General features: G+C 38.7%; 2 protein-coding genes across 2 annotated transcripts in view; both read left to right on the top strand.

The window, feature by feature from the left end:
• The first annotated feature begins 2635 nt into the window (after nucleotides 1-2635).
• LOC133623492 (uncharacterized) lies at nucleotides 2636-49520 on the top strand. The gene is made up of 7 exons (XM_061986699.2): nucleotides 2636-2986; nucleotides 26138-26187; nucleotides 26927-27037; nucleotides 27222-27329; nucleotides 27423-27576; nucleotides 29224-29384; nucleotides 29467-49520. Exons 1-7 carry the CDS (start codon nucleotides 2929-2931, stop codon nucleotides 48553-48555), a joined length of 19731 nt encoding a protein of 6576 aa, XP_061842683.2. The 5' UTR covers nucleotides 2636-2928; the 3' UTR covers nucleotides 48556-49520.
• A 5865-nt stretch (nucleotides 49521-55385) lies between these two features.
• The window catches only part of LOC133623592 (protein LBH), a 21727-nt gene continuing 15305 nt past the window's right edge, over nucleotides 55386-61807 (top strand). The window contains exon 1 of the mRNA XM_061986813.2: nucleotides 55386-55541. The gene's annotated coding sequence lies outside the window, so the exon portion shown is untranslated. The remainder of the gene's footprint in view (nucleotides 55542-61807) is intronic.

Raw genomic sequence — 61807 nt, 5'->3', positions numbered from 1 at the left:
ATTATTTAAGCCTGTTTTTTCAGTTAGTCGTCCTGGCAACATTATTCTGTATCATACTGTTATTTGCTCTGTTCATGCCGTCGATTCACGCTCTGCCAAATAAGTTTTTTTATGTCACAGTTAGCGAGTTTTTCATGTCCATAGTTTCTGCCTTTGTGTTAGTGTTTGTTTCATACGCTTAATTGTGCCTTTGCCTTGTGCGCATTTTTGTTTTCACCTTTTTATAGTCATCATTAAAATGTTCCTACCTTCAAGCCATGACTGGTCTAGTCCGTTTGCATCCCGGGAAAACAATCCTCGTAGTAAGCTGCGTAAAGATCCCCGTTTTGACAAATAGAATGATAAATGACACAATATGTTACTGCATACGTCAGCAGACTAAATTAGGAGTCTTTAATGGTTTACTTACTACTAAAAGACAAGTTGTTTTGTATATTTAATATTTTATTTAAGGACAAACTTGCAATAAGAAACATATGCTTAATGTACCCTAAGATTTTTTGTTAAAATAAAGTCAATAATGCAATTTTTTGTGGTGCCCGTTATTTAGAAAAGTACCGAAGAGTAGGGATGTCCCGATCCAGGTTTTTGCACTTCCGATCCGATACCGATATTGTTTTTGCACTTCCGATCCGATACCGATACTGACCGATACCGATACTGACCGATACTGGCCTATCCGAGCATGTATTAAAGTTTAAAGTTATTTAGCCTACTTAGTTGTCAGAATCATGTTGAAAAGGGTTTTAGTACTCTTGATAACAACTAGCCAGCTGAATTAGGTGAGTTTGAATAATACACAATGGTTGGTAACAAGAAACTGACCTGTTTATTCAAGGATAAACACAAAATAGACAAAATTATACATGACAAACAGAAATGGCATCATTGAACTAGGGCTGGGCGGTATGGCCTTTTTTTAATATTGCGATATTTTAAGGCCATATTGCGATACACGATATATATCTCGATATTTTGCCTTAGCCTTGAATGAACACTTGATGCATATAATCACAGCAGTATGATGATTCTATGTGTTTTGATTGATTGATTGAGACTTTTATTAGTAGGTTGCACAGTGAAGTACATATTCCGTACAATTGACCACTAAATGGTAACACCCCAAAAAGTTTTTCAACTTGTTTAAGTCTGGGTATTGATTCATGATACAGATATATACTATCAGATATATACTATCATCATAATACAGTCATCACACAAGATAATCACATTGAATTATTTACATTATTTATAATCCAGGGTGTGGAGGGGGGCGCCGGATGTAAGTGTCAAAAAGATAGCCAAAAGAGTTTGATATGAGAATAAATCTAAAGTTAAAATATAGGGTAGAAATGCACCCATTTGCAGGAAATGTAGTCTTGATTTTCAAAATGTTCTTTCAAGGCTTGCATGTCTACATTAAAACATTCTTCTTCATACTGCATTAATATATGCTACTTTTAAACTTTCATGCAGAGAAGAAAATCACAACTAAAAAAATCACTAATTTTTTCAGACGGTGTTGATGTGGAAATTTTTCCCTCGGCATTTTGATGGTGTGGACGTGTGGCACCGAATGAAGATAAGTGTCTCGACAGACGTTGCAATATTTGAACAATGATGACGAAAACTGTTTTCTCTGTCGTGTCCGTGTGTCGAAAAGTGTTATGCGCTTATTTTTTTATTTGATTTTGTGCGTGGCATAGATTTGCCGTGCGCAGAGGACGTTTGAGCAGGCGCGCACCTTAGCGGCTGCGCTAGCATCACAGCTAACGTTAGCCATTCTGCTACCTCTCTGCTCGGGGAGGACGTATACGTATGTGACGTATGTCGTGACAGTATGTGACGTGTGTAAGAAGGTGCGCTTGCTGTCTGTGAGAAGGAGACAGAAGAAGGAGTGAGAAGAGACTGTAGTGTAATGCCAGCAGCTAAAAGCAACTGCGTGAGAATCCAGACTTGTGGATGTGTTGAAGGTGTGCTGGAAAATGCGGAACGGAAATAGGGAGCAGCAAAAAAGTGGAATGTATTATTTGAATCTGTGCGTTGGAAAACACGGACCGGAGGTTTTTTTTAAACTGGATCTGGATCGGCATTTTCCCATGCCTTGCCGATACGCATTTTTTGGCAAATATCGGCGGCCGATCCGATCCAAATATCGGATCGGGACATCCCTACCGAAGAGTACCGAAAAGTATTGAAATAATTTTGGTACCGCTACCGGTACCAAAATATTGGTATCGGCACAACACTATCTTGTTGGCTCTTATGAAGTCTGCAGTCAGCAAAAATGTGAGCATGAAATGGCAGCTGCCTTACAAACGTATTTACGCTCTCACTTGTGACCGTGGCGATCGCTTAGATATAAATCAACAACGTTGGACTATCAAACGAGGCTAGACTAGATGGGTGGACTTTTTCGTGTTGTTTGTTTTCTTGCTGCCCGTCTGAGTGAGCCAAGACGACTGCTGGAGCATCAAGTTGCCTCCACAAAGAGGGCTTTAAACTGCATGTACACGGCAGCAAATCAACTTACGGCCTCATGTCAGTAAACAGTTACACACACACACACACACACACACACCGCCCTCCCATTAGTGCTGAATGTCCTTGTCCGATTAGGGCGATCAATGAGACTGTAGCGAGGAGGGAGGAAGAGGAGGATGAGGAAGGTTAAGAAGCAGAACCAAGGGATGAGTCTGTGTTGGGAGGGGGTGGGCCGGCAGCTCCTCCCATAATTAAGTTATCGAGCAGTGCTGGAGGTCCGTGTTTACAGCTTGCTGGCACTCTCCATTCGGCGGACGGACGACAGCGAGCGCGCTCACTCTTTTCTCGCAAGTCATCTTTGGGTGCCACCGGAGCCGAGGACATCCCCGCCATCCCTCCATCGGTCCCGCCTCGGCAGGCCTATAGGAGCCGGTCTTCGCCATCATGTGCGACTGTTTCCACCTGGCCTTCCCGAACTGGCACGCCGCCCCTTCAGGGACAGGTGACCATCCCTTCCTTTAAACCCTTTTGTGTCCGTCTGACTGACTTTGTGTGTGCTGAGCAACTCGCTGACTCAGCAGTTGTCATGCAGCAGTGTGTGCGTGTGTGTGTGTGCGTGTGTGTGTGAGGGGAGCGGTGCTGATGCTGACCTGCAGTGAGCGCTGGGTGTGTCGTCTGCAGAGATGTCATCATCTTTAACGTTGCCCACGAGGACCTCCTGTGGCAGCCCAGCAGCGGCAGGACAGTAAAGACTGTGGCAGGACATAAAAAAAAAAAAAGGATGATGTCGTGCTTAAAGCTGCGGGTCAAATGTGGAATAGAATAAAGGAGCTGCCACCTGTAACATCACTTTTCCCGATACTTGAGAACAATGTCGCTGCATTCTTTACGCTGCAGTGCTGACTTCCTCATGATGCGTCACATTATTTTCCCCCTCCAGGGCTATTAAACGCTGCGTTCAAGTGAGTTGGACGGGGGGGGATTCTTCCAGCCTTATTTCTAAAAACACATCACGTGTGCCAGCATGGTCAAGTCGAGGTCAAAGTCGGATTCTGCTTCGATGAGTCATTGACGGTCTTGATTCTGCACAAATATTAGATTTTACTTGTAAGTTGCGTTACAAGTTGGTGTGATTCATTAACACTACAACTCCCAGCAGGCAGTTAGTTTAAAATCTACCAATCAACCAATTAGCCACCTTTCTTTAGTAAATGCAGCCATTACATTGGAATGTGGTGGACCACTCAAATGCTCAGATTAGGGGGCGGGGCATGCTTGAATAAATGGACGCTTCAGACATCTACAGAGAGTTCTCCTGTGGCTGTAGGACTGTAGGTAATATTAGCTGTAAATATATCTGATATAGGCTCCAGCACCCCCCGCGACCCCAAAAGGGACAAGCGGTAGAAAATGGATGGATGGATGATTAGAAATACTATTTCTTATGTAGTGTCCTTTTACAAAAGTGCCATTGAATTTTTAGTTTGAAGCTTTTATTTGAGTGTTTTTGTTTCCGTAAAATGTTCTTTATAAAGTATTCCTACAGTAAAAAAAAATGTTGTACCATTACAACTTTTTTCAGAAATTACTAACTTTTTTGTGTAAAAATTAAATATTTTTACTTTGATCATGTAAAATGGCATACATGTTATTGTAAAATGTTTAGTTTTTATCTCAAAATATTAATACAGTGCATAATTCTGGTGCAATGGATTTTTTTTTCTAACACAATATTACTTTTTTTTTTTTCTGAAAAATACTTTCATAATATATTTGACTTTAATTTTGTAAAATTACGTAATTTTGTCTGTAAAATAAAAAATTGTCTCAGATTATTCTTAAAAAATATTGTATGAAAATGTTTTCTCACAATATTGCAACTTTTTTCTATAAATACATATTACTTTTTTTCCCCTAAATATATTCGACTTTAATCATGTAAAATGTCATAACTTTTTCCTAAAATAATCTCAAGTTTTTTCTTGGTATACACAATTCTTGTAAAATTCTTCATTTTTATTAAAAAAAACGTACTTTTTCTGAAAATATTTTACATTAATCCTGTAAAATGGCATATGTTTTTCTAGTAACATTTTTAATTTCATCTCAAAATATTTCAACATAATTATTTTATGTTTTATTTAACAGTTTTCCTCACAAAATTACTAACTTTCTCTAAAAAAAAAGACTTTCATAATGTAATTTAAAAACATTTTGTCTTGTAAAAAAAAAAAACATTCTCAGAATATTCCTAAAAAATCTCTCACAATATTGCAAGGTTTTTGAAAACAAATGTGACTTTTTTCAAAATATATTTGACTTTAATAATGTAAAATGGCATTCATTTTTCTTGAATTTTTAAAAACGTCTTAAAATATTTTTTTCTTCTAAATTAATTTCTTGTAAAAAAAACATATTTTCTCAAAATATTGCATTTTTTTGAAAAAACAAAACAAAACATTTTTTACAATATCCATCCATCCATCCATTTTCTACCGCTTATTCCCTTTGGGGTCGCGGGGGGCGCTGGAGCCTATCTCAGCTACAATCGGGCGGAATGCAGGGTACACCCTGGACAAGTCGCCACCTCATCGCAGGGCCAACACAGATAGACAGACAACATTCACACTCACATCCACACACTAAGGCCAATTTAGTGTTGCCAATCAACCTATCCCCAGGTGCATGTCTTTGGAAGTGGGAGGAAGCCGGAGTACCCGGAGGGAACCCACGCAGTCACGGGGAGGACATGCAAACTCCACACAGAAAGATCCCGAGCCCGGGATTGAACCCAAGACTACTCAGGACCTTCGTATTGTGAGGCAGATGCACTAACCCCTCTTCCACTACTTTAATCTTGTAAAATGGCATCATTTACTTTTAGTAAAATATTAACTTTTCTCTCAAACTACGCCGACATAATTCTTGTACAAAGACAACTTTTTCCACATAACATTATTAACTTTTTTGTGAGGAAAACAAAAAGTTTTTTTTTCCCCACAATATTTTAATCAAGAAAAATGGCATAAATGATCTTGTAAAATTCAAAATGTTGTCACAGAATATTCTTACTGTACAATGACATATTTTTTCTCACAACATTACTAACTTTTTTGTAAAAAACAAAAAATACTTTTCTAAAATACATTTGCTTTTTATAATGTGAAATGGCACATACATTTTTCTTTAAAAAAATTCAAACTTTAAATGTACTTTTATCCCTGTGGCTGATTTACAATCGTTTCCACCTTCTTTGAAGGTTAACCTCCTCGGCATAGAATCAATTCTAGCGTTCATGAGGGTTGATAATCAAGAAACAGGGATAAAAAGCGTGGCTAAAATTAATGGCCGTTTATCCTACCTGACCTTCTTATGATGTTAATTTTGTTTACTTCCAAGGCATGGGAAGCAAATTGAAGTCAGCAAAGTTAACTACAAAGTGAGGTTACTCTAATCCGACTCAAACTAGTGAGCACACAGCAGTGTCAGGTACAGTCGTGGTCAAAAGTTTACATACACTTGTAAAGAACATCATGTCATGGCTGTCTTGAGTTTCCAATAATTTCTACAACTCTTACATTGGAATGTGGTGGACCACTCAAATGCTCAGATTAGGGGGCGGGGCATGCTTGAATAAATGGACGCTTCAGACATCTACAGAGAGTTCACCTGTGTGAGGTAATATTAGCTGTAAATATATCTGATATAGGCTCCAGCACCCCCCGCGACCTCAAAAGGGACAAGCGGTAGAAAATGGATGGATGGATGATTAGAAATACTATTTCTTATTTAGTGTCCTTTTACAAAAGTGCCATTGAATTTTTAGCTTGAAGCTTTTATTTGAGTGTTTTTGTTTCTGTAAAATGTTCTTTATAAAGTATTCCTACAGTAAAAAAAAAAAGTACCATTACAACTTTTTTCAGAAATTACTAACATTTTTGTGTAAAAAATATATTTTTTTCCACAATATTTTTACTTTGATCATGTAAAATGGCATACATGTTATTGTAAAATTTTTAGTTTTTGTCTCAAAATATTAATACAGTGCATAATTCTTGTGCAATGGATTTTTTTTTCTAACACAATATTACTTTTTTTTTTCTGAAAAATACTTTCATAATATATTTGACTTTTATTTTGTAAAATTACGTAATTTTGTCTGTAAAATAAAAAATTGTCTCAGATTATTCTTAAAAAATATTGTATGAAAATGTTTTCTCACAATATTGCAACTTTTTTCTATAAATACATATTACTTTTTTTCCCTAAATATATTCGACTTTAATCATGTAAAATGTCATAACTTTTTCTCAAGTTTTTTCTTGGTATACACAATTCTTGTAAAATTCTTCATTTTTATTAAAAATAAACATACTTTTTTCTGAAAATATTTGACATTAATAATGTAAAATGGCATATGTTTTTCTAGTAACATTTTTAATTTCATCTCAAAATATTTCAACATAATTATTTTATGTTTTATTTAACAGTTTTCCTCACAAAATTACTAACTTTTCTCTAAAAAAAAAGACTTTCATAATGTAATTTAAAAACATTTTGTCTTGTAAAAAAAAAGACATTCTCAGAATATTCCTAAAAAAATCTCTCACAATATTGCAAGGTTTTTGAAAACAAATGTGACTTTTTTCAACATATATTTGACTTCAATAATGTAAAATGGCATTCATTTTTCTTAAATTTTTAAAAACGTCTTAAAATATTTTTTTCTTATAAATTAATTTCTTGTAAAAAAAAACATTGTTTCTCAAAATATTGCATTTTTCTGAAAAAACGAAACAAGACATTTTTTTTTACAATATATTTAACTTTAATCTTGTAAAATGGCATCATTTACTTTTAGTAAAATATTAACTTTTCTCTCAAACTAGGCCGACATAATTCTTGTACAAAGACAACTTTTTCCACATAACATTATTAACTTTTTTGTGAGGAAAAAATTTTTAATCAAGTAAAATGGCATGAATGATCTTGTAAAATTCAAAATGTTGTCACAGAATATTCTTACTTGTACAATGACATATTTTTTTCTCACAACATTACTAACTTTTTTGTAAAAAACAAAAAATACTTTTCTAAAATACATTTGCTTTTTATAATGTGAAATGGCACATACATTTTTCTTTAAAAAAGTCAAACTTTAAATGTACTTTTATCCCTGTGTTTGATTTACAATCGTTTCCACTTTCTTTGAAGGTTAACCTCCTCGGCATAGAATCAATTCTAGCGTTCATGAGGGGTGATAGTCAAGAAATAGGGATAAAAAGCGTGGCTAAAATTAATGGCCGTTTATCCTACCTGACCTTCTTATGATGTTAATTTTGTTTACTTCCAAGGCGTGGGAAGCAAATTGAAGTCAGCAAAGTTAACTAAAAAGTGAGGTTACTCTAATCCGACTCAAACTAGTGAGCACACAGCAGTGTCAGGTACAGTCGTGGTCAAAAGTTTACATACACTTGAGTTTCCAATAATTTCTACAACTCTTATTTTTTTTGTGATAGAGTGATTGGAGCACATACTTGTTGGTCACAAAAAACATTCATGAAGTTTGGTTCTTTTATGAATTTATTATGGGTCTACTGAAAATGTGACCAAATGTGCTAGGTCAAAAGTATACATACAGCAATGTTAATATTTGCTTACATTTCCGTTGGCAAGTTTCACTGCAATAAGGCGCTTTTGGTAGCCATCCACAAGCTTCTGCTTGAATTTTTGACCACTACTCTTGACAAAATTGGTGCAGCTCACTAAATTTGTTGGTTTTCTGATATGGACTTGTTTCTTCAGCATTGTCCACACGTTTAAGTCAGGACTTTAGGAAGGCCATTCTAAAACCTTAATTCTAGCCTGATTTAGCCATTCCTTTACCACTTTTGACGTGTGTTTGGGGTCATTGTCCTGTTGGAACACCGCGCCCAAGACCCAACCTCCGGGCTGATGATTTTAGGTTGTCCTAATCCTCCTTTTTCATTGTCCCATTTACTCTCTGTAAAGCACCAGTTCCATTGGCACCAAAACAGGCCCAGAGCATAATACTACCACCACCATGCTTGACGGTAGACCTGGTGTTCCTGGGAATAAACGCCTCACCTTTTCTCCTCCAAACCTATTGCTGGGTATTGTGGCCAAACAGCTAAATTTTTGTTTCATCTGACATCACATGGAAAAAGATAAGACCTTCTGCAGGAAAGTTCTGTGGTCAGATGAAATTCTTGTACAATGTACCAGCACAGCTTTGAGGTTCTTTCCAACCCTGCCCTCTAACGACCAGACCGGAGCAAGCGAGTGAGAAAGACCCGTTGAAGACTGAAGATGCGAAAATGCTGGTTTTGCATTTTGGGACTGCGGGACATTCGCGGTCAAAGACAAATCGTTAGGAGTTTGTATTGCTCTTTGCAAGTGAGCAAAACAACTGTTTTGTTCTGCAAAGGAACGGACGTCTGAACTTCAATAAGTTCATCTGTCTCCAGGTGCTTGAATGTCTCAAAAGTTTCAAACAATTCTAGCGTTTTTGATCATCCAAAAACCTTAATGTGGCTCACCACTTAACAGTACACCTTTCAAGACCCATGCTGGCTGCACATCTTTTAACAAAGATTGATTGATTGATTGATTGAGACTTTTATTAGTACCGGTAGGTTGCACAGTGAAGTACATATTCCGTACAATTGACCACTAAATGGTAACACCAGAATAAGTTTTTCAACTTGTTTAAATCGGGGTTAAGTTTAGTGGCACGTATAATTAATCCCGCTAAGTAACAAATAGTCAGGAATGAAAGCATTTGGCCTCTGGAGAGTTAACAGTGAATTATCAACATAATACTATGCTTCATCGATTTGCTATCAACTAGATTATTTTAAAGGGGACATTTCCTTGTTGTCTAGATCAGGGGTTCTCAACCTTTTTGAACTTGGGGCCCAACTTTTTCACTACAGAGGTGCCCGGCGCCCACTCAAATATTACCACTGAATTAGTCATTTTACTCTTGATTCTAATCATATTCAATGATTACTGTATAGCTTACCTACTTACAGTTTACAACCTTGTCAAATGATATGAAACCATTTGTCAATCACAAAGACTACCGTATTTTTCGGAGTATAAGTCGCACCGGAGTATAAGTTGCACCTGCCAAAAATGCATAATAAAAAAGGAAAAAAACATATATAAGTCGCACTGGAGCTCGGCCAAACTATGAAAAAAACTGCGACTTATAGTCCGGAAAATACGGTAGTATGTATTTAACACATAAACCTTAAGCTTAGGTCAGGCTGATTAGAAAAATATGTACTAACTAAATACACTGCATAAGAAGGGACTCATAAATAACTGATAAAAATTATATGTATTTGAGATTATGTTGTGCTAAAATAAATAAAATAAATTAATAATGACTAGCGCACTCAAGCACACTCAAATAGTAAGACTGAATTAAAAATCTTATTCTTGAGTTTAAAACTGATGAAAACTACATTTACATACAATCACCTTTACAATTATAGTTCTAACTGAATTAATAAGAAACCACAGTAGTATATGTGTTTCTTAAATAAACTATCGATAAAATTTAAGTGAAAATGACAATACAGCTTTACCGCTTTAGTCATAATTTTTGCGCTGAAGAAACTTATTTTTGTTTGATATTGTCATTACTGCCACAAGTGGTGGAAAAGTGTATTACAACTGAGTACCACTGCGGCCCGTACGGACCACCAGCTGAGAAACAAATATTTTTAACGGTTAGGAAAAACTGATCTAGATAATCCATCCATCCATTTTATTTTACCGCTTCCTCACCAGGGTCATGGGTAAAATAGAGCCTATCCCAGGTGACTTCGGGCGAGAGGCGGGTTACACCCTAGACTTGTCGCCAGTCAATTGTAGGGCGCGTATAGAGAAACAACCATTCACACTCACATTCATACCGATTGACAATTTAGAGTTTTCAATTAACGGTCGAGCAGCCGGCCAGAAACCTGAGGGTTCCTGGTTCGAATCCAGCTTCTGCCATCCTAGTCACTGCTCTTTAGTCCTTGGGCAAGACACTACACCCACCTTACTACCAGTGCCATCCACACTGGTGTAAATGTACATTTACTAGCGTTACACATACAACCGCTTTTACACACAAATAACCGGTAAGGACACTGATAAATTACGACTTTCAGTTTTCTCTTGGGGTTCTTCTACAAGACCAAATATTTCAGTAGCTCCTAATCCAACTTTGTACATGTCAATGTTGACAAAACAGTGCAGTGCAAAAATGTCGTGGCCAAATAAGCACAGAAGTATTTTTCTTTTGTAGACATCAGAGCAGGTGGGAGGGCACGAAACGGAAGGCTTCAGCCAACAGTCTCGGCTCAGCTTGATGCAGAGTAGGAGGGGTAGCAAGCTACCATGGGCCAGGCATTAAAAACTGCATGCAAACTCCATTCAAATGAATTAACCTTTCTGACGCTTTGTCATTGTTTAACACGTGTATCCATAAGAGAACAATCTTTAAAGGAAACAGCGCTAAATAGTAAAACCCTAGAAGCTAAAATAATTCAAAGGATGTCAAATCAAAGACGAATAAATAACTAAACTGCACAGCTGTGTAGGTGCCTTCAAAATTGATTTAAACCAGGGGTGTCCAAACCTTTTGACTTGGGGGCCGCATTGGGCTAAAAAAATGTGGCCAGGGGCCCAAATGTATATATGTATATTTATATGTGTGTATGTATATATATATATGTGTAAATGTATGTATATATGCATATGTATGTATTATTGTTTATGTATATATGTGTGTATGTATATATATATATATATATATATATATATATATATATATATATATATATATATATATATATATATATATATGTATATATATATATATATATACATATATACTGTCGGAGGCAGATATTTATATATATCCAAATTTTAGTGTTACTTATTTTCTTTCATAGTCATATTTGAAAACAGCTCGTGTTTTCCATTTTTTCTCTTTCTGTTTCTCAGCAAGTAAACTGTGTGTTAACCTTGAATTCTTTGGAATGTGTTTTGACTAGCATGTGTTTTGACTAGGGAGAGAGAGAGGAGAGAGGGTTTTTGGGGTCGGGGGGACAGACCATTTTGGCGGGGCGATAGAATGTTCTATGCTGGACTGGTCTCAAATGTATATCTGCAAAGCTTTGAAAATATACAACAAAATACCTATTCTGTCTCTGGTGGTTTTTCAACTCAGCTTTAAGTGTCGTAAAGAGCTTGGGAGCGACTTGTGACTTGAATTACCTGGGAGGAACAACTGGTCCAAAACGCAACAATACATATATATATGTATATATGTGTGTGTGTACAATGTACATATTTGTGTATATATACATGTGTACATATTTTACGGATATAATGAATAATTAATATAATTGGATATTAAGAGTATGTGAAAGTTCAACTCCTACCTTGTTTACTTCTGTGACGACCTCCTAAAATGTTTGTAATCAATCAGAAATATCAAACAGCTGAAATGCGTCAAACATGGATACGTGTGGAGAGAGTGTTTTGCATTTTTCCCATCATGCATTATAATGGATTTAAATGGGTGTAATATAAAAATGCTTATGGTGATTGGATGTTTTTTTTTTAAATATCTACAAAGTTCAGTGAGCAGGTTGTGTTGTGTGTGACAATGTATGTTGACTTTTGGTGTTGATTGAATTTTTTTGAGCCATGAGTAGGGAAGGTTGTTTGGATTAGGTCATGTAAGTAAATGCTGAGCTGTATTTTCTTTAACGCACTATTCATGGTCTTTTATCTGATTTCCTTACGTTGTCCACAAGATGGCTGAACATTTGTAGCAATCAGATTGTCAGATATTCAAAATTAATTTGGAAACACCCCGTGGTCCAGAATCCTTATCAAACTCATGATGTCTCAAACTGAAGATGTTGGCGGTCCACACTTGGCTCGCGGAACGTAGTTTGGACACCCCTGATTTAAACTTTTGTCAGTATAATGCGGTCGAACTGTAACAGAGCTTAGGAAATGTTTCTTTTGCTCGTCTCATGACATTTGGTGAATAAAGGCAGATGAAAATGTGAAATTTGAGGATTATATTGCATAAATTGTTGTTTGTTTTCGGGGGATGAATATATTGAAAGCACGAGACTTTGCGGTCGCATGTTCAAATCATGCAGAAAATCTAATTGTGTTTCTTGGCTTCCACTTTATTATAATTTAGATGCAAACAAACTTAGCCGCAGTGAAGGGAACTTGTGTCCAAAGACTGAGAAGAATTCACATCCAAGAGCTCAAATAATCAGCTGTACGACTTTTGATTAGTTTAGTCTTGGACACAACACAGTCTAGTTCTGCTAGCTAACGCAATCAGACAGGAAACGATATTTTAATTGCTTTATGTTTTGTTTTGGCAAGGCACGATGAGTACAATCAGCAGCAACGCAAACGCGGACCTTTGAGTGTCAGGGCATTGTGCTAAAGATAAGGCAACGTGATCAGAAGCACTTGAGCAGCTAGGGAGGAGCCACACCCTGCACGTGCAGTGCTGCAGTCGCAACCTACGAGGAATCATGCAGCAGCTGCTGCGTCTAAAAGACTTCCTTAACCCTTCTATACAGGTGCATCTTACATCATCAGAATATGATGAAAAAGTTCAAACATGTTTGTGGGAAAATTAATAGATAGTATAGATTCATTATACATACATTACAACATTCCAAGCATTTGATTCTTATCATGTTGATGATTATGGCTTACAGTTAATAAAAACAACAATTTTAGTGTCTCAGAAAATGTGAATACTACATAAAATAATTTTTTGTTATATATGTCTGAAGTGTATGCTGATTTCTATGCACCCATTGTTTGGGTGGGTCTCTTTTTGCATGAATTACTGCAGTGTGGCACAAAGGCCATCTGCCTGTGGCACTCTGCGGATGAAATGTCTGTATTTTGGGGTCTGGTGTGTCTCATCTAGCGTTGTCCCAATACCAAAATGTATTTTGATACTTTTCTAAACAAAGGGGACAACAAAAAATGGCAATATTGGTTTTATTTTAACAAAAAATCTTACGGTACATTAAACATGTTTCTTATAGCAATTAAAGAACAATTTTGGCCTCAAACAAAATAGTGAACATACTATACCAAGGGTCGGCAACCCACGGCTCCGGAGCCGCATGCGGCTCTTTGATCACTCTGATGCGGCTCAGCTGCATACTTGCCGGCCCCCTGATTTTCCCGGGAGACTTCCGGATTTCAGTGCCTCTCACAGAAACCTCCCGTAATTAATATTCTCCGATTTTCACCCTTGCAATAATAATAATAAGGGCGTGCCGTGATGGTACCGCATTTAGCACCCTCTACAATCTGCATTATCAGTGTGCCAGCCCAGCCTTTTGTTGTATGCATTTTCTGCTAGCACACGTAAGTGACAGCAAGGCATACTTGGTCAACAGCCACACAGGTTACACTGACGGTGGCCATATAAAACAACTTTAACACTCTTACTAATAATGCGCCACACTTTGAACCAAAACCAAACAAGAATGACAAACACATTTCGGGAGAACATCTGCACCTTAACACAACATAAACACAACAGAACAAATACCCAGAATCACATGCAGCCCTGACTCTTCCGGGCTCCATTATACACCCTTGGTACCACCAAACCCCGCCCCCACCCCGACCCTGCCCCCCCCCCCCCCCCCCCCCCCCCCCCCCCCCCCCTCTGTGCGTCGGTTGAGGTGGGCGGGGTTTGGTAGCGGGGGTGTATAATGTAGCCCGGAAGAGTTAGGGCTGCATGGGATTCTGGGTATTTGTTTTGTTGTGTTTATGTTGTGATACGGTGCGGATGTTCTCCCGAAATGTGTTTGTCATTCTTGTTTGGTGTGGGTTCACAGTGTGGCGCATTATTAGTAAGAGTGTTAAAGTTTTTTATACCGCCACCGTCAGTGTAACCTGTGTGGTTGTTGACCAAGTATGCCTTGCTGTCACTTACGTGTGCAAGCAGAAGCCACATATAACGTGTGGCTGGGCCGGCACATTGGTTGTAGTGAGAGCTAAATGCTGTACCATCACGGCACGTTCGAGAGAATAGTTGCCCTGAAATTCGTAGTAGGCCGGAAAAATCGGCAGACTACGGCTTGTCAAGTATGACGCTGTCAAGCGTCATTCATATAAAACCTGCGGACCGCACTAACATTAAATTTTCATATTAAGGTGTGGGCCGCGTGTCTGAGACCCTTGGTTAATACATAGCACAACAGTGTTATTTCATGTTAAATTTCAAAAGATTTTTGTGGCTCCCATTGTTGACTTTAATTTGTGAAACTGGTCAAAATGGCTCTTTGACTGGTAAAGGTTGCCGACCCCTGTACTATACAAATTGTCTTTTAGTAGTAAGTAAACAAACAAAGGCTCCAAATTTGTCTGCTGACGTATGCAGTCACATATTGTGTCATTTCTCATTCTATTATTTTGTCAAAACTATGAGGGACAAGCGGTAGAAAATGGATGGATGGAAGCTGTAAAAAATAGATTATTAATCCACTTCATTTACTGTTAATATCTGGTTATTTTCCGTTTCAAAATGTTATCTACACTTCTGTTCAAATATAATAATCACTTAATCTTCTGTTGTTTGGATACTTTACATTAGTTTTGGATGATACCACACATGTAGGTATCAATCCAATACCAAGTAGTTACAGGATAATACATTGGTCATATTCAAAGTTCTCATGTGTCTAGGGACATATTTCCTGAGTTTATAAATATAATATGATTTTTTTTTAAAAGGAAAAAAGATTTTGCGACGATTAAAAAAATATCGATGTAATCATAGTAGTATCGACTAGATACGCTATTGCACTTGGTATCACTACAGTGGGTGTTAGGTGTAGAGTCAACCGTGGCATTTGTTTACGTTCAGGAACGCTATCTTTTGTTAGCGGTGACGCCGGTAAGCTATCGTATCCTCCTACGGCAGGGGTCCCCAAACTTTTTGACTCGGGGGGCCACATTGGGTTAAAACAATTAGGCCGGGGGCGTGGCTGTCAATATTCCGAGCGTGATGATGTCACGTTATCGATGGGAAAATGCATTTTTAGACAATATGATTTGCCTGAGTGGCTAGAAAATGGATTAGAAAGGACAGATTTAAAAAAATTATAATTTAACAAAAATAAATAAATAAAATTATTATTAGTAGTTTTTTTTTTTAACTTAGGACTTCCCGCGGGCGGGATTTTGAACGCTGGCGGGCCGTTTTCGGTCCGCGGGCCGTAGTTTGGGGACCCCTGTCCTATGGTGTGTAGTGAAGCATGTTTAGCTATTCCTCGTCCTGCAGGGATGATACTTGTAAGAAACGTACTTTATTCGTCGCCATGGAGGCGGGGATTAATAATTTAGAAGTAGCTAAATCACTGCCGACTGCGGATGGATGTTTGCTGCTAGATAGCTAGCCATGTTTTAAAGCACCTCTTCCTGAGGGCGTTTCAGTGTTATAACTTCACCTTTATCTAAGTTTTTAGGCCAAAATGCGTCCATTCTCCCTTTTCTCTCTACACACTGTGTCTGCTTTAAGTCCTCTGTGATTTTGCGCTGCAGAACATGCTCTTCTGCTTGTAAAACCAGCAATGTCATGAAGTGACGACGCCCCGTCATGCCCATTAAAAAAGACAAAAAAAGAAGAAGGGGGAATCGGTACTTTTCAAACTGAGTATAGTACCGTTTTTGATTCATTAGTATCGCGATACTATCCTAGTACCGGTATACTGACAACCCTAGTCTCATCTACAATGCATACTTGCTAACCCTCCCGGATTTTCCGGGAGACTCCCGAAATTCAGCGCCTCTCCCGAAAACCTCCCGGGACAAATTTTCTCCCGAAAATCTCCCGAAATTCAGGCTGACCTGAGTGACGTGTCGACAGCCTGTTTTCACGTCCGCTTTCCCACAATATAAACAGCGTGCCTGCCCAGTCACGTTATAACTGTAGAATGATCGAGGGCGAGTTCTTGGTTTCTTATGTGGGTTTATTGTTAGGCGGTTTCATTAACGTCCTCCGTTCGGGAAATTTTCTCCCGAAAATCTCCCGAAATTCTGGAGGAGCTGGAGGCCACGCCCCCGCCCCCAGGTTTATTGTTAGGCAGTTTCATTAATGTCCTCCCAGCGAGGCAACAACGCACAACAACAACAGTCACGTTTTGTCTACCGTAAAGTAGTTTGTCTGCCATAAACAGCAATGTTGTGACACTCTTAAACAGGACAATACTGCCCTCTACTGTACATGCATATGTGACATTAACATCTACGGCTTTTAGAGAGTGCAGTGCACAACTGCGCACACAACATGGAGACGAAGCGGAATGCATCATCAGAGAGGGTGCTCAGCATGGTTAGAAAAATAGTGACAGAGAATAGAACAAGGATGGACAATTCAACCCTTAACTCAACAATGAGTAGATGAGTGTTATGTGTGTGTATATGTGTAAATAAATGAACACTGAAATTCAAGTATTTCTTTTATATATATATATATATATATATATAATAAAATAAATATATATATATATAGCTAGAATTCACTGAACGTCAAATATTTATTATATATATATATATATATATATATATATATATATATATATATATATATATATATATATATATATATATATATATATATATGTATATAGCTAGAATTCACTGAAAGTCAAGTATTTCTTATATATACTGTATGTATATATATATATATATATATATATATATGTATATATATATATATATATATATATATATATATATATATATATATATATATATGTATGTATATATGTATGTGTGTGAAATACTTGACTTGGTGAATTCTAGCTGTAAATATACTCCTCCCCTCTTAACCACGCCCCCACCCTGCCCCCGACCACGCCCCCCGCCAACCTCCACCCCCCACCTCCTGAAATCGGAGGTCTCAAGGTTGGCAAGTATGCGAGTGACACTTCACCTTTCAAGGCATCATTTTCTAAAATGGAGGAGGCTAATTTCAATAATTTAAAATCGCATAAAGGGAAGAAGATAAAGAGCTATTCAGTAGGATTATAGGTCCAAGCTATTGAATATGCTAAAAAGAACAGTAAAAATGTTTTATTAATATAGCTGTGTGTGTCAAATATGAGTCATTAGATGACTCCCGCCTCATGGTGGTCGAGGGCGCTAGTGATTCCAGGAATCATTCTTGCGACTACTCGGCTGCAGAAGAAGGGACAACAACAGTTTTCTAAACTGAACTTTCAATCAAAGCAGGAGGTAATAATTAAAGGAAGATCTCCATCGAGACAGAGAGACTTTTAAAACTGAAGAAAGATAAGGAAGACTTTTATAAACAAGTTATCGATGCTTTTGTTCAGAAGGAGCGGCGCATGGACTTCATTTATAAGTAAAGGTTAGACCATAATAACGTTTTTTTTATTAAATGTGCTTTTCATGATGGTATCCTTACATCACACTCAAATTTATAAGCGCAGGCCTAAATTTACCGCATGCCTTTGGTAAGCGCCGGAGTGAAAAGAGGTTTTAAATGAATTACCGCCCTGGCGCTAATTCAAGGAAATACGGTATGTTAAATGCAGTTGATAGACGTTTATGAGACCAGCATCTGCGTGAGTGTGTGCGCCTTTAAAAGGCGGTGTCTGTTGCAAAGCGACGTGTGACGTCAGGGTTTCAGCTGAACTGTATTTGTTAGCTTTAGCAGTTTGTCAGCTCTGAAGGCTTTTCTGTTGAAAATTTTCACCGGCTTGTGTTACCTCTGGCTAATAAAGAGTGTCCGCCACCAACTATCGCCGGTCGCCGGAGCTACAGCGCAAGCACGTTGGCTGTGCGCGAAGGTGAAGGTGGCGGGTTGTCGGTGCCGGCAATGTGCGGTAGCGCCAGCCTCTTCCTCAGCTACAGTGCCTGCCGAGCCCCCCGCAAACGGCCGTAGCAAAGGCACATAAAAAAATACTGCTATGGCGGTATTGTCAAGAATATAAAAAACTGTCTAACACCCAGCCCTATTTTAACACATAGCAAAACTGGAGCACGGTAACATGAATGTGCCGTAAATGAGCGAAGCTATTATCATGTTTTTCTGATTTATAACACTTACAAGGTTTGATCAAATTAATATAAATGTCAAAGAGATTCCAGGGTCATTTTTTGGGAGAATGAGCATGAGCGGTCACCTGATCCGTGGCGTGCATGTGGGAACCTCAGTTCCCTTCAACAACGACAAAACTACTACTCACGGCATACTTTGTGACAGACAACGATTACTTTGGGACAAATTATGATCCAGGGTTTTGTATTTTTTTGCCTGATTATAAGTGTCATGTCTGTGTGATCATGTTTTGTTTTAGTCATGTTCGGTTTTGTTTTTGGACTTTTGTGCACTTTTGTTTTGTTTTGTCACCATAGCAACCATTAGTATTCACCTGTCACGTCACGCACCTGTTTCACGTTTTGAGTCACGCACCTACTTTCACTAATCATGTCTATAGTATTTAAGTTCATTGTTTTCAGTTTGTTGTTCTGGCGACATCCCACATTTATGCTCTGTACATTACTGACACTTGTTTTCATGTCCATCCTTCATGCTGCTACTTTTGTCCAAGCCAAGTAAGTTTTTGTTTATTAATGCTATAGTCTTTTGGTTTCATAGTTTGTTCTCCGCCACTGTGCGTGCTTTTCGTTTGTACTTTTTTTTGATATAGTAAATAAATCATGTACTTACATTCCCGTCTCGCCCGAGCCAACTTTCCGTTGCCTTCTAGAAAAACTAAACCCCAGGACCAAGTCATGACAATAAGGAGGATGAGCAACAAGTTTTAGAAGCTGTGTACTAAACAGACATCATGTAGCTGTGTGGCTAGGTGCTAAACAAGAAATACAAATTAAGAACATAATAATACACTTACTGTACAATGTTTGCTTTCATTGGGATGCCGACTGATAGGATGTTCATATCTTCCCGTTTAGATGAAAAAATATAATCATAATCCTTGCGAAGGGTTAAAAAAAAGTTGACGCACAAGCGTTTTTTGTGTGTCTTTCTGGCCATCTCCAGGTATAAGCTGGATGTCACAGATGACCAGCTTCTTGGTTTTTGGCAACAACCTTCGAGAGGCATTATTTATGAACAATGAACTTTCACCAATTCGAGACGAAGCAGCAGCAAGGCACCGGCTCAATATGTCAATACAGCAGCGATTATAAACACAGTATTGCTAATACTTGGTTAATATTCAGGTCACAAGATGGAAATGGAGTATTGTTGGCGGGTTTCGGGTGGTTATTTAGAGGGCTTTGTGGGCGGAATAGAGGACCCCCGTTGACTCCATTGTATTATATTATGTATTGTTGACTTTTGCTAGTGTTCATTTACGATTCAGAATGCATAAAAAAAGAAAAACATATTTGTTTGTGTCTTATAAAGGGAATGTGAATGATAAAGACCACATTTCGTTCCAATTTTTGCATATTTATATATATATATACAGTATTTATAATATCACTGATTTGCTGACTCTCTGGTTAGAGTGCAGATCACCCTGTGACGTCATCAGATCCTGAACGTACGCAAATTGCCAAAGCCATTTGGAACGCAATACTCAAAATGGCCGTCTGAAATTTTGGCATTTTGTGGATGTTTAGACTATATTTGTTATGATCCGCTGCCCGGATCATAGTTTGTTTATGTCTTCTAGTCACTTGTGTTTTCAGCACTTCTTGATTTTCAGTTGCCATGTCGGCAGATTGCACACACCTGCCTCTGGTTAGTGTTCGGGGCGCGCACCTGTTGCCCAGCGCTAATCAGAGGGCTATTTAGTCTTTGCCCTGGCCTCACTCGGTCTGGCTTCCTAGTTTGTTTTACGCAACAGATGACGACGTTTGTTTCCTGCTCTTTAGCTGCTAGCTTTCACGCTAGGCTATTTAGGCTTGCTAGGCTATTTTGGCTTGCTAGCTCCCACGCTAGCCCTTTAGTTTTGTACCTTAAGTGATATGAGCACATTTTTCTTTGTTCCCGTCTGATTGATGTTTTAATAAATAATTTTCCTACCTGCAAGCTGTGTCCGAAGCCCGTCTGCATTCCTGGGAGAACAACACCCGCATCATCATGCGCCCCGGTCGTCACAATATTTTCACATATTTTGCAGACTGGAAACATAATTGGATATAGTTTAACGGATAACATGAAAAACAATTCAGCATATGAGGATAATGTATTTGTCCATTATACTGGTACTTTAAAGGCTCAAACCTTTCCAGGTGTTTTGAGGTAATTAGATGATTAGAGAGTGACACCATGACTTTCCAATATTAAACTTTTTCACAATATTAACATTTTCTGAGACACTGAATTTTGTGTTTTTGGTATATACAAGCCATAATTAATCGGAATTGAAAGGATTAAAGACTTGAGATATGTCAATGAAGTAATGAATTCATATAATATATGGGTTTCTTGTTCTGAAATGAGTGACAGAAAATAATAAACATTTTCATGATCCATCCATCCATCCATTTTCTACCACTTATCCCTTTCGGGGTCGCGGAGGGTGCTTCTGGAGCCTATCTCAGCTACAATCGGGCGGAAGGCGGGGTACACCCTGGACAAGTCGCCACCTCATCACAGGGCCAACACAGATAGACAGACAACATTCACACTCACATTTTCATATTTAACTTTTTTTAATCTACCTGTACAGTATGTATTACATATATATACTGTAGAGTAGGGATGGGAATCGAAAATTGGTTCTTGTAAAGAACTGGTTCTCAGTGTTTTGATTCTTGGTAACCTTGGGACGGCGTGGCGCAGTGGAAGAATGGCCGTGCGCGACCCGAGGGTCCCTGGTTCAATCCCCACCTAGTACCAACCTTGTCATGTCCGTTGTGTCCTGAGCAAGACACTTCACCCTTGCTCCTGATGGGTGCTGGTTAGCGCCTTGCATGGCAGCTCCCTCCATCAGTGTGTGAATGTGTGTGTGAATGGGTAAATGTGGAAGTAGTGTCAAAGCGCTTTGAGTACCTTGAAGGTAGAAAAGCGCTATACAAGTATAACCCATTGATCATTTATTTAACCTTGGTTGCCTGTTCTGCAACTGGTTCTTATCAATTCCTGTGGGCGTGAATGACATCAGCACATGCAAAAGGTATATTAATTATGTTCAGCCTTGCAACTTTGTCTAATCCCTGCAATTTCCCCACGCATTTTGGGTAATCATCGTCATTTGCAACAACCAAATTTGTACCCGAGCAGTGCTCAAACTTGCACGTCACTGCCACCTACTTCAATTTATATGTGGCTGTGTGATGATAATCTCTCGTTTACCAAACGTAGTTCTCCGGTATTCTCAACAAGAGCAGGCATAAACTATGTGCAATGTGTTGGAACATAAATGAACAAGCACTTTTCAACCGTAAAACACAGAAAATGTCTGCAACTTGTGAACAACGCAAACAACGTACAATACTGTAAGGCAGCCTTCGGTGGTGTTTGTTTGAAGAAACTACGTACGCATTTGTGTGACTTAGTCGTAATGTGTACGAAGGAGGTGAATCAGGTGGTAAGGCGTATTCCATGATGAAACTTTTCATTGACAACCCCAGGCCATCGCAACCTGTCAGGTTCGCTTGGCAACACTCGGACAATATTGGGGTACTACATCTTGTGGCTAGTAAAGTCAGGACTTTAAAATAAAAACACATCCGTAAAATCACATGTTGCACTACAGACACAAGTGTAAAAATGCCAGCAGGTGAAGCCCGTAGACCAGGGGTGTCAAACGTAAGGCCCGCGGGCCTGAACAGGTGTCAAAAAAATAAACCACATGATGTAAGTGCACCAGTTGAGGAAAATGAGCAAACTACATAAATAACATTCTGTAATTTGATTTTCATATAATTTTTTTATCTTGATAGATTGAAAACTAACACCAATGAGTTGACTGATGAACATTATCACATAATTTTGTTCAGAAAGTATAAATAAGGACAAATAAATGTAGAATACTATTAACCGCAAAAAAACAACATTATGATTTATACATTTTCAGAATGTGCTTGTTCTATTTTTAAACAAAGAAAACAATCTGAAGTTGTCTGTATTTTTAAGTTATCGTGCCGTGATTTTACCAGTCCGGTCCACTTGGGAGTAGATTTTTCTCAATGTGGCCCCCGATCTAAAATGAGTTTGACACCCCTGCCGTAGACAGACTGTCAAATAAAATATACCGACTAATAAAATAATTACTCAACGTGACCACACATTTCAGTTTGACACAATTACAAAGAACACTTAACATTGATGAAAAATATGGTAAAATCACAAGCTAATGCAACTTAATTGCTCCCGATAAAAAGATCCCCCTGATCAAGAACTCCCTTGGTGCTCTGGGTGCATCTGTTAGAAGCAGCCTCAGAAACTTTGGGGTTGTGTTCGATCAGTCCATGTCTTCAAGGTTCAAGGGTTTTATTCGTCACATGCAGAATACACCACAGTGAAATGCTTTTTTCCATGCTCTTCAGATATTGCGTACAGTGGGATCTAAACACTAGTTGCTGAATCTAATACACGAAATACAAAAACATACAACAATTTGTATAGCTCTGATGTACATTAATTACAAGACAATAAGTTACACAATAAGTCCCAGTAGTTATGGTAGAAGTATCAGTACAAGTAAAAGTACAGTAGTTACATACAGTACCAGTGCAATATGAAATAGTATAACAGTATATACAGTATACACAGTATATACAGTATAGGAAGTAATAAATATTAAGGTGTCTACAGTTCTTTTGGCAGTTGAGTAGTGACAGTAGTATGAACAAACAGTATGACTTCTTTATACTCTTGTTTTTACATTATTTACAGTCATTGAATGAAGAGTATTGTAGTCCAGTAATTACAGTGGTAAGTAAAGTGATTCTTGTGCGTGCGGTTTTGTGCAATTGTGCCTTTGGAGGGTCACTGTCGTCAACTGACCAAAAACAGTTTTTATCATCTAAGAAATATTTCTAAAGTTAGAAATTTGTTGTCAAAAATGGATCTGGAAATGATCATTCACGCGTTTATTTCATCTCGCATTGACTATTGCAATTCTCTTTTCACTCTCTTCAACAAGTCAACGCTAAAAAGACTTCAGACTGTACAAAATGCGGCTGCCAGACTTTTGACCGGTGCACCCAGAACAGCTCATATCACCCCCGTTTTGTCCAGTCTTCATTGGCTTCCAGTTAAATTCCGCATTGAGTTTAAGATTTTAGTCCTGACATTCCGTGCATTGCATGGTGGGGCCCCTCAGTACATCATTGACCTGCTATGTCCCTACTGGTCTTCAGGCCAGCGTCTTCTAAAGATCCAAAAAAACTCATTTTAAAACCCGTGGAAACCTGGCATTCCAGGCTATAGCTCCCAGACTCTGGAGCAATTTGCACCAGTCCCTTCGTGATCTTGACTGTGTTGACACTTTTCAGAAACATTTGAAAACTTCTCTTTTTAGTAAAGCTTTTAGTTAATGCACCTTTTAACTATCATTTTTAATCCACTTTGTATCCTTTTTATGATGTTGCCCCTGTTGTTTTCAAATGAATTGTTGTTTTACTTCACCTATGTTTTGAAAAGCGCTTCATAAATAAAATGTACTTAATTACTTACTTACTTAATTCCAAAAAGAAAATCTTAAAGCGTTGCAACTTTTGTGCAACATTTTAAAAAGCTGCTGCAAAATCAGGCATTTTAGGCCAAGGTAACCCCAAAAAAGCCTACGAAATCTACAAAATCTACAAAATCCGGAGGGAATGGCTATGGTCGGTTCACTGACAACATGACAAATATTTCAGATAAGAGGTACTCTGATGTGTACAGCTCTTTTGTGGACACATGTGAGGCGAGGAATAAGATCATACAAACATCGTGCAGTTCGAGTAAAGTCCCGTAAAGCTGGCTCTACACAGCAACGCCATGAACCAACAAGTCATCATCAGTGTGTACGTACTTGACACACACCATGATGAATGTAGCCTTGACACTCTCCCCCGTCTTCTAGCTATCCAACTCTGCTAAGATCCGCTTCCTAAAGATGTCCTGGAACATCAGTCTTCATAGAATGAGGCAGCAGACTGTTTTAAAGGTTGTTGTTTTTTCTCAAAACTTATTAGCTTACATTTATGAGCGCCTTTTGCAAATACAAATTACAAATATACAAAATGGTCTGATATTAGTGGCAACAAACAGCAGTGGATAAACAAAAACTACAGTGATACCTCAACTTACGAGCTGAATTTGTGCTACTGCTGAGCTCGTAACTGAAAATACTCGGCAATTAAAGAAGTCATATTATTTTTTTTCTACACTTCCTTGTGGTCTGCATATCATGTAATAGTGGTTATGTGATCAAAATGTTGCATATAGTATGTTTCACAGACCATTTTCGAGCTAACTGGTATGACCTTCACCTGGTACTCCACAAAGTCTTCTGGAAATCTGTGGTTTTTACACGAATATCGCTAACTGTCTTTTTTCCCGGTGTCACGTTATGAATATTTTAGGCTCATCAGAGTATGGCAAAGTGATACATTTGCACACAAGGTGAGCGTATAAGATAAAGTGCTACGCCTTCTTTGCACACAAATCACTTGAGTTGCTTTAGTTTAAGACAGCAACTGTGTTAAAAAAAAAGAAGCTTGTTGTTAGTACCTCTGATGTATTCATTTCTAGGACTTGGACAAAGCGCATCAGCAGGTGGGTGAGCTGCTTCGCTAAATGTCACTAGGGGATGGTGTACATAGTGTAATAGATTTTTTCGTATTTTTGTTCTTCTAATTACTAAATGGAATGACATTTGATGTTATGTTTTTAACCTCATATACTGCCACTAATTATACTATCTGATGCATTTAAAGTTGCAGTTAGAGCTGCTCACATGGCAAACGTTAACACAGTGGGCGGGGTCTTGCTCTGTTGCTTTGTTAAGAGAGTGTATTTTGTGTAATCATACAAATAAAAACCACGGATGCTGCTTCACTTCCAAGTTGTTCTAAATTTAAAACAGGAAATAGTAGTTGATTAAATTATGGTTATAAATGCAATTTTCCGTCTGAGTCATCCCTGGTCCAAAAAAGATGCAAAACACACTTGCAGAGTTCAACTTTAAGATGATCACTGAGCTGAAGTCTCAGTGGACAGTAAACTAAAATGATCAGCATAGTGCATAACTTATAGTTAGTTTTAAATTAAGTCAGGAGACAGGTATCAGGGCGACTGATTCTAATAATAACAAACCAGATCCAATTGTAGTCCGATTTTCCCTAATTGAAAATGTAGAACGGCTGAGTGACCACATGCGTCTCGTGTGTGGATCAATACCGAGTATCACTTAACAGAACATGGAGGGTATGGAATTCCCGAGGGGAATTATTGTCAGGAAGAACTCTACATAGTCTATCATTAGCCTCAGCATCTCCAAGCAATGGACTTTAGATTTTAACTTGAACTGGTCGGACGAGACACAACATTTAAGAACACAAATACAAGGTAGACAGCGTGTCAATATATTTTATAATTATGATGTGTTTCTGTCCACAGGAACTCGTCGCAGGCTGAGAGGACCAGAACTCCCCTCAGAGGACCATTCAGTGAGTCTTTTCAATGCAAATCTTAACAATGTGAGATTCAGGCATGTTTTTTTGTGAGGCCGTCAACACACATTAAAAATCAATCAATCAATCAATGTTTATTTATATAGCCCTAAATCACAAAACTCTCAAAGGGCTGCACAAGCCACAACGACATCCTCGGTACAGAGCCCACATAAGGGACGTCGATGTGAATGACTATGAGAAATCTTGGAGAGGACCGCATATGTGGGTAACGCCCCCTCTCTAGGGGAGACCGAAAGCAATGGATGTCGAGTGACATCAAATATTAAATTTTTTAGGATTCCTAAATATCTTAATTTCTTTTTACAAATAACTTTACTGAGTGTGTATAATGCAGTGTTTGTCAAAATAAGGTCACATGTCATTGCTCTTCCACAGTGACGTGAGCATTGAACCATTCAGATTGGATCATAGATTTAACAATAAATTAGATTTATTATAGTGATTTTCTAGATACTCAAAGCGCTTCACAGTGAGAACTGAAAGTCATCATTCATTCACTCTATTAGGAAGAAACAATTAAATAACTGTGGACCACATGGTTAACCAGTCCTGGAAACACACCAAAAATGTGTAAGAAAAAAAAAATCACAGCTGTGGTTGGCCCAGCAAAATGTCATTATCCCACATTTTGTGATCCACATCCTTGTAAATTCAGTATAGTAAAAAAACAGAGCTACAAATCAATCGGGTGGCCTACCGTCTGTCTGTGTAGGCATGTGACGAGCCATCACATTTCAACGAAGGAGAGAGACCGCGCCCTCAAGGATCGTCCCCTGTTGAAGAACATCCAGAAAATGAGAAATACAGCGACAGTGACAAAGAGGTAAAGACCATTACAGCATGCAGCTGTAAAGTGGCCAGAAGCTCACAGAAGTGATGATAATTGGCAATTTTCCAAGGGAACTCAACCTCAACAAGTAATTTAAGTAAACTTTATGCAGCCCATGTGGTTTAGCATAGATTGTAGCATAATGTGTGTGTGCTGATGATTACTGTTTTTGTTGTAGTGTGAGCATGAGCCACACCAGAAGGGAGGGAGAGGAAAGAAGACTAAAAAGTCTGGCTTTGGGTGCGGATTTGACCGGCGCTCAACACCAAAGATGAGCAAACTGAAGGTGAGACCATTCTTCTTTTTTTTTCTTCCTGATTGCTAGAGCAAATCCGTTAAACAGCTAATGTTTAATGCCTGCATCTTGGCTTTTGGACAGGAAGCGTACAGCCCAGAGTCAGGAGTGATAGTGAAAACAGCTAATGATGGTTGTGCAGAAGGTCTTGTCTATGGCGGGGGAGGAAAAGAAGGAATCTTCATTAAGGAAGTAGTACCAGAGTCACCTGCCTATAAAAATCTACAATTGAAAGAAGGTATGCCACCAGTTTCCTACCTACCGTTCATCATTATAATATATATATATATATATATATATATATATATATATATATATATATATATATACACGTGTGTATTAAGGTTGTCTGGTATATCGGTACTAATAAAGTACCGCAATTCTGATTAATTGAAATCGGTACTATACTACCTTTGAAAAGTACCGGTACCGATCTTTCATCCGAATGCCGCTGCGCGGCGGTGACTACAGAGCAGAGGTGCATGACGTTGACTGTGTCAAAACGCACACACAAAGTGCATACAAGCAATAAAATCTTGGAGAGGAAGAATGGCAAAAAACATAATTTCTACTGGTTAATAAAGAGGGTGCGTGAAGCGCAATACGGAGGTATTTGGGCTTCAAAACTAACAATAAAGGTGACGCTTTAAACAGGAAGGCGCCGCGCTGCAATTTCTGCTTTAAAACACGCCCCGCCTGGTATTACCACCATTGCTTCAAAATTAGGTAAACATATAATTAATAAACATTCACATCTGCACAAGGAGGTATAAAGAGTGACAGGTAATAATGTAGTTGTTACACCTTTCCTGCTGTTCGGCTCCGGTGCAGACCGTAGTCGAGGAGCACAGGGCAGGTGTTCCTTCCAGGGCGGATGTTTCCGTCGGGGTAACACCCTTAACTTTACCCAGAAAAGGGTCTGCTAAGCTCTGCTTTCCAGTCAGAATGACGAGGCTGACGATTCGTGACAATCTGGTTGCTTTACTATTAGTTTTGCAAGACACAACCGGACCTGTTCATCACTCTACTGCGCAGTTCACACTATAACGCTCTCTGTCGTTACTCGCCCACTCACTCAATGACGTCACTCAGACAACACAATGACATTCTCGCAAACACAAATACGTTGCTCTTATAAGTTAACTAGCTCCCATGTTGTGCACATGTAGATATGTAGACGCAAACACAGCTGTTTGGCTTGATGCCAATCTAGCATCAACTAATGCAAGTGAAATGACTGAATTTTGTAAAAAAAAATTGCTACAATTTGTGTTTTATCTTTAACAAACGTGTGTTTTACCTGCTACATGGCTTATCTGTGTACATTTATCCATAGTTTATTTTTTACTTACTTACTTGCTCTTACTAATAAATGTATTTTTCTTAAAGCACAGACCAGGAGTGGCAACCTTAAACCATGAAGCACTTAATATAATGTCAATAAATCTTTTGTTTTATTCTAATCTTATCCTTGATTATGGCAGACCATATGTAATATGGAAAATTGTAAATTGTTCTTTGAGTGCAACAAGAAAAGCCCAATGTGTTTAATGCCCTTTAATTTATATTTTAACCTTGTAAAATGTTTATTTGAGTGCAATAGGAAACATATGTTTATTGTATTGTAAGATTTTCTGTTAAAATACAGCTAATATAAAAAAATTTGTGGTTCCCTTTATTTGGAAAAGTATCGATATACATTTGGGTACCATTTACCATATACATTTTGCTTTATATATTTTCAGAGTTTAACCCACATTTCAAACATAAAACACCAATGTTTGCAATAATACTCATGTGCTTGTCGAATAATTAAAATTGTTATCCTTTCCAAATGACCACATCATTCTTAAGTGTTTTCCTTGTACTCTTTCTTTTTATGTAGGTGATCAGATTCTGAGCGCCACCGTTTATTTTGACAATGTGTCATATCAGGACGCCATTCAGATAATGGAGCATGCTCAAGGTTACAAAATGAAGCTCTGCTTAAAGAGGAAACCAGACATCACAGACACTGAACCCACGGCTGAATGTGACATCATCCCTGTAACTATTTTTTATTTATCTTCAGACTTTTAGGTGTCTTGTCTTAAACAAACTAATAGTTCACATTTATGTTACCAACCAGGAGGATGAAACCTTTACTCCAGAGATGAGAGAGCATGGGAAAACCAAAAGGCGAGGTGATGCGCGCATTTCTTGGCCCAAATTTCCTTCTTTAAGGAGAGGACGAAAATCCCGCTTTGCAAGATCTCACAGTTCGTCAGAGGCTGACGAGCAGAGAAAGTTGGAGTTGAGTCCCACAACAAGCGACACAGAGTCCCCAATAAAATCTCAGGAGGCCCTTAAAGGCAAAAAACGGCATAAGATGAAGCTTCCAACTCTAACAAAGAGAGGTCGCATTAGTTCATCAGAAGAGCAGGACACGGACGCACCAACAGTAACTGAAAGTCACCAAACACAAGATGCTGTGAAACTGGTTTCACCGGAAAGCCTTCAAAGCCCTTTGGGAGGAAGACCTGAAGTCCATGGGACAGAAGATTTGACTCTGATAGAAGACTGCGAAAAACGAAAATTGTCTAAACCACAATCTGTTCAACACAAGGTGGAGCTCTTTGCTATAGACAGCACTTTGAAAACAACAGATATAACGATGGCTCTGGCAGGCCAAGAGAGCCCTTCTGGACCCCTGTCTCCGGACGGTAAGAAGAAAAAGAAAGAAAGGTCAGAATTTAAAACAAAAATCTTAGGGAAGGATAAATCACAAAAGAAGGAGACAAAAGCAAAATCACCCAAAAGGCTAAAAACACTTGGTGCAAGTTTAGAAAGACCAGATCAAGCCATTGTTAAGGGGGAATTGCCAGATGAAGTGGCCAATATTCAAATAATTACCAGTGAGAGGATTGAAGAAACATCACCTCTCAAAATCAAAGGAAAAACTAAAAAAAGAACAGTCCTTCCGAAGCGTGAAGACATTGAGATTCCCGGTATGGAGGCTGTGTTGATAAGGACCAAAGCCAAAGGACCTCATGAAGAGACACCAGAAATTGTCCAACTGTCAATTGATGTGGACAGAGTAAAAGAGGCAGTTTCAAAGTTACCTGGATATAAACTGCCAAAGGTTGATATGTGTGGAGTACCTATCCCTGAAGAAATTACTGTCATTGATGCAAACGCACAAAGAATATCAGTAAAAACCCCCACAAAAGTTGCTGACAGCAAAACAAAACAGGACGCACCCATCAGTAAGTTGGAGGTCACTGCTTCTCAAGAATTATCCACAGATTCATACAGACTACCAAAGACCAAACTGGGTGATTTAACATCAGAAGAAGTCCTAAGTGTGACAACGGTGGACCAAAGCAACACACGAAGCTCAAAAGATTCTGAGAAGAAATCAAAGACAGCAAAGATAGTATTGCCAAGCATTGGGTTTTCAAAGTCAGACTTTAGAATTCCTGAAATTGGAATGTATTTGCCAAAACCAAATATTTCTGGCCAAAATGGTGACGAGGTTAAAGAAGAAAAAACTGTATTCCTACAAGAAAAGTTGTTCAAAACTGCGGTACGTGAAGACAGCATACTGAGTTGGGAGACCAAAGCAGATGTCAAAAAGCAAGAAGCTGAAACCACTGCTGCAGAACTTTCAAGTGAACTTGGAGACACTGGTGAGGGTTTTGCATACATTGATTCAGTTGATTCACCAGTCGAGAAAGATCTTGAAGAAAAAGGAAGCCCGTTTACAATGCTAAAATTTGAAGTATCCCTGCCCAAATTAAGAAGCCCTGAAATTGAATTAGGCTTGTCAAAGAAAGAAGTCAAATCACCTGATGCTAAATCAGCATACACAAATATTCCAGAAGAGAAGTCGGTAGTTGGCATTGCAAGGTCGCCCTTAGAAACTGAAGAGGAATTAAAAGGAAGGAAGTTTAAAATGCCTAATCTTGATTTCACAATGCCTGAAATCGCTGGGCCACAAATCAATGTTGACTTTTTCAAGAAAAATGTGTATGTAAAAGCGCCAGAACCTGAATCTCAGGATGCAAGTCTTGGAAAAGCACATGCATCACCACTGCAAGATAAAAAACCTGAACAAGAAATGTTACACCCTTATTCCTGTGTTGAACAAGAAAGCAAAGTTGAGCTTTCAACATTGAATGTAAAAGGCCCTGCTATTAATTTATGCTTTTCTAAAGAAGGTGAATATGCCACTATTGCAGAGCCCAAGCTCCAAGTTAAGCTCCCTGATGTGAATCTTGGAAAAGCATCCATTTTAGTTCAGAAGGAAAATCCTGACAACAGTGAGGCCAAAGCCGACGCTCAAGTGAAACTTCGAGCAGCGCCATCGACTCCGATGAGAATTAAACCACCTGAATATGAAGCAGAATATGACGAACAAGGAATGAAGTTCAAAATGCCGAAGTTAGGAATAAAAATGCCTAAAATAAAACATCCAGAAATTGAAACTGTACCCAAGAAAAAACTAAATGATTTAAGCCTTAAATCAAGTGTTAAGCTCAAGCACCCAGATGTACCTGCAGCTGAACTTGGAAAAGTGAATATCCGCATTTCAGAGGCAAAAGTAAAAGTTCAAGAACCCGAACTAGAGCTTAAACCTTTGTATAATGAAGGTGGACTTGAAGGAAAAGGAAGCAAATTCAAAATGCCAAAATTTGAAGTCTCAATGCCAAAAGTAAAGGCACCGGAAATTGATCTAAATATCACAAACAAAGATATCACTGCCCCAGGTAAAACAGCTGAAATAAAACTTCCTGATGCGGAACTAAAAGAGACTATTAAAGATAATGTTCACCTTCATCAAGTTGGATTAAAACAATCCTCAGGCACAATGGAAATAAAAGATTACGAAACTAATATTGAACCAAGTAATGTTGAGGGTTCACCGTCAAAATTTAAACTGCCAACATTTAAGATACCCAAACTCGGTGTGGCCTTACCAGACGTCAGCGTTGGAGTACTTGATACGAACAAAGATGAAGAGGATGTAAAATCAAAAGAATTAAATATTGAAGCCACACTACCTGAGGCTGCTATTGACTTTGATGTCAAAATGAAAAGGTCAAAATTTTCATTCCCCAAATTCTCATTTGCAAAGCAAAGTAACAAAGAATCTGAAATTGATATTGATCTCCCAGACGTTGATATTTCTATTCCAGCAGAAAGGTTGGGGATTACACACCCACAACTGGAGATTCACCCACCAAAAGTTGATGTCAAAATAAGTGGCCAAGAGAGCACGTTTAAAATGCCAAAGTTTGGAATTTCAATGCCAAAAATAAAAAGTCCTGACATTGATATAAGTTTATCAAAGAAAGATGTAGACATTACACTCCCAGAAGCTGAAGTTGAACTCACAGATATTGAAATGAAACTACCATCAGCTAAAGTGGATATTGAAGCGCCTGAGATTGACGTTCCTGAAGTGGAAATCAAAGCTCCTAAAATTGAAGTTCAACCAGGGGGTGTTGAAGTATCTCCATCAAAATTTAAACGGCCAACAATGAAATTACCAAAATTCTCATTTAGAAAGCAAAGTAGCCAAGAGTCAGACGATGATGTTGGTGCCCCAGATGTGGATATTCCTATTCTAGAAGGAAGTTTGGAGATCACCCAACCACAAATGGAGTTTCACCCGTCAGAAGTTGATGTCAACATAAGAAGCCAGGAGAGCAAGTTTAAAATGCCAAAGTTCGGTATCTCTCTGCCAAAAATAAAAAATCCTGACATTGATATAAGTTTGTCAAAGAAAGATAGAGATATTACATTCCCAGAAGCTGAAGTCGCCGATATTGACATTAAACTACCATCAGCCAAAGTTGATATTGAAGCAACTAATATTGAAGTTCAACAAGGAGATGTTGAAGGATCTCCATCAAAATTCAAACTGCCAACGGTGAAAATACCTAAATTGTCATTTGGAAAGCAAAGTAGCAAAGAATCTGACATTGACGTTGGTCTCCCAGATGTTGATGTTTCTAATCCAGAAGGAAATTTGGAGATCACGAAACCACAAGTGGAGTTTCACCCACCAGAAGTTGATGTCAAAATAAGTGGCCAGGAGAGCAAGTTTAAAATGCCAAAGTTTGGCATTTCCATTCCAAAAATAAAAAGTCCTGACATTGATATAAGTTTATCAAAGAAAGATGGTGAAATCACATTCCCAGAAGGTAAAGTTGACCTAAGAGACACGGAAATTGAATTACCATCAGCTAAAGTGGATATTGAAGCGCCTGAGATTGAAGTTCCTGAAGTGGAAATTGAAGCTCCTAAGATTGAAGTTCAAACAGGTGGTGTTGAAGGATCTCCATCAAAATTCAAACTGCCAACAATGAAATTACCCAAATTCTCATTTAGAAAGCAAAGTAGCCAAGAGACAGATGTTGAGGTTGGTCTCCCAGATATTGATGTTTCTATTCCAGAAGGAAGTTTGGAGATCACGAAACCACAAGTGGAGTTTCACCCACCAGAAGTTGATGTCAAAATAAGTGGCCAGGAGAGCAAGTTTAAAATGCCAAAGTTCGGCATCTCAATGCCAAAAATAAAAAGTCCTGACATTGATATAAGTTTGTCAAAGAAAGACAGAGATATTACATTCCCAGAAGCTGAAGTCGCCGATATTGACATTAAACTACCATCAGCTAAAGTTGATATTGAAGCGACTAATGTTGAAGTTCAACCAGGTGATGTTGAAGGGTCTCCATCAAAATTCAAACTGCCAATGATAAAATTACCCAAATTGTCATTTAGAAAGCAAAGTAGCAAAGAGTTTGACGTTGACGTTGGTCTCCCAGATGTTGATGTTTCTATTCCAGAAGGAAGTTTGGAGATCACGCAACCACAAGTGGAGTTTCACCCACCAGAAGTTGATGTCAAAATAAGTGGCCAGGAGAGCAAGTTTAAAATGCCAAAGTTTGGCATTTCCATGCCAAAAATAAAAAGTCCTGATATTGATATAAGCTTATCAACGAAAGATGGAGACATTACACTACCAGACGCTGAAGTTGAGCTCAGAGATATTAAAATTAAACTACCATCAGCTAAAGTGGATATTGAAGCGCCTGAGATTGATGTTCCTGAAGTGGAAATTGAAACTCCTAAGATTGAAGTTAAACCAGGTGATGTCGAAGTATCTCCATCAAAATTCAAACTGCCAACAATGAAGTTACCCAAATTGTCATTTGGAAAGCAAAGTAGCAAAGAGTTTGACGTTGACGTTGGTCTCCCAGATAATGATGTTTCTATTCCGGAAAGAAGTTTGGAGATCACGCAACCACAAGTGGAGTTTCACCCACCAGAAGTTGATGTCAAAATAAGTGGCCAGGAGAGCAAGTTTAAAATGCCAAAGTTTGGCATTTCCATGCCAAAAATAAAAAGTCCTGATATTGATATAAGTTCATCAAACAAATATGGCGATATCACACTACCAAAAGCTAAACTTGACCTAAGAGATACAGAGATTAAACTACCATCAGCTAAAGTGGAAATTGAAGCGCCTGAGATTGACGTTCCTGAAGTGGAAATTGAAGCTCCTAAGATTGAAGTTCAACCAGGGGCTGTTGAAGTATCTCCATCAAAATTCAAACTGCCAACAATGAAATTACCCAAATTTTCATTTAGAAAGCAAAGTAGCCAAGAGGCAGACGTTGAGGTTGGTCTCCCAGATGTTGATATTTCTATTCCAGAACAAAGTTTGGAGATCACTCAACCACAAGTGGAGTTTCACCCACCAGAAGTTGATGTCAAAATAAGTGACCAGGAGAGCAAGTTTAAAATGCCAAACTTTGGCATTTCCATGCCAAAAATAAAAAGTCCTGACATTGATATAAGTTTGTCAAAGAAGGATAGCGATATTACATTCCCAGAAGCTGAAGTCGCCGATATTGACATTAAACTACCATCAGTCAAAGTTGATATTGAAGCGACTAATATTGAAGTTAAACCAGGTGATGTTGAAGGACCTCCATCAAAATTCAAACTGCCAACGATGAAATTACCCAAATTGTCAATTGGAAAGCAAAGTAGCAAAGAATTTGAGTTTGACATTGATCTCCCAGATGTTGATGTTTCTATTCCAGAAGGAAGTTTGGAGATCACGCAACCACAAGTGGAGTTTCAGCCACCAGAAGTTGATGTCAAAATAAGTGGCCAGGAGAGCAAATTTAAAATGCCAAAGTTTGGCATTTCCATTCCAAAGATAAAAAGTCCTGACATTGATATAAGTTTATCAAAGAAAGATGGCCATATCACATTCCCAGAAGCTAAAGTTGACCTAAGAGATACGGAAATTGAATTACCATCAGCTAAAATGGATATTGAAGCGCCTGAGATTGACGTTCCTAAAGTGGAAATTGAAGCTCCTAAGATTGAAGTTCAACCAGGAGGTGTTGAAGTATCTCCATCAAAATTCAAACTGCCAACAATGAAATTACCCAAATTCTCATTTAGAAAGCAAAGTAGCCAAGAGACAGACGTTGAGGTTGGTCTCCCAGATGTTGATGTTTCTATTCCAGAAGGAAGTTTGGAGATCACGCAACCAAATGTGGAGTTTCACCCACCAGAAGTTGATGTCAAAATAGGTGACAAGGAGAGCAAGTTTAAAATGCCAAAATTTGGCATTTCCATTCCAAAAATAAAAAGTCCTGACATTGATATAAATTTATCAAAGAAATATGGCGATATCACACTCCCAGAAGCTAAAGTTGACCTAAGAGATACAGAAATTAAACTACCATCAGCTAAAGTGGAAATTGAAGCGCCTGAGATTGACGTTCCTGAAGTGGAAATTGAAGCTCCTAAGATTGAAGTTCAACCAGGGGGTGTTGAAGTATCTCCATCAAAATTAAAACTGCCAACAATGAAATTACCCAAATTCTCATTTAGAAAGCAAAGTAGCCAAGAGACAGACGTTGAGGTTGGTCTCCCAGATGTTGATGTTTCTATTCCAGAAGGAAGTTTGGAGATCACTCAACCACAAGTGGAGTTTCACCCACCAGAGGTTGATGTCAAAATAAGTGGCCAGGAGAGCAAGTTTAAAATGCCAAAGTTTGGCATTTCCATGCCAAAAATAAAAAGTCCTGACATTGATATAAGTTTGTCAAAGAAGGATAGAGATATTACATTCCCAGAAGCTGAAGTCGCTGATATTGACATTAAACTACCATCAGCAAAAGTTGATATTGAAGCGACTAATATTGAAGTTAAACCAGGTGATGTTGAAGGATCTCCATCAAAATTCAAACTGCCAACGATGAAATTACCCAAATTGTCATTTGGAAAGCAAAGTAGCAAAGAATTTGGCGTTGACATTGGTCTCCCAGATGTTGATGTTTCTATTCCAGAGGGAAGTTTGGAGATCACACAACCACAAGTGGAGTTTCAGCCACCAGAAGTTGATGTCAAAATAAGTGGCCAGGAGAGCAAATTTAAAATGCCAAAGTTTGGCATTTCCATTCCAAAGATAAAAAGTCCTGATATTGATATAAGTTTATCAAAGAAAGATGGCCATATCACATTCCCAGAAGCTAAAGTTGACCTAAGAGATACAGAAATTGAATTACCATCAGCTAAAGTGGAAATTGAAGCGCCTGAGATTGACATTCCTGAAGTGGAAATTGAAGCTCCTAAGATTGAAGTTCAAGCAGGGGGTGTTGAAGTATCTCCATCAAAATTCAAACTGCCAACAATGAAATTCCCCAAATTCTCATTTAGAAAGCAAAGTAGCCAGGAGACTGACGTTGAGGTTGGTCTCCCAGATGTTGATGTTTCTATTCCAGAAGGAAGTTTGGAGATCACGCAACCACAAGTGGAGTTTCACCCACCAGAAGTTGATGTCAAAATAGGTGACCAGGAGAGCAAGTTTAAAATGCCAAAGTTTGGCATTTCCATTCCAAAAATAAAAAGTCCTGACATTGATATAAGTTTATCAAAGAAATATGGCGATATCACATTGCCAGAAGCTAAAGTTGACCTAAAAGATACAGAAATGAAACTACCATCAGCTAAAGTGGAAATTGAAGCGCCTGAGATTGACATTCCTGAAGTGGAAATTGAAGCTCCTAAGATTGAAGTTCAAACAGGTGGTGTTGAAGTATCTCCATCAAAATTCAAACTGCCAACAATGAAATTCCCCAAATTCTCATTTAGAAAGCAAAGTAGCCAGGAGACTGACGTTGAGGTTGGTCTCCCAGATGTTGATGTTTCTATTCCAGAAGGAAGTTTGGAGATCACTCAACCACAAGTGGAGTTTCACCCACCAGAAGTTGATGTCAAAATAAGTGGCCAGGAGAGCAAATTTAAAATGCCAAAGTTTGGCATTTCCATGCCAAAAATAAAAAGTCCTGACATTGATATAAGTTTGTCAAATAAGGATAGAGATATTACATTCCCAGAAGCTGAAGTCGCCGATATTGACATTAAACTACCATCAGCCAAAGTTGATATTGAAGCGACTAATATTGAAGTTAAACCAGGTGATGTTGAAGGATCTCCATCAAAATTCAAACTACCAACAATGAAATTACCCAAATTGTCATTTGGAAAGCAAAGTAGCAAAGAGTTTGACGTTGAGGTTGGTCTCCCAGATGTTGATGTTTCTATTCCAGAAGGAAGTTTGGAGATCACACAACCACAAGTGGAGTTTCAGCCACCAGAAGTTGATGTCAAAATAGGTGGCCAGGAGAGCAAATTTAAAATGCCAAAGTTTGGCATTTCCATTCCAAAGATAAAAAGTCCCGATATTGATATAAATATATCAAAGAAAGATGGCCATATCACATTCCCAGAAGCTAAAATTGACCTAAGAGATACAGAAATTGAATTACCATCAGCTAAAGTGGGTATTGAAGCGCCTGAGATTGAGGTTCCTGAAGTGGAAATTGAAGTTCCTAAGATTGAAGTTCAAGCAGGGGGTGTTGAAGTATCTCCATCAAAATTCAAACTGCCAACAATGAAATTACCCAAATTCTCATTTAGAAAGCAAAGTAGCCAAGATACAGACGTTGAGGTTGGTCTCCCAGAAGTTGATGTTTCTATTCCAGAAGGAAGTTTGGGGATCACACAACCACAAGTGGAGTTTCAGCCACCAGAAGTTGATGTCAAAATAAGTGGCCAGGAGAGCAAATTTAAAATGCCAAAGTTTGGCATTTCCATTCCAAAGATAAAAAGTCCCGATATTGATATAAATATATCAAAGAAAGATGGCCATATCACATTCCCAGAAGCTAAAATTGACCTAAGAGATACAGAAATTGAATTACCATCAGCTAAAGTGGATATTGAAGCGCCTGAGATTGAGGTTCCTGAAGTGGAAATTGAAGTTCCTAAGATTGAAGTTCAACCAGGGGGTGTTGAAGTATCTCCATCAAAATTCAAATTGCCAACAATGAAATTACCCAAATTCTCATTTAGAAAGCAAAGTAGCCAAGAGACAGACGTTGAGGTTGGTCTCCCAGATGTTGATGTTTCTATTCCAGAAGGAAGTTTGGAGATCACGCAACCACAAGTGGAGTTTCACCCACCAGAAGTTGATGTCAAAATAGGTGACCAGGAGAGCAAGTTTAAAATGCCCAAGTTTGGCATTTCCATTCCAAAAATAAAAAGTCCTGACATTGATATAAGTTTATCAAAGAAATATGGTGATATCACATTGCCAGAAGCTAAAGTTGACCTAAAAGATACAGAAATGAAACTACCATCAGCTAAAGTGGAAATTGAAGCGCCTGAGATTGACGTTCCTGAAGTGGAAATTGAAGCTCCTAAGATTGAAGTTCAAACAGGTGGTGTTGAAGTATCTCCATCAAAATTCAAACTGCCAACAATGAAATTCCCCAAATTCTCATTTAGAAAGCAAAGTAGCCAGGAGACTGACATTGAGGTTGGTCTCCCAGATGTTGATGTTTCTATTCCAGAAGGAAGTTTGGAGATCACTCAACCACAAGTGGAGTTTCACCCACCAGAAGTTGATGTCAAAATAAGTGGCCAGGAGAGCAAATTTAAAATGCCAAAGTTTGGTATTTCCATTCCAAAGATAAAAAGTCCCGATATTGATATAAATATATCAAAGAAAGATGGCCATATCACATTCCCAGAAGCTAAAATTGACCTAAGAGATACAGAAATTGAATTACCATCAGCTAAAGTGGATATTGAAGCGCCTGAGATTGAGGTTCCTGAAGTGGAAATTGAAGTTCCTAATATTGAAGTTCAACCAGGGGGTGTTGAAGTATCTCCATCAAAATTCAAACTGCCAACAATGAAATTACCCAAATTCTCATTTAGAAAGCAAAGTAGCCAAGAGACAGACGTTGAGGTTGGTCTCCCAGATGTTGATGTTTCTATTCCAGAAGGAAGTTTGGAGATCACGCAACCACAAGTGGAGTTTCACCCACCAGAAGTTGATGTCAAAATAGGTGACCAGGAGAGCAAGTTTAAAATGCCAAAGTTTGGCATTTCCATTCCAAAAATAAAAAGTCCTGATATTGATATAAGTTTATCAAAGAAATATGGCGATATCACATTCCCAGAAGCTAAAGTTGACCTAAAAGATACAGAAATGAAACTACCATCAGCTAAAGTGCAGATTGAAGCGCCTGAGATTGACGTTCCTGAAGTGGAAATTGAAGCTCCTAAGATTGAAGTTCAAACAGGTGGTGTTGAGGTATCTCCATCAAAATTCAAACTGCCAACAATGAAATTACCCAAATTCACATTTAGAAAGCAAAGTAGCCAGGAGACTGACGTTGAGGTTGGTCTCCCAGATGTTGATGTTTCTATTCCAGAAGGAAGTTTGGAGATCACTCAACCACAAGTGGAGTTTCACCCACCAGAAGTTGATGTCAAAATAAGTGGCCAGGAGAGCAAATTTAAAATGCCAAAGTTTGGCATTTCCATTCCAAAAATAAAAAGTCCTGATATTGATATAAGTTTATCAAAGAAATATGGCGATATCAAATTCCCAGAAGCTAAAGTTGACCTAAAAGATACAGAAATGAAACTACCATCAGCTAAAGTGGAGATTGAAGCGCCTGAGATTGACGTTCCTGAAGTGGAAATTGAAGCTCCTAAGATTGAAGTTCAAACAGGTGGTGTTGAGGTATCTCCATCAAAATTCAAACTGCCAACAATGAAATTACCCAAATTCACATTTAGAAAGCAAAGTAGCCAGGAGACTGACGTTGAGGTTGGTCTCCCAGATGTTGATGTTTCTATTCCAGAAGGAAGTTTGGAGATCACTCAACCACAAGTGGAGTTTCACCCACCAGAAGTTGATGTCAAAATAAGTGGCCAGGAGAGCAAATTTAAAATGCCAAAGTTTGGCATTTCCATGCCAAAAATAAAAAGTCCTGACATTGATATAAGTTTGTCAAAGAAGGATAGAGATATTACATTCCCAGAAGCTGAAGTCGCCGATATTGACATTAAACTACCATCAGCCAAAGTTGATATTGAAGCGACTAATATTGAAGTTAAACCAGGTGATGTTGAAGGATCTCCATCAAAATTCAAACTACCAACGATGAAATTACCCAAATTGTCATTTGGAAAGCAAAGTAGTAAAGAATTTGACGTTGACATTGGTCTCCCAGATGTTGATGTTTCTATTCCAGAAGGAAGTTTGGAGATCACACAACCACAAGTGGAGTTTCAGCCACCAGAAGTTGATGTCAAAATAAGTGGCCAGGAGAGCAAATTTAAAATGCCAAAGTTTGGCATTTCCATTCCAAAGATAAAAAGTCCTGATATTGATATAAGTTTATCAAAGAAAGATGGCCATATCACATTCCCAGAAGCTAAAGTTGACCTAAGACATACAGAAATTGAATTACCATCAGCTAAAGTGGATATTGAAACGCCTGAGATTGACGTTCCTGAAGTGGAAATTGAAGCTCCTAAGATTGAAGTTCAACCAGGGGGTGTTGAAGTATCTCCATCAAAATTCAAACTGCCAACAATGAAATTACCCAAATTTTCATTTAGGAAGCAAAGTAGCCAAGAGACAGACATTGAGGTTGGTCTCCCAGATGTTGATGTTTCTATTCCAGAGGGAAGTTTGGAGATCACACAACCACAAGTGGAGTTTCAGCCACCAGAAGTTGATGTCAAAATAAGTGGCCAGGAGAGCAAGTTTAAAATGCCAAAGTTTGGCATTTCCATGCCAAAAATAAAAAGTCCTGATATTGATATAAGTTTGTCAAAGAAGGATAGAGATATTACATTACCAGAAGCTGAAGTCACCGATACTGACATTAAACTACCATCAGCCAAAGTTGATATTGAAGCGACTAATATTGAAGTCAAACCAGGTGATGTTGAAGGATCCCCATCAAAATTCAAACTGCCAACGATGAAATTACCAAAATTGTCATTTGGAAAGCAAAGTAGCAAAGAATTTGACGTTGACATTGATCTCCCAGATGTTGATGTTTCTATTCCAGAAGGAAGTTTGGAGATCACGCAACCACAAGTGGAGTTTCAACCACCAGAAGTTGATGTCAAAATAAGTGGCCAGGAGAGCAAGTTTAAAATGCCAAAGTTTGGCATTTCCATGCCAAAAATAAAAAGTCCTGACATTGATATAAGTTTGTCAAAGAAGGATAGAGATATTACATTCCCAGAAGCTGAAGTCGCCGATATTGACATTAAACTACCATCAGCCAAAGTTGATATTGAAGCGACTAATATTGAAGTTAAACCAGGTGATGTTGAAGGATCTCCATCAAAATTCAAACTACCAACGATGAAATTACCCAAATTGTCATTTGGAAAGCAAAGTAGTAAAGAATTTGACGTTGACATTGGTCTCCCAGATGTTGATGTTTCTATTCCAGAAGGAAGTTTGGAGATCACACAACCACAAGTGGAGTTTCAGCCACCAGAAGTTGATGTCAAAATAAGTGGCCAGGAGAGCAAATTTAAAATGCCAAAGTTTGGCATTTCCATTCCAAAGATAAAAAGTCCTGATATTGATATAAGTTTATCAAAGAAAGATGGCCATATCACATTCCCAGAAGCTAAAGTTGACCTAAGACATACAGAAATTGAATTACCATCAGCTAAAGTGGATATTGAAACGCCTGAGATTGACGTTCCTGAAGTGGAAATTGAAGCTCCTAAGATTGAAGTTCAACCAGGGGGTGTTGAAGTATCTCCATCAAAATTCAAACTGCCAACAATGAAATTACCCAAATTTTCATTTAGAAAGCAAAGTAGCCAAGAGACAGACATTGACGTTGGTCTCCCAGATGTTGATGTTTCTATTCCAGAGGGAAGTTTGGAGATCACTCAACCACAAGTGGAGTTTCACCCACCAGAAGTTGATGTCAAAATAAGTGGCCAGGAGAGCAAGTTTAAAATGCCAAAGTTTGGCATTTCCATTCCAAAGATAAAAAGTCCTGATATTGATATAAGTTTATCAAAGAAAGATGGCCATATCACATTCCCAGAAGCTAAAGTTGACCTAAGACATACAGAAATTGAATTACCATCAGCTAAAGTGGATATTGAAACGCCTGAGATTGACGTTCCTGAAGTGGAAATTGAAGCTCCTAAGATTGAAGTTCAACCAGGGGGTGTTGAAGTATCTCCATCAAAATTCAAACTGCCAACAATGAAATTACCCAAATTTTCATTTAGAAAGCAAAGTAGCCAAGAGACAGACATTGACGTTGGTCTCCCAGATGTTGATGTTTCTATTCCAGAGGGAAGTTTGGAGATCACTCAACCACAAGTGGAGTTTCACCCACCAGAAGTTGATGTCAAAATAAGTGGCCAGGAGAGCAAGTTTAAAATGCCAAAGTTTGGCATTTCCATGCCAAAAATAAAAAGTCCTGACATTGATATAAGTTTGTCAAAGAAGGATGGAGATATTACATTCCCAGAAGCTGAAGTCGCCGATATTGACATTAAACTACCATCAGCCAAAGTTGATATTGAAGCGACTAATATTGAAGTTAAACCAGGTGATGTTGAAGGATCTCCATCAAAATTCAAACTACCAACGATGAAATTACCCAAATTGTCATTTGGAAAGCAAAGTAGTAAAGAATTTGACGTTGACATTGGTCTCCCAGATGTTGATGTTTCTATTCCAGAAGGAAGTTTGGAGATCACACAACCACAAGTGGAGTTTCAGCCACCAGAAGTTGATGTCAAAATAAGTGGCCAGGAGAGCAAATTTAAAATGCCAAAGTTTGGCATTTCCATTCCAAAGATAAAAAGTCCTGATATTGATGTAAGTTTATCAAAGAAAGATGGCCATATCACATTCCCAGAAGCTAAAATTGACCTAAGACATACAGAAATTGAATTACCATCAGCTAAAGTGGATATTGAAACGCCTGAGATTGACGTTCCTGAAGTGGAAATTGAAGCTCCTAAGATTGAAGTTCAACCAGGGGGTGTTGAAGTATCTCCATCAAAATTCAAACTGCCAACAATGAAATTACCCAAATTTTCATTTAGAAAGCAAAGTAGCCAAGAGACAGACATTGAGGTTGGTCTCCCAGATGTTGATGTTTCTATTCCAGAGGGAAGTTTGGAGATCACTCAACCACAAGTGGAGTTTCACCCACCAGAAGTTGATGTCAAAATAAGTGGCCAGGAGAGCAAGTTTAAAATGCCAAAGTTTGGCATTTCCATGCCAAAAATAAAAAGTCCTGATATTGATATAAGTTTGTCAAAGAAGGATAGAGATATTACATTACCAGAAGCTGAAGTCACCGATATTGACATTAAACTACCATCAGCCAAAGTTGATATTGAAGCGACTAATATTGAAGTCAAACCAGGTGATGTTGAAGGATCCCCATCAAAATTCAAACTGCCAACGATGAAATTACCAAAATTGTCATTTGGAAAGCAAAGTAGCAAAGAATTTGACGTTGACATTGATCTCCCAGATGTTGATGTTTCTATTCCAGAAGGAAGTTTGGAGATCACGCAACCACAAGTGGAGTTTCAACCACCAGAAGTTGATGTTAAAATAAGTGGCCAGGAGAGCAAATTTAAAATGCCAAAGTTTGGCATTTCCATTCCAAAGATAAAAAGTCCTGATATTGATATAAGTTTATCAAAGAAAGATGGCCATATCACATTCCCAGAAGCTAAAGTTGACCTAAGAGATACGGAAATTGAATTACCATCAGCTAAAGTGGAAATTGAAGCGCCTGAGATTGACGTTCCTGAAGTGGAAATTGAAGCTCCTAAGATTGAAGTTAAACCAGGGGGTGTTAAAGTATCTCCATCAAAATTTAAACTGCCAACAATGAAATTACCCAAATTGTCATTTGGAAAGCAAAGTAGCAAAGAGTTTGACGTTGACGTTGGTCTCCCAGATGTTGATGTTTGTATTCCAGAAGGAAGTTTGGAGATCACGCAACCAAATGTGGAATTTCACACACCAGAAGTTGATGTCAAAATAGGTGACCAGGAGAGCAAGTTTAAAATGCCAAAGTTTGGCATTTCCATTCCAAAAATAAAAAGTCCTGACGTTGATATAAGTTTATCAAAGAAATATGGCGATATCACACTCCCAGAAGCTAAAGTTGACCTAAGAGATACAGAAATTAAACTACCATCAGCTAAAGTGGAAATTGAAGCGCCTGAGATTGACGTTCCTGAAGTGGAAATTGAAGCTCCTAAGATTGAAGTTCAACCAGGGGGTGTTAAAGTATCTCCATCAAAATTTAAACTTCCAACAATGAAACTACCCAAATTGTCATTTGGAAAGCAAAGTAACAAAGAGTTTGATGTTGACGTTGGTGTCCCAGATGTTGATGTTTGTATTCCAGAAGGAAGTTTGGAGATCACGCAACCAAATGTGGAATTTCACACACCAGAAGTTGATGTCAAAATAGGTGACCAGGAGAGCAAGTTTAAAATGCCAAAGTTTGGCATTTCCATTCCAAAAATAAAAAGTCCTGACGTTGATATAAGTTTATCAAAGAAATATGGCGATATCACACTCCCAGAAGCTAAAGTTGACCTAAGAGATACAGAAATTAAACTACCATCAGCTAAAGTGGAAATTGAAGCGCCTGAGATTGACGTTCCTGAAGTGGAAATTGAAGCTCCTAAGATTGAAGTTCAACCAGGGGGTGTTAAAGTATCTCCATCAAAATTTAAACTTCCAACAATGAAACTACCCAAATTGTCATTTGGAAAGCAAAGTAACAAAGAGTTTGATGTTGACGTTGGTCTCCCAGATGTTGATGTTTGTATTCCAGAAGGAAGTTTGGAGATCACGCAACCAAATGTGGAATTTCACACACCAGAAGTTGATGTCAAAATAGGTGACCAGGAGAGCAAGTTTAAAATGCCACAGTTTGGCATTTCCATTCCAAAAATAAAAAGTCCTGACATTGATATAAGTTTATCAAAGAAATATGGCGATATCACACTCCCAGAAGGTAAAGTTGACCTAAGAGATACGGAAATTGAATTACCATCAGCTAAAGTGGAAATTGAAGCGCCTGAGATTGACGTTCCCGAAGTGGAAATTGAAGCTCCTAAGATTGAAGTTCAACCAGGTGATGTTAAAGTATCTCCATCAAAATTTAAACTTCCAACAATGAAATTACCCAAATTGTCATTTGGAAAGCAAAGTAGCAAAGACTTTGACGTTGACGTTGGTCTCCCAGATGTTGATGTTTCTATTCCAGAAGGAAGTTTGGAGATCACGCAACCACAAGTAGAGTTTCACCCACCAGAAGTTGATGTCAAAGTAGGTGGCCAGGAGAGCAAGTTTAAAATGCCAAAGTTTGGCATTTCCATGCCAAAAATAAAAAGTCCTGACATTGATATAAGCTTATCAACGAAAGATGGAGATATCACACTCCCAGGAGCTAAAGTTGACCTTAGAGATACGGAAATTAAATTACCATCAGCTAAAGTGGATATTGAAGCGCCTGAGATTGACGTTCCTGAAGTGGAAATTGAAGCGCCTAAGATTGAAGTTCAGCCAGGTGATGTTAAAGTATCTCCATCAAAATTTAAACTTCCAACAATGAAATTACCCAAATTGTCGTTTGGAAAGCAAAGTAGCAAAGAGTTTGACGTTGACGTTGGTCTCCCAGATGTTGATGTTTCTATTCCAGAAGGAAGTTTGGAGATCACGCAACCACAAGTAGAGTTTCACACACCAGAAGTTGATGTCAAAGTAGGTGGCCAGGAGAGCAAGTTTAAAATGCCAAAGTTTGGCATTTCCATTCCAAAAATAAAAAGTCCTGACGTTGATATAAGTTTATCAAAGAAATATGGCGATATCACACTCCCAGAAGCTAAAGTTGACCTAAGAGATACAGAAATTAAACTACCATCAGCTAAAGTGGAAATTGAAGCGCCTGAGATTGACGTTCCTGAAGTGGAAATTGAAGCTCCTAAGATTGAAGTTCAACCAGGGGGTGTTAAAGTATCTCCATCAAAATTTAAACTTCCAACAATGAAACTACCCAAATTGTCATTTGGAAAGCAAAGTAACAAAGAGTTTGATGTTGACGTTGGTGTCCCAGATGTTGATGTTTGTATTCCAGAAGGAAGTTTGGAGATCACGCAACCAAATGTGGAATTTCTCACACCAGAAGTTGATGTCAAAATAGATGGACAAGATAGCAAGTTTAAAATGCCAACGTTTGGCGTTTCCATTACAAAAATAAAAGGTCCTGACATTGATATAAGCTTATCAAAGAAAGATGGAGATATCACACTCCCAGAAGCTGAATTTGACCTCAGTGATATTGAAATTAAACAACCATCACCTACAGTGGAAATTGCATCTCCTAAAGTTGACGTTCAAATAAGTAATGTTGAAGGCTCGTCATCAAAATTTAAATTCCCATCTTTTACATTACCTAAATTCGGAGTCTCGCCATCAAAGATTAGCGTTGAAGCACCTGGTGTGAGCAAAAACCTTGAAATTGATGTCAAACATGTAGAAATATCTGAAGACGATGCTACAGTCGTTGTTATAGCACCCAGCACTGATATTGAAGGCCTGTCTGCACGAGGGGAACCAGAAGGATCCAGACACAAGTCGGATGTTGATGCTGTAATCAAATTAGAGGTCAAATTAGACGCATCTAAAGCCAGAGTAACGGATACTGAAAGTGTCAAAACTGAGATTGATGATGTTAGCCCCACCTCTCCCAGTAAATTCAAACTTCCAACATTTAAAATGCCAAAGATGGCTTTTTCAAGACAAAAACCAGAAGGAGAATGTGTTTCCAAAGACACAGATGATAAAGACAATCAACTGGAGATGAAAGCTGAACTGAATGGGCACAGTAAATCCCCACAAGCCACTCCAACACTACTTGGTGATATACAAAAGAATTTTGAAGTTCAATTTGATGTTGCAAAAATAGAAAAAAAGTATGAACATCAAGTCGCATCAAAGAAGGTTCAAGAAGAAGAAAAACTGCAAGGAAAGGAGGTCAATATCAGCAAGCAACAAACTACAACAAGTCCTGAAAGGACAGGATGGTTTAGATTTCCAACATTTGGGCTCTCCTCACCTGTGGAACCTGCCAAAACTCCTCAAAAAGAAGACCAGAAGGATCAGAAGAGCCCAACAGGAGAACATGAAGAAATTAGCCTCACCTCTTCTGTCCTATCGTCCGACGTCTTTGCTGATTTCAGCTCAACAATGACTAGTGAGCATGTTGTCATGTCCTCATCATCTCCAGCCAAGGTCACAGTCAAATATTCTGATCCCAACTTCTCTCCTGATTTCGAAGAGATGCACGATAACATCCTTACTTCCACCACAAGGTCAGAGCTGATAAGGATTGAGCCAAATTTACCAGAGAAAATCACCATCTCGTCATCTGAGTTCTCGTCTTCATCTGAAGAAACAGTGAGACTGCCATCGGGAAAAATACACGTCTTTACCTCAAATATACATGCACCCCCAGAAGCACAGCGGACCAAGCTTCTTTCCACTGTCCAAACAGCCGGGGAGACCAGCCAGGCTTCTTCGTGGACTGTTGAGAGTTCTCAGAGTAGCACGAGAACTGTATCACAGAAAAGAATAATTCGTGAAACGTCGCATGAAAGCAAAGAGACAGTCGTTATTACTAAACAAATCTCAAAAACATTTGACCCTACAGAGCTCTTCACTGACGAAACTGCTTCATCCGTCCAGAGACTCAGAGACTCTGTTCACTCTGAGAAAATTAGATTTTTTGACGGTGTTGAGAAGTGAAATATTTTCATGAAAAGTGCAAGTGTGGAGCTGCCTATATAAAATGTCCTGGGCCCAGTTACAAATAATAACAGAGAGAACAATTGTGGAGAGAATGTTTAATTGAGGGCAGGTATTAACTTTCACTGTAGCTGCATGTTTTTTTTGTCTAGAAAAAGACAAGAGTAATGTTGTCCACAAAGAAAATGTGACACAACTGTTAATAAGCTATGTATCTAAGTGTCTTATGACAGTGCCTCCCCAAATATGCTTAAACGTGGTACAGAAAATGTGTAAACGTTTAAGTATCGCAGTTGTGTTCGAACATTACGGGGTGTTAACCAATGGTGCATCATTTTGGGAAGTTAAACAATGGCAAAAAGTAATGTTTATGATGATTTCTAAAAGAAGATCATCGAGACTAGAACAGTGCAGTGTATGGCATCAAAAATGTGTGTATGTTTGTGTGTCTGCTGAGGTGTTCTTGTGGCTCCCGTTCAATTGTAAAGGAAACAATATCAGAAAAAAGTTATGATGACAAAAAGTGTACCACTGTAACTATATTTTTTATTAATAGATTTGCTTAAAGCCTAATTTGCTACAGTAAACATCTATCAGCAGTACATTCTCATTCAGTGTAAATGATGACTAAGATAGTGCCTGTGTAAATAGCTTTTAATGACCTCTGGAGCATCGCCGCATCATTTGTATCCAGACGATTTCATGTGCTTTAACGCCAAATGTTTGCAAGACATGCACAATAAAGACACAATGTAACAAGCCAATCAATGTCTGTAATTGATGACTTACCAGAGATTTTTGAATATCTGATAGGCATTAGGGCAGCACGGTGGAAGAGGGGTTAGTGCATCTGTCTCACAATACGAAGGTCCTGAGTAGTCTTGGGTTCAATCCCGGGCTCGGGATCTTTCTGTGTGGAGTTTGCATGTTCTCCCCGTGACTGCGTGGGTTCCCTCCGGGTCCTCCGGCTTCCTCCCACCTCCAAAGACATGCACCTGGGGATAAGTTGATTGGCAACACTAAATTGGCCCTAGTGTGTGAATGTGAGTGTGAATGTTGTCTGTCTATCTGTGTTGGCCCTGCGATGAGGGGGCGACTTGTCCAGGGTGTACCCCGCCTTCCGCCCGATTGTAGCTGAGATAGGCTCCAGCGCCCCCCGCGACCCCAAAGGGAATAAGCGGTAGAAAATGGATGGATGGATGGATGATAGGCGTTAAGGTCAGGGCTCCAGTCATGTTCTACCACAGCAAACCCTTCCAAGCATGCCTTTATGGGACCTCCCAGCAGGCACAAGACATTGATACAATGTTGATTATACATACATGTCCTTTAAAACTGACTTAGAAACAACGTTGCAAAATAGTTGTATTTGTAAATTGAAACAATGTTGGTGTCTAATCTTGGATTCATGTTGTTGGTTGGGAAATTACTAAATTTCAATGGTCAAATCAACGTCGCAACGTTGTATTTGTGTTGTAGAATATTGGTTGGGGAATGACCAAAATGCAATGGTCAAATCAACATCAGAGCCCAACATTGAATAAACGTCAAAAAGCATGTTTCAATGTTGTATTTGTGCTGTAGAATATTGGTTGGGAGATAACCAAATTTAAATGGTCAATAGGGGTGTAACGATACACAAAAATTTCGGTTCGGTACGTACCTCGTTTTAGAGGTCACGGTTTGGTTCATTTTCGGCACAGTAAGAAAACAACAAAATATACATTTTTGGGTTATTTATTTACCAAATTTGCAAAATCTTCCACCAAAAATATTTTTCTTAGTGGAATATTTGATGTGAAGTAATGGGAACCTTGGATAGGTCAATAATTCATAATAACATTGATTTTGATTCAATATTATGTTTTGAGCAATGACAGTTTGAAAAAAATATATATATATTATTAGTCAACATTGCAACTTTTTCTAAATTACATTCAACCTTTAAGCTTCTTTATTTCACTTTTGTTATGTTTTTGTTTATTTTAGTAGTATTTTGAGAATGTGCCGTGGGCCTTTAAAACATTAGCTGTGGGCCGCAAATGGCCTCCGGGGCACACTTTTGACACCCCTGCTATAGATAATAAAAAATTAAATGTGAAAAATCTATGGAGAAAAAGCAGAGCCTGGCGACGCATGTGAGTTTATCATAACTCTCTCTCTCTCTCTGTCTCTGCCCCTCCCTCACGAATGCTGCTGCGCGCACAATTTGTTTTGTTTTTAACCCCTTTAACCCTGAACGTACATTGAAAATACACGCAACCCTAACTCAAAATGCCGGACATTTGAGGCATTTAAGAAACTCCTGTCCTGTCCCGTGAAAAGAGGACATATGGTCAGTCTATCGTAGCCCATCGTTTACACAACGTACAGTACGCTACTTAATATGTCCGTGTGGAAACTCGTTTGGTACACCTCCGGACCGAACCGAAGCCCCCGTACCGAAACGGTTCAATTCAAATACACGTACCGTTACACCCCGAATGGTCAAATCAACAACTGAACATTGTTTAAACGTCTTTAAAGAGCATGTTGTTTCAAAATTAGGTTTGAGTTGCTCAACGCCAGGACCTAATTCGACAAGTTCTCAACGTTGTTTCAATGTCTTGTGCCCGCTGGGCTTGCTCTGTTCACTGGGAACAGAACTAAGTGTTCCCCAAATTGTTCTAATTCTAATTGTTGTGAGCATGCAATAGTCCAAATGTCTTACTTAAATGAAGAATTAAGAGTGGTTAAGTGGAGTTCTCGGTTGGTTACTTCAATAGTGGTTAGAGTGTCCGCCCTGAGATCCGGTAGGTTGTGAGTTCAAACCATACTTGCCAACCCTCCCGAATTTTCCAGGAGACTCCCGAATTTCAGTGCCTCTCCCGAAAATCTGCCGGGACAACCATGCTCCTGAATTTCTCCCGATTTCCAGCCGGACAACTATTATATATGTCTCCGTTATCCATAGGTTTATCTATAACCCATAAAGTAGGCAGGCACGGAGCTATTTCTCAGCGTGTGTTTATACCAGTCGGCACGTTAATACACTGACACACAACATCCGGATTCCCATCATGAATTGCTTCAAAACTACGGCAAGTAGTAATGTCCAAAATTTCCAGCCGGACAAACAATACTGGGGGCGTGCCTTAAAGGTACTGCCTTTAGCGTTCTCTCACCTGAAAAGGAGACTATTATATATGTCTCCATTATCCAATGGTTTATCTATAACCCATGACACAATGGCCGAATGGATATAGTCACTCATGAACGGTCAGAGAAGCACAAGGCGGCGGCAACGCAGTATTATGGGCCACCTTGCAAGCAACATCCCGTTCTCATTTGCGGATGTTTTCAACAAATACGTGAAGGATATGTTCCCGGATTCAGAGATCGCTCGTCAGTACTCAAATGGCAGAACAAATAGTGAAAGGTAAGTGTTATTTATTTTTTTTAAGTAAGCAGCAAGTACAGTACAGTTAGTAGAAAAACTGTGTTTCCATTACTGTGTACTGTACTATATATATATATATATATATATATATATATATATATATATATATATATATATATATATATATATATATATATATATATATGTAACAGTCACTGTTCTGTGTTGTGTATCTTATAGTGAGGCGCACACACAGGAGTTGAAACGTGGAGGATTTACCAGCTCCGAGCGTCAGTGCTCACTCAATTCAATTATGTATGCTTAATGTGGATATAATAATAATAATAATAAATAAAATAATAATAATAATGAAAAGGTAAATAAAGCATAAAATAGTCTCAAATAAATTAATTAAATAAAACACAGTATATAAAATATATACTTCAGCAAATAACAATATATATTAAGAAAAATGATCCTTAATATGTGCAGCAATACACCTCATCTTTCCCACCCACATCAACTCTTTTTATATTTTTTATACAATAAACTATGACAAAAAAACTCATAACAGACATACCTTTTTTTGAATAGAAACAAAAACAACGGAGCGTCACACACAGTCCACAGCAAAAAGGATCTCTTTCCACAGCTCCGAGCGTCAGTGCTCACTGAAGCTGGTCACAAAGGTGCAACGCCAAATCACCCCCCAGGGAAACAAAAAGGTATGTAACGGAAAATAATAGAGTGGAACCTATTTACAATGAGAAACACTTTTGGGGAAGTTCACCACAAAAAAATTATGTGAATAAATGACCAAAATTAAAATAAAATAGAATAAAATTGAGCTCGGCTACATATACACATACAGGTAAAAGCCAGTAAATTAGAATATTTTGAAAAACTTGATTTATTTCAGTAATTGCATTCAAAAGGTGTAACTTGTACATTATATTTATTCATTGCACACAGACTGATGCATTCAAATGTTTATTTCATTTAATTTTGATGATTTGAAGTGGCAACAAATGAAAATCCAAAATTCCGTGTGTCACAAAATTAGAATATTACTTAAGGCTAATACAAAAAAGGGATTTTTAGAAATGTTGGCCAACTGAAAAGTATGAAAATGAAAAATATGAGCATGTACAATACTCAATACTTGGTTGGAGCTCCTTTTGCCTCAATTACTGCGTTAATGCGGCGTGGCATGGAGTCGATGAGTTTCTGGCACTGCTCAGGTGTTATGAGAGCCCAGGTTGCTCTGATAGTGGCCTTCAACTCTTCTGCGTTTTTGGGTCTGGCATTCTGCATCTTCCTTTTCACAATACCCCACAGATTTTCTATGGGGCTAAGGTCAGGGGAGTTGGCGGGCCAATTTAGAACAGAAATACCATGGTCCGTAAACCAGGCACGGGTAGATTTTGCGCTGTGTGCAGGCGCCAAGTCCTGTTGGAACTTGAAATCTCCATCTCCATTGAGCAGGTCAGCAGCAGGAAGCATGAAGTGCTCTAAAACTTGCTGGTAGACGGCTGCGTTGACCCTGGATCTCAGGAAACAGAGTGGACCGACACCAGCAGATGACATGGCACCCCAAACCATCACCCAACCATGCAAATTTTGCATTTCCTTTGGAAATCGAGGTCCCAGAGTCTGGAGGAAGACAGGAGAGGCACAGGATCCACGTTGCCTGAAGTCTAGTGTAAAGTTTCCACCATCAGTGATGGTTTGGGGTGCCATGTCATCTGCTAGTGTCGGTCCACTCTGTTTCCTGAGATCCAGGGTCAACGCAGCCGTCTACCAGCAAGTTTTAGAGCACTTCATGCTTCCTGCTGCTGACCTGCTCTATGGAGATGGAGATTTCAAGTTCCAACAGGACTTGGCGCCTGCACACAGCGCAAAATCTACCCGTGCCTGGTTTACGGACCATGGTATTTCTGTTCTAAATTGGCCCGCCAACTCCCCTGACCTTAGCCCCATAGAAAATCTGTGGGGTATTGTGAAAAGGAAGATGCAGAATGCCAGACCCAAAAACGCAGAAGAGTTGAAGGCCACTATCAGAGCAACCTGGGCTCTCATAACACCTGAGCAGTGCCAGAAACTCATCGACTCCATGCCACGCCGCATTAACGCAGTAATTGAGGCAAAAGGAGCTCCAACCAAGTATTGAGTATTGTACATGCTCATATTTTTCATTTTCATACTTTTCAGTTGGCCAACATTTCTAAAAATCCCTTTTTTGTATTAGCCTTAAGTAATATTCTAATTTTGTCACACACGGAATTTTGGATTTTCATTTGTTGCCACTTCAAATCATCAAAATTAAATGAAATAAACATTTGAATGCATCAGTCTGTGTGCAATGAATAAATATAATGTACAAGTTACACCTTTTGAATGCAATTACTGAAATAAATCAAGTTTTTCAAAATATTCTAATTTACTGGCTTTTACCTGTGTATATATATATATATATATATATATATATATATATATATATATATATATATATATATATATATATATAAGAAATACTTTAATTTCAGTGAATTATAGCTATAAATATACTCCTCCCCCCTTAACCCCGCCCCACCCCCACCCCCCAATCTCCCGAATTCGGAGGTCTCAAGGTTGGCAAGTATGGTTCAAACCCGGACCAAGTCATACCAAAGACTATAAAAATGGGACCCATTACCTCCCTGCTTGGCACTCAGCATCAAAGGTTGGAATTGGGGGTTAAATCCCCAAAAATGATTCCCGGGCGCGGCCACCGCTGCTGCTCACTGCTCCCCTCACCTCCCAGGGGGTGATCAAGGGTGATGGGTCAAATGCAGAGGATAATTTCACCACACCTAGTGTATGCGTGACAATCATTGGTACTTTAACTTTAAACAAGAGGCATGTTTTTCAATAAGAGAGACAATAACGCATTCACACCCTAGAGGGAGACACAGCTCAACTTAAAATTTTCACAACCGCTGAAGGGCTCTTTCAGTAATACAGGTGGCAAAAAAAAAGCATTAACATGAATCACTGTCCGACATCTTTCCATAGCTAGCACTTTGATAACGTTACAGTCGGACAGTTCGAACGCGTACAGGTCAGGTATAACCACTTACCCGACTTTAACTATCTAACTGGAGTTGTGTGACTTTATAAGAACATTTACCTCTTCGAATAGACGACGCCGTTAAAGTTTGTTTGCTAATTTAAAACTGTCCGAGCCGCCATCGCGCCAGAATGTGTGCCGCCTTCAAGTGATGCTCGTAACGCCCGTAAATGTCAACTACCTTCTTTTGTTCATAATTCCTGCTCTTTTTTTAAACCATCTTTAATTCTTAGTAGTTGCCAAGGGAAACGTGTAACGTTTAATTAAGGATGCCCGAGAAGATGAATATGCCGCCGACGTCCGGTTCGCGTGAGGAATCGCCACATTTCCGAGGGTACTGGAAGTTGAAGCTCCGCTGCCAGTGCGCATGCTCCCGGCACTTGGATGCCAAGCGGCGAACTTGCCTGCCCGTCGCCCACAACAGCCTGCATCCTCTTCCTCAGCACCAGTGTGATGAAGACAGTCCTGCTCTGACATTCTGGATCAGCCTGCATACAGGTAGGGAGAGTCTTTTTTTTCTTCTTCTTTTTTTAAACACAGTGCCTGGTGTGCTTTAAAAAAATAAAATAAAAAAACATTAAAAAAGGAGTGTTTAAAATTTGATTAAAAAGTAGGACATTTGGCATCAGATCTGTTAATATTGAAGAGTGTGTTCAAGTGTGGGAGTAGCAGAAGCTGGTATATTTTAATACCACTAGTAATACTGTATATTTTAGTTTCATTAATACTCTATCTTTTAGTTTCACCCACTGGCAGTAAATGGGCTACCTGTTGTGTGACGTGCAGGAAAAGCTCTGTAATTTATTGTTGCACTTCAGGAGTATTTCTGATCGCCATGTTTTGTAGGGTACAATATACGTCCTTTATTACTCTATTTGGGGCGGTACGAGAGGGAAACGGCGCTCTTCGTGGCAGGAGAAGTTGTCGTGACTCTGACCTGGATGCAGTCCTTTTACCTGAATACCAAGAGGGCCACTGCGGACCGGAATCATCTTCCAGGGAAAAGCTCCATCGTATATTTATGAAAAAAAAGGCAGCGGTAGAGGAGTTGAGATGTGTTGCATGTGGAAAACAGACCTCAAGGATACACCTGCGTGAGCAGTGGTTCTTAATAAGGATGTCCGATAATATCGGACTGCCGATATTATCGGCCGATAAATGCTTTAAAATGTAATATTGGAAATTATCGGCAGGGGCGCCGCTAGGGATTTTGGGCCCCATGAAAAGAATCTTTACAGGGCCCCCAACACAGTGTCATTATTTTTTCTGTATTATAATTTCATCATCATTAGGGGACTCTCTGGGACCCCCTCCATCATGGGCCCTTAGAATGCGTCTCCTTTACCCCCCCTTTTCGGCGCCCCTGATTATCGGTATCGGTTTCAAAATTATCGTTATCGGTGTCAAAAAGTAAAATGTATGACTTTTTAAAACGCAGCTGTGTACACGGACGTAGGGAGAAGTACAGAGCGCCAATAAACCTTAAGGGCACTTCCTTTGCGTGCCGGCCCAGTCACATAATATCTACTGCTTTTCACACACACAAGTGGATGCAAATCATACTTGGTCAACAACCATACAGGTCACACTGAGGGTGGCCGTATAAACAACTTTAACACTGTTACAAATATGTGCCACACTGTGAGCCCACACCAAACAAGAATGACAAACAAATTTCGGGAGAACATCCGCACCGTAGAAACAACATAAACACAACAGAACAAATACCCAGAACCCCTTGCAGCACTAACTCTTCCGGGACGCTACAATATACACCCTCCGCTACTCCCTACCCCCACCCAACTTGAGTTGATTTATTTTGGAAAACATTGTTATATTGTTTAATGCATCAAGCGGGGCATCACAACAAAATAAGGCATAATAATGTGTTAATTCCACGATTGTATATATCGGTATCGGTTGATATCGATATCGGTAATTAAGAGTTGGACAATATCGGAATATCGGATATCGGCAAAAGAGCCATTATCGGACATCTCTAGTTCTTAACCATAGGGCCGTTACAAATATGCGCCACACTGTGAACCCGCACCAAACAAGAATGACAAACACATTTCCGGAGAACATCCACACCGTAACACAACATAAACACAAAAGAACAAATACCCAGAAACCCTTGCAGCAAGAACTCTTCCGGGACGCTACAATATACACCCCCCGCTACCCCCTACCCCCACCCAACTTGAGTTGATTTATTTTGGAAAACCTTGTTACATTGTTTAATGCATCAAGCAGGGCATCACAACAAAATTAGGCATAATAATGTGTTAATTCCACGACTATATATATCGGTATCGGTTGATATCGGTATCGGTAATTAAGAGTTGGACATTATTGGAATATCGGATATCGGCAAAAAAAGCCATTATCGGACATCTCTAGTTCTTAACCATAGGGCCGTTACAAATATGCGCAACACTGTGAACCCGCACCAAACAAGAATGACAAACAAATTTCGGGAGAACATCCGCACCGTAACACAACATAAACACAAAAGAACAAATACCCAGAAACCCTTGCAGCACGAACTCTTCCAGGACGCTACAATATACACCCTCCGCTACCCCCTACCCCCACCCAACTTGAGTTGATTTATTTTGGAAAACATTGTTATATTGTTTAATGCATCAAGCGGGGCATCACAACAAAATTAGGCATAATAATGTGTTAATTCCACGATTGTATATATCGGTATCGGTTGATATCGATATCGGTAATTAAGAGTTGGACAATATCGGAATATCGGATATCGGCAAAAGAGCCATTATCGGACATCTCTGGTTCTTAACCATAGGGCCGTTACAAATATGCGCCACACTGTGAACCCGCACCAAACAAGAATGACAAACACATTTCGGGAGAACATCCGCACCGTAACACAACATAAACACAACAGAACAAATACCCAGAAACCCTTGCAGCACAAACTCTTCCAGGACGCAACAATATACACCCCCCGGTACCCCCTACCCCCACCCAACTTGAGTTGATTTATTTTGGAAAACATTGTTATATTGTTTAATGCATCAAGCGGGGCATCACAACAAAATTAGGCATAATAATGTGTTAATTCCACGATTGTATATATCGGTATCGGTTGATATCGATATCGGTAATTAAGAGTTGGACAATATCGGAATATCGGATATCGGCAAAAGAGCCATTATCGGACATCTCTCGTTCTTAACCATAGGGCCGTTACAAATATGCGCCACACTGTGAACCCGCACCAAACAAGAATGACAAACAAATTTCGGGAGAACATCCGCACCGTAACACAACATAAACACAACAGAAAAAATACCCAGAACCCCTTGCAGCACTAACTCTTCCGGGACACTACAATATACACCCTCCGCTACCCCCTACCCCCACCCAACTTGAGTTGATTTATTTTGGAAAACATTGTTATATTGTTTAATGCATCAAGCGGGGCATCACAACAAAATTAGGCATAATAATGTGTTAATTCCACGATTGTATATATCGGTATCGGTTGATATCGATATCGGTAATTACCGGTAAGAGTTGGACAATATCGGATATCGGCAAAAGAGCCATTATCGGACATCTCTAGTTCTTAACCATAGGGCCGTTACAAATGTGCGCCACACTGTGAACCCGCACCAAACAAGAATGACAAACACATTTCGGGAGAACATCCGCACCGTAACACAACATAAACACAACAGAACAAATACCCAGAACCCCTTGCAGCACTAACTCTTCCGGGACGCTACAATATACACCCCCCGCTACCCCCTACCCCCACCCAACTTGATTTGATTTATTTTGGAAAACCTTGTTACATTGTTTAATGCATCAAGCGGGGCATCGCAACAAAATTAGGCATAATAATGTGTTAATTCCACGACTGTATATATCGGTATCGGTTGATATCGGTATCGGTAATTAAGAGTTGGACAATATCGGAATATCGGATATCGGCAAAAAAGCCATTATCGGACATCTCTAGTTCTTAACCATAGGGCCGGGACCCATTGTTGCTCCCCCTACAGGGCGCTGCAAGATTATCTTTCTCAGCTGTGGTACTAATGACAATATCAAACAAACATAAGAAGTCTGGAGCTAAAGTTAGAGAAGTTTCTTAAGCGCAAGAATTATGACTAAAAGGATGAAACTTTATTTCCAATTGTACTCTAATTTTATTGACAGTTTAGTTAAGAAACACATTCATTATTTTATTACTTTAGTTTATATTTTAGTGATTAATGAGTCCCTTCTCATGCAGTATATTTGGTTAGTACCCATTTTTTCTAATCAGGCTGACCTAAGCCTAACCCATCAGGCACAAGACATTAAAACAACGTTGAGAACTTGTTGAATTAGGTCCTGACAAACAAACATAACGTTGAAACAACATGCTTTTTGACAACGTTTAATCAATGTTGGATTCTGACGTTGATTTGACCATTGAATTTTTGATAATTTCCCAACCAATATTCTACAACACAAATACAACGTTGAAACAACATGCTTTTTGCGTTTATTCAATGTCAGGTTGTGACGTTTATTTGACCGTTGAAATTTGGTCATTTCCCAACTAACAAAGTGGATCTCAAATTACAAATACAACTATTTTGCAACATAGTTTCAAAGTCAGTTTTAAAGGGCATGCATGTAAAATCAACGTTGTATCAATGTCTTGTGTCTGCTGGGAAGGTTTATGTGTTAGATAAATATTAATCTTTGGGATAAGCACATGGTATCATATCATTTGACAAGGTTGTAAACTGTAAGTAAGTTAGATATGATTATTGAATACAATTAAAATCAAGAGTAAGATCACTAATTCAGTTTTAATATTTTGAGTGGGCCCCGGGCTCCTCTGCAGTGGAAAAGTTGGGCCCCAAGGTCAAAAATGTGAAGAACGCATACTGACTTTAGAGCTGCAACGATTAATCGTTTGAATCAGTGATTCTCAAACGGTGGTATGTGTACCACTTCATCTAGTGGTAGACCAAATAATTACTTGGCTAAAGTACAGTGTTTTATTTTCCTGTATTCAAACACAGTGCTATTGTTCAAACTGTGTGTGATGTTACAATGGCCGAACATATTAAATTTGTTTTATCTGCCTTGCTTTAATCAATACTTAGGCCTACTACACTACTGTGTTTTAATGTTGGTCATTATGGTGGTACCTGGAGAGCCAAGTGTTTTTTGAGGTGGGTTTAAATCAATTACTTTGATTAGAAAATATATTTTAGAAAAGTATTCGATTAATCCTTTATTGAGTCTAACTAATTGAAATGCATCAAATCCGAACCGCAGTAAGTGTCCAAACTTTAAATACGGGGACATCCCAGCAGGCACAACATATTGATACAACATTGATTATATGTCCTGTGAAACATCCATCCATTTTCTACCAATGTTGCAAAATAGTCACATTTGTAAATTGAGACAATGTTGATGTTCAATGTTGGATCCACGTTGTTGGTTGGGAAATGACCAAAATTCAATGGTCAAATCAACGTCACAACCTGACAATGAATAAACGTTGTCAAAAAGCATGTTTTTTCAACGTTGTATTTGTGGTGTAGAATATTGGTTAGTAAATGACCACATTTCAATGGTCAAATCAGCGTCAGAACCCAACATTGATTAAACGTTGTCAAAAAGCATGTTGTTTCAACGTTGTATTTGTGTTGTAAAATATTGGTTGGGAAATGACCAAAATTCAATGGTCAAATCAACGTCAGAACCCAACATTGATTAAACGTTGTCAAAAAGCATGTTGTTTCAACGTAGTATTTGTGTTGTAAAACATTGGTTGGGAAATGACCAAAATTCAATGGTCAAATCAACATCAGAACCCAACATTGATTAAACACTGTCAAAAAGCATGTTGTTTCAACGTTGTATTTGTGTTGTTGAATATTGGTTGGAAAATGACCAAAATTCAATGGTCAAATCAATGTCAAAACCCAACATTGATAAAACATCAGCAAAAAGCATGTTGTTTCAACGTTGTATTTGTGTTGTTGAATATTGGTTGGGAAATGACCAAAAATCAATGGTCAAATCCACATCAGAATTCAACATTGATTAAACGTTGTCAAAAAGCATGTTGTTTCAACGTTGTATTTGTGTTGTAAAACATTGGTTGGGAAATGACCAAAATTCAATGGTCAAATCAATGTCAGAACCCAACATTGATTAAAGGTTGTCAAAAAGCATGTTGTTTCAACCTTGTATTTGTGTTGTCGAATATTGGTTGGAAAATGACCAAAATTCAATGGTCAAATCAACGTCAGAACCCAACATTGATTAAACGTTGTCAAAAAGCATGTTGTTTCAACGTTGTATTTGTGTTGTCGAATATTGGTTGGAAAATGACCACATTTCAATGGTCAAATCAATGTCAGAACCCAACATTGATAAAACGTCAGCAAAAAGCATGTTGTTTCAACGTTGTATTTGTGGTGTAGAATATTGGTTAGTAAATGACCACATTTCAATGGTCAAATCAACATCAGAACCCAACATTGATTAAACGTTGTCAAAAAACATGTTGTTTCAACGTTGTATTTGTGTTGTAAAACATTGGTTGGGAAATGACCAAAATTCAATGGTCAAATCAACGTCAGAACCCAACATTGATTAAACGTTGTCAAAAAGCATGTTGTTTCAACGTTGTATTTGTGTTGTAAAACATTGGTTGGGAAATGACCAAAATTCAATGGTCAAATCAACGTCAGAACCCAACATTGATTAAA

This window comes from Nerophis lumbriciformis, linkage group LG26 (assembly GCF_033978685.3).
Source record: "Nerophis lumbriciformis linkage group LG26, RoL_Nlum_v2.1, whole genome shotgun sequence".
NCBI lineage: Eukaryota > Metazoa > Chordata > Actinopteri > Syngnathiformes > Syngnathidae > Nerophis > Nerophis lumbriciformis.
This window is presented reverse-complemented; position numbering and strand designations above follow the sequence as displayed.

What these genes read in the sequence shown, in the direction of transcription:
- LOC133623492 (XM_061986699.2), top strand. Translation starts at nt 2,929, where the DNA reads ATGTGCGACTGTTTCCACCTGGCCTTCCCGAACTGGCACGCCGCCCCT. An exon ending in ACAGCGACAGTGACAAAGAG is followed by an intron (nt 27,038 to 27,221) that starts GTAAAGACCATT and finishes TTTTTGTTGTAG; the next exon opens with TGTGAGCATGAGCCACACCA. An exon ending in CTGAATGTGACATCATCCCT is followed by an intron (nt 29,385 to 29,466) that starts GTAACTATTTTT and finishes GTTACCAACCAG; the next exon opens with GAGGATGAAACCTTTACTCC.